The sequence below is a fragment of the Phaseolus vulgaris genome, chromosome 8 (genome assembly GCF_000499845.2).
Source record: "Phaseolus vulgaris cultivar G19833 chromosome 8, P. vulgaris v2.0, whole genome shotgun sequence".
Taxonomy (NCBI): Eukaryota; Viridiplantae; Streptophyta; class Magnoliopsida; order Fabales; family Fabaceae; genus Phaseolus; species Phaseolus vulgaris.
Window position 1 is genome coordinate 55,137,101 of NC_023752.2, and position 58,500 is coordinate 55,195,600.

General features: G+C 32.3%; 3 protein-coding genes across 5 annotated transcripts; 2 read left to right on the top strand and 1 right to left on the bottom strand.

Moving 5' to 3' along the window:
• Positions 1–26,440: 26,440 nt before the first annotated feature.
• Positions 26,441–30,415, top strand: LOC137826672 (ankyrin repeat-containing protein ITN1-like). 3 transcript variants are annotated; one of them, XM_068632740.1, is made up of 7 exons: positions 26,667–26,793; positions 26,902–27,368; positions 27,485–27,614; positions 27,693–28,034; positions 28,632–28,739; positions 29,115–29,575; positions 29,680–30,415. In XM_068632740.1, the coding sequence occupies exons 3-7, from the start codon at positions 27,488–27,490 to the stop codon at positions 30,241–30,243; spliced, it is 1,602 nt and encodes a 533-aa protein (XP_068488841.1). In that variant the 5' UTR covers positions 26,667–26,793; positions 26,902–27,368; positions 27,485–27,487; the 3' UTR covers positions 30,244–30,415. The 3 variants fall into 3 exon arrangements, with proteins under 3 accessions (XP_068488843.1, XP_068488841.1, XP_068488842.1); XM_068632741.1 differs by lacking the exon at positions 26,667–26,793 and having other exon boundaries at positions 26,847–27,368; XM_068632742.1 differs by lacking the exons at positions 26,902–27,368; positions 27,485–27,614 and having other exon boundaries at positions 26,441–26,793.
• Positions 30,416–38,314: 7,899 nt separating this feature from the next.
• Positions 38,315–41,212, top strand: LOC137826673 (ankyrin repeat-containing protein At5g02620-like). The gene is made up of 6 exons (XM_068632743.1): positions 38,315–38,442; positions 38,547–38,649; positions 38,758–38,936; positions 39,699–39,809; positions 39,990–40,417; positions 40,524–41,212. Exons 3-6 carry the CDS (start codon positions 38,795–38,797, stop codon positions 41,085–41,087), a joined length of 1,245 nt encoding a protein of 414 aa, XP_068488844.1. The 5' UTR covers positions 38,315–38,442; positions 38,547–38,649; positions 38,758–38,794; the 3' UTR covers positions 41,088–41,212.
• A 7,407-nt stretch (positions 41,213–48,619) lies between these two features.
• LOC137825369 (uncharacterized mitochondrial protein AtMg00820-like) lies at positions 48,620–48,940 on the bottom strand. The gene has a single exon (XM_068631040.1). It carries the CDS (start codon positions 48,938–48,940, stop codon positions 48,620–48,622), a length of 321 nt encoding a protein of 106 aa, XP_068487141.1.
• Between the last annotated feature and the right edge of the window lie 9,560 nt (positions 48,941–58,500).

Below are 58,500 nucleotides of genomic sequence, written 5' to 3' on the forward strand. Positions count from 1 at the left end.
AAAGGATATGAGAATGAATATTTCTTAAATTGAAATTAGAAAAAATAGTCTGAATATATACAAGTTGTACACTCATTCTAGATCTAGCCAAAAAGAAAAATAATCAATCAATAAATACTAGAATCATAACAGACAAAGACAAAATAAAGGTTATTCACCTCTATAAAGAAAAATAACACAGAATTAGAAAGGACATAATTAATATTAACATTTTTAACATTTTTTCTATAACGCTTGTACCCATATCCTTTAATACCCCTCAAGCTGGGGAGCAAATATTGATGAGACCCAGCTTGGAACAAATACTCTTAAAAGATTGAGGACTTAAAATTTAGGTATAAATGTCAGTCAGTTGCTCTGTGGTGAAAATGGGAAGTAAATGGATGAGACCCTTCTTTAAATTTTCCTTAACAACATGACAATCTATTTCTATATGTTTCGTACGCTCGTGAAACACTAGATTTGCTGCAATGTATCTTGCAGAGTCATTGTCACAATATAAAAGAGATGGTTGCTCAAAAGGAACTTTGAAATCTTGAAGAAGATAAGTTAGCCATTGAATTTCACATGTATTTAGCTTCACAAAAACTCTTTAATATCGTGTCTTACTTCTTTGATTTTCAGGATATGAGAGAATTCTCAATATACACACTAAAATCAATCACTGATTGTCTCAAATCTCACTACAGGTGCCCCAATCACTGTCACAAAAGGCTTTTAGATTAGCAGAAGTGTTGGAAGAGAAAAATAAACCAAGACTTAGAACTCCTTTAATAGACCTGAGAATTCTAATCGCTGCAGTATAGTGAGCAATTGTTGAAAAAGTTGTTGCACAAAAAATGTTATGTCAGGTCGGGTATTAGTGAGATACATAAGCCTTCCAATCAATCTTTTGTAGGCTTGAATATCTGTGAAATGAACACCTACAGTAAAAAAGAATTTTTCATGATTATCAATAGGAGTGGGTGCAGGTTTGCAAGCTAAAAGACCTACATCTGTTAACAATTTCAATGCATATTTTCTTTGATTCACCATTATTCCTTTCTTACCTCTTGTTACTTCTAGACCAAGAAAATATCTTAAATCCCGAAGATCCTTAATCTTGAATGTCTGATTCAAGGCTTGCTGAATTCGAGCAATCTCTTCTTTATCATTTTCTGTCAATATTATATCATCCACATACACCAATAATGTTGTAAAAGATCCTTCAGAAGAATTAATGAACAAGGAATGATCATTCATAGATTGAGTATATCCCATAGAAAGCAAAAAGGATGGCAATTTGGCAAATCACTCTCTCTTAGCTTGCTTAAGGCCATATACATCCTTTTTTAGTTTACAAACTTTTCCTGGTGGAATAGAAGTCAATCCAGGAGGAGCAACCATGTATACATCTTCTTTCAAATCTCCATGTAAAAAGGCATTGTTTATGTCTAATTGTTTCAATTTTCAATTATAGATAGAAGCTAGAGAAAGAAGCAACCTTATGGTGGTCATCTTTGCTACTGGAGAGAAAGTATCAAGGTAGTCAATGCCTTCTATTTGTGTGTATCCCTTTGTCACTAACCTTGTTTTATGCCTTTCAATTGTCCCATCAACCTTATATTTTATTTTGAATACCCATTTGCAACCTATGGCAGCTTTGTCCTTAGGCAAAAGAGCAGTCTCCCAAGTTTGATTTGACTAGCAAATATCTCACATTGTATAACTTTTCTCCAACAGTCGTGTTTCACAACTTCAGAATAAGTGTTTGGCTCAACATGTGAAGAAAGAGACATAACAAAAGATTTGTAAGAAAGTGATATATTGTTATAAGACAAAACAAAATTCAAAGGATATTTAACTTCTAAAGATGTATTGGAAACATTAAGATTACAATGATAATCCTTTAAATACTCAGGTGGTCTTTTTATTCTTGTCGCATTCAAACAGATTGATATGATTCAGAATTTTGTTTTATATCATGATCTTCATTGAGGTTTTGGTCTATATGGAAACAAACTTCTTCTGGAACCTCAACGTGTGACTCACAATTATTATTACTGTAATTTTCAGCATTATCACAAGGTGCAAGAATGACTTGTGATACCTGACTCAAAACAGTTTGACCTTCAGTAAGAAAATTTTGATCATAAATGTTAGGACCATTAGTTTCATTGCTAGTATCTTGAACCATTTGATATGGAAAAACATGTTCATAAAAGACAACATCCCTAGACACACAATTTTTTCTTGATTGAACATTCAACAAAATATATCATTTTGATGCCCTTGGATCAAATTTTCTTCTATTTGTTGACAAAGTGCTAGTATAACATAAAGAATCAAACACATTTATTTCATTAAAATTTGCGTAAGTTTTGTAAAGTATTTCATGAGGAGAAGAATAGTTTAAAACAAGTATAAAAGCATGTCTATAATATGCGCAACATGTATCATAGAATATGACCAATAAATTTTGGGTAAATGAGATTGTATCATAAGAGCTCTTGCTACATCTAATAAATGACCATGTTTCCTTTCAACTATACTATTTTGTTGTAGAGTATTGACACATGATGTTTGATGTACTATTCCTTTATTGATAAAAAAATTAGTCATGAAAATTCCAGTCTCATTATCACTCCTTATTATTTTTATTGCTATCTCAAATTGTGTTTGAACAAAAACAACAAATTTTTTTGAAGCCTTGACAACTTCAGATTTTTGTTTTAAAAGAAAAATTCATGTGTACCTCGAATAGTCATCAACTATGGTCAAGAAATATTTATGACCATGAATTGATGGTATTGAGTTCCTCAAACATCTACATGAATCAAATCAAAACATTTTTTTGATTTATATGTACTAATAGAAAATGAAAGTATGTTTTGCTTTGCAAAATAACAAACATCACAAACAAAAGATTTGTTATCTTTAACAAAAAGAAATTTATTCTTAACAACATCAATACATTTATTTGAAATATGACCTAATCGAAAATGCCAAAGGGTTTCTAGATCACTAGCACTAACATTAATAGTATTGATGGTGTGTGTAGATTTGATGGGTTTGATTTGAAGTTTCTGGTAAGAATGAATCTTGAGTATATAAAGTCTATCTTGCATCTTAACGGATCCAATCATCTCCAATGATTCCTTGTCCTGAATGTGACAACCATTAGAGTCAAAGGTAAGAACGCAAGATAGTTTATCAATCAATTTTGCTACTGAAAGAAGATTAAAATTGAAGTAAGGAATGTACAAAACATTGTCTATGACATGATTTTGATTGAGAAAAACACTTACAGAATAATTGGCAATGACTTGATTTCCATTTGGTAATTTGACATAAATAGGATTAGTTTGATAATATGAAGTGAAATAAGTTAAGGATGAACAAATGTGAGCGGTAGCACCACTATCAATAACCAAGAACTGAAGGAAGAAATAAAATTATTACCAGTTTGTGTTGTCATGTTGGAAGGAATAACATAGACTTGATTAGAAACATTGCCACTAGATTTGGTTCTGTTGTAAAAAAACTAACAATATTTGATACTGTTCGGGAGTAAAACCAATTTGTTGAGAATCCAATTCTGACTTTGATCCTTCATGATCTGTTTATTATTATTAAAATCCGTATTCTAAAAAAACTGCATCATCAATGGTTCTGATTTTTAAACTTGAAATGGGGTGGAAAGCCATGCTTTTTATAGCATGTATCAATGGTATGCCCTATCTTTCCACAATGACTGCAAATTTTGGAAGTATATCCTCTTCCATAGCTTCCTCTTTAGTATCCAACACCTCTGCCATAGGTTGTAGCATTGTTTTTATAACCTCCTTTGCTAATAGCAATCATTGTCTTGGATTGATCACCAAAAAATTGCCTCTTTTGTTGTGTAACAAGAGAGTAAACTCTATTCAAGGATGGCAAAGGGTCCATCAATAGAATTTGAGTTCTCATAGTTGAATAATTATCATTTAGCCCCCATATAAATTTGATAATCTAGTCTTGTGCTTTATATTTAGAAACATTCACAAGAGCATGCAGATGCATTTAGAGGCACATGAACAAGTAGATAACGGGCGGAAAAGATCAAGCTCATCCCAAAGAATTTTTAACTAAGTGAAATAGTTTGTAACAGTCAACTAACCTTGTTTAAAAGAAGAAATCGTCTCCTAGATATCAAAAGTACAAATCATATCTCCTTGTTAGAACCTTTTCTTTACATCATTCCATATGTCAAAGGCATTGTCCATACAGAGATGATGCTCTATGCGGTGGATTGAGAAACAACCTTGAGAATTCAAGAAACAACCAGCATAGTTCCACCAATGAAACCTATTTTGTTCTTTGAAATTAGGTTCATTTGAAATGAACGAGACCAATGATGATAATTTGGAATAATAGGGACAATAAGAAAGGAAAGATTATCTGATGAACTAACACAGTAAGGTGAACTAAGATCTTGTGAGGATCAACAACTTTACCAATGGATAAATGTCTATAAAGATAAACAACTAAGAATTAGAAAGAACACAAATTAATATTAACATTTTTTTATATTGTTTGTATCCATATATTTTAATATAATAGGCATGTCTTCAAATACTTCAATAAAAGTAATACTCATGCATCATATTAACTTACTTATTTTTTTTATTTTTTTATTATTTATAAATTCTCTCCCTAATCAAAAAATTCTCAAACAAAGCCTACATGTCTTACTCTCAATCTTCTAAATTCTTCAAATTTAAAGGATTAGTGAAAACATTTTGCAACTTGTGTGCGAACATAAATTTAGCTCCACGTCTTGTCATGACAGTTTTAGAAAGCTTCATTATTTGATTCACAATGATTATGACTCCACTGTCAAATCTAAAATTGACTCGTTATCCGTATCACACAAGATTCAAACTCTTAACAAACTTTTTTACCTTGTTATTTCCTTTATGGGTGTTCTTCAAAATCTCCTAAACTTGTTTGGAGGTGGATGCATTCAATACTATCTCAAACATAACTCATCTAAATCTTAATGGATATAGGTAGTCGTTATTGAGGCTTCTTCATTTTTAGTAAACTCTCTTTCTCATTCATTAGGTAACAAAGTAAAGTATCTCACAGAGTAAAATACCCTTAATGCATACAAACTCATCTTTTCATTTTCTCGCAACCATCATTTTGTAATTACTATTTCTGACAGCCTTGTACATGTTCATCACCGCTATATAATTTGTGCATTTGACAGATGTGGCCATCACAATATTTGAAAAATGTCCTCTTGAATTGAGCACGCAAGAGATGAAGAGCAGCTAACAGCATTGCATATGCTGGCGAGAAAGCCTTCAAAAGTTCTAAGTAAGCTTCATTTCCATTTTGGTTCTAAGTAAGCTTCAAAAGTTCTAAGTAAGTTCTAAGACACCAATTGATGTATTTTATGATTAACACTATCAGTTATCTAAAGATATCAAAGAAACAGCCAAAGGAATAGCAGATTATGGGATGATTGTGGCAACGCTTGTTGCTACCGTAGCATTTGCAGCAGCAGCTCTCACTGTTCCAGGTGACAAGAACAATAACTGGTTCATTGTCTTCATCTTCACAAACGCAGTCGCATTATTCACTTCTTCTGAGTCCATACTCTCTTTCTTGTCAAATTTCACTTCTTCAAGGTTCGCAGAAAGTGAATTTGTCATATCACTACATTCCAGCAGCTTGACTTTTGGACCTGTGTTACTAATCATCTCCGTTTGCTGCTATGGTTCTGGCTTTTACTGCAGCATACTTTCTGATATTTGCTCACTCAACCAAGTGAGTTTCTTATACAGTGGCTCCAATGGGAGTTTTCGCATTACTTTTGTTTCTTCTCTTTCAACCTAAGTTCTGCGACGCTTTTGGTCCAGATACTATAAATTTGAGTAACTTATTACTTACGCACCTACGTTACCATCATTAAGTGTTTTTTATCCAATTTTTCTGTGTTTTAATTACTCCATGGTTACTGTCTCCACCTCATTGTATCATTTGTTTGTGAAAGAATAAAGTCTGTGTTTGAATTTGAGGAGATTATTAAAAATGCATCACAACTCTCATATAGGATGGAGGGAGACCTACGTGAAGGGAAGAAGCACTATGAGGATAGTGGTGAAAATTTGTGTACTGTTAATTATCGGATTATTAATAGTGTGGTGCTCAACATGGTTATTTGTAAATTTTTGAAATAATTCTCAACCAAGGACGCGAAAGGGTTTGTTTCTTGCTCCAGGAAAAGGAAGCAGAATTTGGCAGTCAAGACACTGAGCAGAAAATCAGAAAGGATGGAAGAGGCCAAGGGCATGCTGGTCTGGTTCAGGGAAGTAGAGTAATGCTGCATAATTCAGAATGGCATTCCGAAAGCAAATTTCATTGTAAGCCGCTCATTGCCATTTCAGCTGCATTTCCTGTCACCCAACAAATCTGTGTAGGAAGGAGTTGTCTTGTCATGAAAGGTGAGTGAAGTGTTAAATCACAGTGTCTAAGAAACCTTGCTGCTGATTTGAAAGTTTGGGTTTGTAATTGTAGAGACTGTATTGGTTTTTTGAGCTGCTATGTTGGTTAGATTCTTTTGCAATAGCTGTTCTAGTGTTAGTTATGAGAAAGCAGGGGAGGGAGTGCTAAAGAATCTAGGCCTTATTTTGGTTGTTGTTGTTGAAATATAGGAGGTAAACTTCAACTTTTTTTAAAAGAGTTGAGACATCTCTAAATTATCCCTTTTAAGTCCCAACTCTGTTAATATGGCAATATTTTGCTTCAAATTTAACCTGCAGATGTATTTTTTTATATCATTTATTTGTAAGCAAAACCATTTTTGCATCAACTTCAATGCTAGTAACATGGAGGAAACAAATAGTGAGGATCAAGTAAACTGGTGGAACAGAATCATTCCAACATTTGATGCATGCATGATAAGTATCAATGTGTAGTTTTTATGATTGAGAAAATTGAACACTTTGGAACTTAATGGTTGCTTAATGTAAGAAAATTACCCTAATCTAAGAATTATTGAATTTGATTATATATTTTTTGAACCAAGAAACAAATGAAGAAATTTAATCTCAATTTTTGTGTAAATTGCAGATGAATACGAAGCATTGAAAGAATGTATTCAAGCTGGCATTGAAAGAGAAAAAAAAAGTAAAAACTTAATTGGATCACAAGAAGATTTAGCTCAAGCTAGAGGATTTAGCTCAAACTAAAACTGTCCAGAATTGATTAAAGGTGCAGTACAATTATAGCCCAAGCTAGAATTGCTAGCTCGAGCTAAAATTGTCCAGAGTTGATTAAAGGTGCAGTACTGATCTAGCTCAGGCTAGAATCGCTAGCTCAAGCTAAAGTTGATTATATAAATTCTGAAACATAACTCAAAACAGGGTGGAAAAACATATTAGGTTTTTTAGAGAGAGAGACTAGTGAGAGAAAGGGAAGAAACCTCTGTTCTTAGGAGAAGAACTTGCTCTGATCAGCCCTTCTTATGCAATCCAGATCAAGAATGAAGATTGAAGGAGCTATCATGAGTGGCTAAGTTCTTTCTAACTTGGGATTGAATGTAATTTATCTTGATCAAATGTATTCTTGGTGATATATATATATATATATATATATATATATATATATATATATATATATATAAAATTCTCTTTTCTACTTGTTCTTGGTATTTTCGTTTTATGCTTATTGCTTGATTCTGTCTGATCAATAGAGTCTTGATTTTGATCCTTAAATTTAACTGGAAAGTACCTTTAAGGATCTGAAATAGACGAAAATGCTTGATAACTTGTAATGCTAGGAATAGATTCCAGGTTATTGATTGCATGATAATTCTGTTCCTAAAGCTGGATGATTTGTTAAATGTGAGGAAATCAATGTTTAAGAAATTATCTTATGAATTTCATCTGTGAGAAATCAAGATGAATGACTTTAAATTAAGCATCAAGAATAAGTAGTTTTGAGTATTATATATTGTATTATTCAAAATACAGATGATTTGAGATAAACGCAATTCAATCCCAAGTATCTTTCTCTATATTTGATAAGTTGGTTTTGTTACGCCCTGAATCAAACCCTAATCTCTGAGTTATTTGTGAAATCTTTAATTTGGTTATGAACAAAGTCTCAAAATTATTTTCTATACTTGATGAGTTTTAAAAAAGAACATCTTAATTAGAATTGTTCCCTGTGGATTCGACATTCGTACTTTAAAGAGTACTATATTACAGTTGATTCGGTACACTTGCCGAGAAATATCAACAATGCATGCTTCAAAACAGGCATTTTTTCACACTATAGCATTGGAACAGACTCATTTTTCTATATTTCTCTATTATAATTAGTAAGAGTAAAATTGTGTTTTTTTAAAGGAAAAATAACATTACTGATCAACTAAGGCTGTCTTGAAGCAACAAAGTCTGGAGAGGAGGCAAATTATATTCTTTCTAATTATGAAAGACTGTTGTGATTCAAACATTAGGATACAATAACGAATCAGACAACAAAAACCTGAGCAGAAAATGAGGCAAGTGAATATCTTAAGGAACTCAAATATCAGATTGGTACAGATGTGTGAAGGAACCTTGGGCATTGAGTTCTCCCAAGTTCGCAACAACTTAACCGTTTCATCTCAAAATCCATGAAAAGTTCATTTTATCAAGAAAAAAGTATTTTATTTATATGTATAAAACACTTGATGTTCCAACCTATATGATACCTACTTCTATATAAGAAATGGTTATTTTGTATTTATGTATGAAGAATTATAAATATTTCATTACTACTACATCACCACAAAAAAACCTTATCATATCCCACAATCTATACTAAAGGGTCAGAGATTATATTAAGGCACTTTTACACGTAGGATTCCAACTCTTTCCTCAAATTCCTACAATACACTTTTGCACAAAAGTAACTCAGAATACTTCTAGGCATCTTCATACAAAAGTTAGTTTATAATATACACTGAATTTAAGCTTTACTTCAGTTCTCTATTTACTTCTGCAGTTTACCAAAACATTATGCAGAAGGCTTCAGCTTACATCGTTGTTGGGAGGGTGACGATCTTTTGTTTCCATGAATTTATGTATATGTTATTTGTGTCAGGGTCCACATTATGTGTCTCCTCCTCCATCTACTTATTTGCTTGTTTTTTATCACTCTCCCTTAGTCTTGGTTCTAACTTGCACTTTTCTGCAAAACACAAACTCCTTTCCCTGCATAAAGGTTTTTAGGCCTCTGTTCAATAAAGAAGAAAAGGATAAAGAAAATGAAAAAAGAAAAAAAAAATTGGAAAACACCACAAAAAAGATTATTTGATTGAAAAGAAATAAATAAAAAATAATAGTTTAATTAAAAAATAAAATGAAATGGTAGCTATTTATTATTAATATTATTATTGTTATTATGAAAGAAAAAAAATACTGTAAGAAAAACTATATATCCTTTTATAGTCATAATCAATTAAACATTTTAAAATCCACTTGGAAACTTGTAAAGGTTGTAATAAACTAAAACTTTCTGTGTTAAGTTTTTCTACAGTCAGCCTTTCCACTTTCTCTTCTCTTATATATAACTACTAATCATCTTTCACCGTGACCAACTTACGCAATAATTTTAAAAAAAATAATGCTATAACTAAAAAAATGATTATTCATGGCATAATACAAGGTATGATTCAAAATTCTTGTCGGTATAAGAATACCTCCAAAAATAAAATCTCGCACCAAGACATGAAAACGAGATACATACATTCATTTTGTTATTTTTTTGCATCTCAGCTCATTTAGTTTGTATTATTTCTCTACCACTCAAAATTCATTGAAAACAAGAAAAGTTTGATATATTTTTGTGCATAAAGAGTGATAGAAGAGAGGGTGAAGAGAAGAGAAATGGCAACACTGCTTGGAGAGTAATACTCACGGCCGTAAAAGACCCTAATGGACGGAACCCACTGTACTTGCTTTTTTTACATCGGCGTTATGATAACTTTTCTTGGGCTGAAAATAATTGGGAAGAGCAGTTACGAGCAGTGGACAATGAAGGTAACAACGTTCTACACTTACCTGCGCATCTGCCACCTCAACGCCAATCATTCTCCGGTTTAACAGCAAGCATTCAAATGCAAAGAGAGCTATTATGGTTTGAGGTGAATTCATTCATTTCCCTATTCTTATTCAATCATTTTTTATTAGTATCGTATTGTAAGACATCTGTTCCAGAAATCTTCACATACTTCTAGGTAAGCTTATTTTTAATCTATGCATTAGTTAAAATTGGCTTTTGTAGTAACTCAGTTAGATTATTTTTTCTTCTTAATTCTTTTTGGAAATTTTTATAATACAGAGATAACAAAACAAGATTCATCAATTTAGGGTTGATTTTGAAGAAGTGAATAGGAAAATGAGCGTACACGGGAGAGTCGAGCGAAGAGGAGGGTAAAGGAAGAGGAAGACATGTAAGAAATTATGTAAATTAATTTGTATAAAGTGACTCACATGACTTAGAGTTTGGGCTTTAGGCCCAAATATGATTTAATAGTAATAATAGAATAAATGGTCCATTGGTTAACGTGAGAAATATATATATATATATATATATATATATATGATAATATACCTAATGAAAAACCTACATCTGATGGAGATTGAGAACTAAAGGTTATAGGGTTATGTCTCTGCAAATAATAGTTGTCTCACTGTTAACCATAAAGAAAAGTGTGTGACAAGTACAGAATTGGAGATAGATTGGGACAAATGAGATAAAGTAACTGTTCAATTAGGATCACTCACGGATCAAGGTAGGTGTCTATTCCTTCTTGATTGTATGATTGTGTGAGAATCATGATATGATAAGATCTATATGTGAACATAATTGTATGTGTTCAATTTACGTTCATTCATGTTACATGTGGTATCAGAGCCTCGTTGCTTATTTTTGTGATTCTCCATTAATGTTTTTCCAAAAATTGAAGAACCCTAATTTTAAAATATTCCCAATTTTAAGAACCCTAATTTAAAAAAAATAAATTAGGATTTATAGATTAAGATTTTCATTCCTCTATAATAGATCCCTAATTGTCTTAAACCATCAAAACCAAAGAACCCTAATTTTAAAATAATCTCAATTGAAAAACCCTAATTTTAAAATTAGGATTTATGTATTAAGGTTTACATCAACTACCGTTTGGTGCCTGGGTTCGCTGAGTTTTTGTGTAAGGGATGAAACTGCACGTGTGAATTTCGTTCCTGCACCTATTGAATTCACAATAATAGTTGACCCGTATGGAATGGCCCATTATTCATCAAAATTTAATTCAAGTGTTTGTTATATTCTTCCCTGCACCTTACGTCCCTTTTGGATGCACCTATTATTGTGAATAGTATCAACTAATTTGGTTGCATTTGTGTTATGGGAAAATAAAATAGTATCATGTATGATTTTTTATTTATTATGTTTTAATGTAATTTTATTTGCATTAAATTAAAGTTTAATTGATTAATTGAAAGTGAGGAATGGAAAATCATTTTTTTCTGCTTTATGTATTAATTTTTTAAAATTAAAATTTTGGAATTATTTGTATGATAGATTTGTAATCACCAATGATCAAATCTTTATGTTTTATTTAATTCCAAATTATGGATGAAATTTTATTTCAATTAATGATATTATTTATGGAATTATTTGTATGATAGATTTGTAATCACCAAAGTGATCAAATCTTTAAGTTTTATTTAATTCCAGATTATTGATAAATTTTATTTCAATTACCTATAGAATGGATGCTAAAAATTATTTAAATATGGGTAAATGAAAATTTGTTATTATAAGACATTTTTGGATCGCCCAAAGGTTGATTAATTGTCCTTATAATTAATGGATATGATTGTTGGTAGTGAGTATGTGTTATTAGTTTTGCTTGTATATCCAAAGATAACAAGTGTTTCTAGTTGATGCATATATCTTGCCAAATAAAGTTAATACTATTAGCATCATTATGTTTTGTGTATTAATGAATCTCCCAAAGGAGAACATTAGTATACATAGGATGTTTCTGAATCTGTATTGTATGTTTAGTTTATGACTCGAAGTATTAATGTTAAGCATGTGTGATTGCAGTATCTGTTCCAGTCTTTAATGGTCTAAATTTTTCTGACTGGAGTGAAAAAGTCCAATTTCACTTAGGTGTATTGGATCTTGATTTGGCCATTCGAATCGAGAAACCTGCTGCTATTACTGATGAAAGTTGTAATGAGGAGAAAACTCATTATAGGGATTGGGAAAAGTCAAACAGACTTAGCTTGGTGTTTATGCGGATGAGCATAGCAAACAATATTAAGTCTGCTCTTCCCGAAACTGAGAATGCAAAAGAATTCATGAAGTTTGTGGAAGAGCGCTCTCAAACAGCTGATAAGTCTCTTGCTGGGACATTAATGAGTACGTTAATCACCATGAAATTTGATGGTTCTCGTACTATGCACGAACATGTCATTGAAATGACTAATATTGCGGCAAGACTTAAGTCTCTGGGAATGGCAGTGGATGATAATTTTCTCGTACAATTCATTTTGAACTCTTTACCGTCTGAGTATGGTCCTTTCCAGATGAACTATAACACTATGAAAGATAAGTGGAATATGCATGAATTGCATAGCATGCTAGTTCAGGAAGAGACTAGATTGAAGAATCGAGGAAACCACTCCATACATTATGTGAACAATCAGGGAGCTGGAAAGAAAGTCTTCAAGAAACATGGAAAGGGTAAAGGACCACTAAAGATAAATGAGTCCTCTACTAAGCTCCAGAAGAAGAATGACAAATGTCATTTCTGCAAGAAAGCTGGACATTTCCAAAAGGATTGTCTGAAATGTAAGGCTTGGTTTGAAAAGAAGGGTAAGCATAATATTTATTATGTATGTTTTGAATCAAACTTAACTGAAGTTCCACATAATTCTTGGTGGATTGATTCTGGATGCACAACTCATGTTTTGAATATGATGCAGGGATTCCTTTCAACCTGAACCATAAAGCCAAATGAAAAGTTTGTCTTCATGGGAAATAGAGAGAAGGTTCCAGTGGAAGCAGTCGGGACTTATCGTTTAATCCTCGACACTGGATTTTATTTAGACTTAATGGATACTTTTTACGTACCTAGTATATCTAGGAATTTAGTTTCATTGTCTAAACTTGATGTTGTCGGATACTCTTTTAAATTTGGGAATGGTTGTTTCAGTTTATATCAGCATGCCAATTTGATTGGATCTGGTACTCTTTATGATGGATTATATAGATTGAATCTTGATAATTTATATGCTGAAACTCTTATGACCTCGCATCATAATGTTGGCATTAAACGTAGTTTGGTGAATGAATGTTCTGCTTTCTTGTGGCACAAACGTTTGGGACATATTTCCAAAGAAAGGATGGAGAGATTGGTAAAGAATGAAATACTTCTAAGATTGGATTTTACTGATCTGAATGTATTTGTGGATTGTATTAAAGGTAAACAAACCAAACACACAAAGAAGGGAGCCACAAGAAGTACTCAACTTCTTGAAATTATACACATTGATATATGTGGACCTTTTGATGCAAGTTCTTTCAATAAAGAAAGGTATTTTATCACCTTTATTGATGATTTTTCACGTTATGGTTATGTCTATTTACTGCATGAAAATTCGCAAGCGGTGAATGCCTTGGAAGTTTATATAAATGAAGTGGAAAGGCAATTAGACAGAAAGGTGAAAATTGTCAGGTCAGATAGAGGTGGTGAATATTATGGAAAGTATGATGAAAGTGGACAACACCCTGGTCTGTTTGCTAAGTTCCTTGAGAGATGTGGTATTTGTGCTCAATACACAAATGCCAGGTACACCACAACAAAATGGTGTTTCAGAAAGGCGTAATCGAACCTTAATGGATATGGTTAGGAGCATGTTAAGTAAGTCAACTGTACCTGTTTCATTGTGGATGTATGCTTTAAAAACTGCCATGTATCTGTTGAACAGGATGCCTAGTAAGGCAGTTCAAAAGACACCTTTTGAATTGTGGACAGGAAGGAAACCCAGTTTGAGACACCTGCATGTTTGGGGATGTCAGACAAAAGTTAGAATATACAATCCGCAAGAGAAGAAATTGGATGCAAGAACAATCAGTGGATACTTCATTGGTTATCCAGCAAAGTCAAAAGGGTATATGTTTTACTGTCCTACCCACAGCACAAGAATTGTTGAATCTGGAAATGCACGGTTCATTGAAAATGGTGAAACCAGTGGGAGTGATACTTCACAAAATGTGGAGATTAAGGAAGTTAGAGTACAAGTTCCTTTAACTAGTACCTTTACTTCAAGTATTGTTGTTCCTAATGTAGTTGAGTCACTCAACAATGAAGAAGAAGAACAAATTAATGATCATGAAGTTAACAATGAACCTGTAGTAGAACAACCACAAGAAATAGTATTAAGAAGATCTCAAAGAGAAAGATAGTCTGTTATTTCGAATGATTATGTGGTTTATCTACAAGAGTCAGAAAATGACTTAGGTATTGATAATGATCCAGTTTCATTTTCAGACGCCATCAATGATGATAATTCTGATAAGTGGTTAGATGCCATGAAAGATGAGCTTAAATCAATGGCACAGAATGATGTATGGGACCTTATAGAATTGCCAGAAGGATGTAAGAGAGTCGAGTGTAAATGGGTTTTTAAGACTAAACGTGACTCTCGTGGCAATATCGAACGTTACAAGACCCGACTAGTTGCCAAAGGTTTTACTCAAAAGGATGGCATTGATTATAAGGAAACATTTTCACCTGTTTCTAAGAAAGATTCCTTTAGAATTATCATGGCATTAGTAGCTCATTATGATCTTGAGTTGCATCAGATGGATGTCAAAACTGCCTTTCTGAATGGGGATTTAGAAGAGGATGTTTATATGGACCAACCAGTGGGGTTCATTGAAGAAGGAAAGGAACACATGGTGTGTAAACTTAAGAAATCAATATACGGGCTTAAACAGGCTTCTAGGCAATGGTATCTTAAGTTCAATGATACTATTGTGTCCTTTGGGTTTAAGGAAAACATCGTTGATCGGTGTATATACCTGAAGGTCAGTGGGAGCAAGTTTATATTCTTGATTTTGTATGTTGATGATATCTTGCTTGCAACTAATGATCTTGGTCTATTAAGTGAGACTAAGAAGTTTCTCTCTAATAACTTTGAGATGAAAGATATGGGCGAGGCATACTATGTGATAGGAATTGAAATATTCTGTGACAGATCACAAGGACGGTTAGGTTTGTCTTAGAAAATATATATTAATAAAGTTTTAGAGAGATTCAGAATGGATAAATGTTCGACATCTCCTATTCTAATACAGAAAGGAGACAAATTTAGTCTCATTCAGAGTAATCCAGGATTGGATCATTGGAAAGCTGCAAAGAAAGTTTTAAGATACTTGCAAGGAACGAAGGATCACATGCTTACGTATAAAAGATCTGATCATCTTGAGGTGATTGGATATATAGATTCAGATTTTGCTGGCTGTGTGGATACACGAAAGTCTACTTTTGGTTATGTGTATCTTTTAGCCGGAGGAGCGATTTCATTGAAAAGTGCGAAGCAGACAGTCATTGTTGCATCCACCATGGAGGCTGAATTTGTGGCATGCTTTGAAGCCACAGTTCAGGCTAATTGGTTGCGGAATTTTGTTTCAGGACTTGGAATAGTTGACAGTATTGCCAAGCCGCTGAGAATTTATTGTGATAACTCCGCAGCTGTCTTCTTTTCTAAAAATGACAAGTATTCCAAAGGTGCTAAACATATGGAATTGAAATATTTTTCCGTTAAAGAAGAAGTTCAGAAACATAGAGTGTCAATAGAACATATTAGCACTGATCTTATGATTGTTGACCCTTTAACAAAAGGGTTACCGCCCAAAAAATTTACTGGTCATGTTGTAAATATGGGCATTATGTCTACTAGTGAATGATTAATGTTGTTATTAATGCTTATTTGACACTCTGAGCTCATTGAATAAATAAAGTTTCTGAAATTTATGTTTTCTACTTTATGTATATGCATGTAAATTATGTTGTGGAAAACAAATTATGTTGTTATTGATGAAAATGACATTATGTTTGAACCTATTATGGATTTCTCATTATAAAGTCATATTAAGGAGAAAGGATGATATAGTAGTACATGGAAGGAAATGTGTTGATTAAAATGACATGTAACCGCCATGACTCTTATTATTTCTGTATCCTTGATTTTGATTAATGATACAACCAATTTATGTAAGGCCTTTTAAATGTGCATTTATGTAATTATTAAATCATGAAAGTATTATAACTCATATGAGTCAAGTGGGAGAATGTAAGAAATTATGTAAATTAATTTCTATAAAGTGACTCACATGACTTAGAGTTTGGGCTTTGGGCCCAAATATGATTTAATAATAATAATAGAATAACGGGCCCATTGGTTAACGTGAGAAATATATATATATGACAATATACCTAATGAAAACTTACATCTGATGGAGATTGGGAACTAAAGGTTATAGGGTTCTGTCTCTACAAATAATAGTTGTCTCACGGTTAACCATCAAGAAAGTGTGTGACAAGTACGGATCACTCTCATGGATTAAGGTAAGTATTTATTCCTTCTTGATTGTATGATTGTGTGAGAATCATAATATAATAAGATCTATATGTGAACATAATTGTATGTGTTCAATTTACGTTCATTCATGTTTAAATTTACAAGACATTCCCGACGCGGTGTTGATCTGAAGCGGATTGCGAAATTAGAGATAAAGTTTTTAGGGAAGAAAGGATAGAGAGAGTGCATTCGATTTCGAATATAATGAGAATAAAACTGTGAAAGAAAAGTTGTGTTTTCGGTGGATTCGGTTTCCGATAGTGGAACCGCCATGAGAACCACTGCTCCAAGCTTCGCGCTGCTCCAACAAACTTTTCTTACACCTTTTGACTGTGTCTAGTAGTTTTTTCTTTTTCTTTTTTAAAAATAAATTATTTTGATTTAGTTTCGCCCAACCTTTTCACATATTCACAATCAAAATCCTAACCCTTCTATTCTAACATCACACAGTGAAACAAAGCCATTCAACTATTTATGAAAATTTAAAACATTTCAAGTGTGTTATAAGCTAAAATATTTTAAAAAAAATTATAAAATTATAAAAGTAAATTGGTTTTAGAAATTTCATAAAACACATGGTGTACTGATTGAGCGGAAAGGTCCAACAACAAGACCGAAAGCTTAACCCAAAGGTTGAGCCATGAGATCGAACCAAAAAGGTAAGTCGAAGGAATTAAATAAAAAAGAAAAGAAAAGGCCCATGAAACAAAGCTCAAATGTAGAGGTGTGTGTAGAAAATATCAAGTGCAAAGGACCCAATAAAAGAGTAGTATAAATAGAAGGTCGACTTAAGAGGTAAGTATAGTAAATTTATCTGATAATTAACCGATACTAAATTTGACTTTGACATCGGAGCATCATGTAAGTACACACACCCAATCGAGAGAGGAGACCGAGACCATATACCGTGAAATCCAATTGATCAAACTTACAGGGAGTTCACAAACCAAGTCCAAGTAAAGGAATAGCAGTCCAAAAGCTTAAGTTGAGAAGGAAGTCCGAAAGTGAAGACCTAGAAGTTAACGAGTTCCAAGTAAGAAAGAAGTTTGTTTCTAGACCCTTGTAAAAACACATGGTGTTGATAGAAAGAAATAAATTATCATATGAAAAATAATATAATCTAAAACCATTTTTAAATTTTCGTTTATAATGTTATATTAGTTTGAATTCGTATACGTAGACATTTTGTTTCCCATCAAAGAATATCACTTTCCATTAAGTTTTTTCTCACCAAACAATATTTCTTTCATAGTTTCTTCCGATCTTTTTCTTTCACCCTCAGTTTCTTTCATCTTTAACATACTCAGACACTCCTCTCAAATGTTGTGTCCGTGTTGGACACTCGTATCAGACACCGATACTCGTAAGACAATCGTATGACACGTATCGGTTAAGTGTCCAATTCAAAAAATATTTATTAAATTTATGATAATTCTAGCACGGTTCTAACACAATTTTAAAAAGGAGAAATACACTAATTTTCTAAAAATTCAAATTTATTATATAATTTTTTATTATGATTATAGAAATAAGGAACAAATCCTTTTGAACTAGCCATGAAAAAATATCTTTTTGCTTCAAAAAAAAATGTAAAACATACTTGTGCACATAAATTTTTATTGTCAATTTATATAATTCATAATTATATAATATATAGATTCGTATCCCCGTATCCTACATTTTAAAGATTATATGTATTTTTGTGTCTATATCCGTGTCGTATAAGTGTGCATTTGAGTGTTTATGCTACATAGTAACTATTGAATAATTTGGTAATTTCATTGGAACAAAATATAGATCTTATGAATTAATATTGGTCAACGAAATAGTAAAAATACGTTTATTGCATCTTAAATTTTATAAGTACTTATATGTTGAGAATTTTACACCAAATAAAAATAATATTTTGTTAAAATATGAATTTAAAAGAGAAATAGTATTTTGTTAAAATGTGAACCTATGTAAATAGATGAAATAATTTTGAAATTGCGTGACCTGTACACTAATGTATTTCACTGTGTTGTCGGATTAACATTTTTCAAACTTGTATATATTAAAGTTGTCTAATTTGATTGGTCGTACAAACTGTAACGGTTCAAAAGATTATTTAATAAATTTTTTTTCACAACCAGTTGAAAACTCTATTTAATAGTAAAATGTTAAAGTAAGATATTTAATTAAAATATAACATCAATTATAAAATAGTTGTATAAAATAAGATAGTTGTGAAGATAATTTTTTTATTACACTAGTACAACAACTACTATTTTACTAAATTGTTTTGGTGGATTATACATCACAAAAATGGATTAATTTCTTGATTTCAAATATTATAAGCCTTTTTATATATGCCTAGTTTTATTGTATGTTAGATTTCTTGGATATGTTTTTCATGTTTTTTCAGGTTACAGAACATTGTATGTTCTTAGCTTGGCCACAAGATTGTCCATATGTATTCAATATGTGATTGTTTTTCAAAAGGGTGTGGAGGTTAATGAATCCTATTTCAGCATAACTATTACATATAATTGTAATTGATTGTTTTTATGGGTAAGAAAAATTAAATAAATTAGAGTGTTAAGGACACTCTAACCCTTTTAAAAAAAATTAATAAAATTCTACTACCTAGTTTAAATGTGGACCTCCTCCACATATCAACTTTAAGAGTCAAAAAGTTCATCTAAAACAAAATCATTACATCAGAAAGGCTCATAATAACCTTAGTCGAGCTAGTACATTGACCATTAATATATTTTTGTAAAATATGTTAATGAAACACATTCTATATGCACATGAATAAATAGAAACTTATATGAGGTCTTTGTAAAAATGTTACATTATTGTTTACGATTCCATTCGGAGAAGCTTTAAACTTGTTATCTGATATTTGACATCAACTCCATCCGAACAACTATCTCATTAAAGTGTTGTCCTCTTTTTGGCTTCATTCAAAACGTTCTGTCCCACTATGCAGTCAAATAACACCTTATATAAAAAAATGCATCAAAATTAAGTGAGAATTGTCATGTAAATATTATAAAAAAAAAACATTGTGGATTGGGCATCCTACATCTATAATTTTTAACAAATTTTAAACAAGTTACTGGATCAATACATCATTCGATATAAGAGAAATTGATATTTTGATTTTACATGTTATCCATAACTAAATTGTGTCAAGTGTAAAGATTTCAACTGGATAAAAAAGAGGTGTCATTAAAAACTATGTAATTAATTGTGTATTTGCATGTGTTCTATATGAAATATTATATAATTAAAAGTTTGTTCCTACAAGAACAATAACGTTATCATAACGTTATCATGAGAATAATTTAATTTCTCATTATGTATGTGTGTTTTGTATAAAATAATTATAATTTAAGATGTATATTAAAAATACATATATTATTTATTAAAATAACCTCCTTCTGTCGAGTATATAAATCTAAGTAAGTTGTAAGAGATTTTTAATTAATTTTAACTCTAAACCTTAATCCTAACACCTGATCAACTAATTATTAAAATAAAAAAAACGGTTATTTTCAGTTGGTAACGTTAAATATGTCTCAAAATTATATTTTCTCTATTCTAAATTATTAGAATTGTATTTAGTCTTTAAAAAAATTGATGTATTCAAAACAAAAGATTAATATTGTATGTTAGTTATTCCAAATAATAATTTCAACACAGATAAAATATTGTATTTATTAAGATAATGATATTATTGTAAATAAATTTATTTTTATTTTAACAAGTGATATATTTATTGTGTTAATTTACATTTACTTTGGCAAAAAAAGTACTTCTTTCATATATATATATATATATATATATATATATATATATATATATTCTTTTCGAGCTTAAATTTTTTTTATTTCTTTTCTCCAATAACAAATATTAAATGGGTCTTGAGATATTTTTATTTATTTTTTCAATAAAAATTTTCATGTTAGGTATTATTATGCAACTTGGTATTTTTTTAGATAATTTTTTTATCGTTTAAAATTACTTAAACAAATATGATATATAAAAAAGCAAAAGATTTAACATCAATAAATAATAAATAAATATTTTTAACTCAAAATCTTAAGATAATAAATAAATTTAAATTTTTTTTACTTGAATATTATTTTTTTATCGACAAAAAACAAATAAATTAAATTGAGGTATTTCAAAGATATCTCAACCCTTATACAAAACCAACCAGAACCAATCTTAAAAAATCCTTACACATACTAAAACGCATGAAACAGAGGATCATAGCTGACAAACGTAAACAACCCCACAATTCAACATAAACCCCTACCATTTTCTAAGAGATCTCATGCATACCAAAAGTTCAAGACATCAGTCAGAATACGAAAAACTTACCTCCCAGGCTTTGGAATTCACCCACGACCATACATTCACTTGCACCATGGTAAAAATTTCAATATGATTTATCCTACCGCTTTTAAAAATCTTCTTATTCCTATGTTTCCACAACTTAGCTACCACCGCTACCCACACGCAACCCCAAATCTGATTAATGCTTTTATTCATCCCACTAATCTTAAAACTCAAAAAATGCACTTTTGACTCGCAATGCTCTGTCAATGCTCGTGATTAACACTACTTATATCTTATTAATCTTCCTTATCTTTATCTTTTACAAAATTTCCACCCTATCTTAAATTTCTACAACTAATTATGACTAGTCCATACAAAATGCATTAGAATGGAACTTAGGGCATAAAGATAAGTTTACTTTGCACAACTTCAAAAATCCACTTATCAGAGTCCTTTTTTTTATCAGCAATAATAAATAAATAAATATGGATCACTTCAGGGGTAAACCAACCCTTATACAACACACCAAATACAACCAACCAACAAAATACTAACTATACTACTCTAACACCAACCAAACTACTCTAAAGAAAGAATCCCTAAAACCAGAAAACCAACAAGCTTGAACCAAATCTAAATCGAATTTAGGCAAACCAAAGGTTCAAGACATTAATCTGAATAAGAAAAACAAGTAGATGAAATTTTAGAGAAAATCCAAGACCACCTTCAATTGAATCAAGGAGAAAGTCTCTGAAAGATGACCTTGTTCCTAACACACCAAAACTCAGTAGCCACCGCAATCCTGACATTCCCCTAGACCAAATTAACATAATAAGGTGCATTACACAGGTTAAACTGCAATGGGAATTAAGGTTAAAAGAATCAACTGATTTCAACCCTAGCCATGCATAACAGAGACTCCACATTAACCAAACGAATCGAAAACCAAAAAACAGATGAAAAGAAGTCTCCCATTTTTTCCCGCACAAGCTACACATAATATTTTCAACCACAATCCCTCGTCAGACCAATTAACTTTGGATGCGATCTTGTCTTCCAATACCCTTCAAGCAACAAAATGGGCTGAAGGCAGAGCTTTAATCCTCCAAAAAGCCTTAAATAATTGCAGATGTTCTCCTTAAGATACTTCTTTTAAAACAACATAGGCAGACTTAACTGAAAACTCTAAACTTGTGACATCTTTTCAAGCCCAGATATCAACTTTTTCCAAATCAAGCAAAGAGTCTTGCACCACCTCCAAGACTTGATTGACCTGATTCTTCTCCCAGACAAAAAGGCTCATTCTCCAAACCAAATCTCACTCCCACCCACTATTAACCCAGGTTTCGCAACAATCCAACGAAGCTTCTTTAGAAACACTAAGAGAGAAAAGTCTTCGGAATTTATTCTTTAGGTCTTCATTACCCACTCATATGTCCTCCCAAAACTTAATAGACTTCCCATTACCAACTTCCCAAACAAAGCGGTCTTCGAAACTCCTACCCCATCCCTCCAACTTCCAGATCACCTTCAAATCTCTCCATCAAAGGGAGTCTTTGTTGTTTAACCCAACCTTTTTCAAGCTTCTCCACCTTCCGTATTTAGACTCTAATATCTCCTTCCACAAACCACTTTTGTTAGAACCCAACCGCCAAATCCATTCACTTAACAAGGCCAAATTAAAAAGTTTGATGCTAATAATACCAACCCTGCTTCCCGAGGCTCATACACCTTGTCCCAAGAGACCCACACGATCTTTCTCCCTTCCGAACCCCAACCCCATAAGAAATTCCTCTAAAGATTCGCAATCTTTTTCAACACATCATTGATGTAATAGAAATCCAAATATACATATAGTTTGATGAGATAGAAATACATGTACAATTAATGTTACAACCTCAAACAAATTATAACAAGCTTTTTAGGCTAACGAATTACCTGGTCATTATCATAATGTAAAAGTTTGGCAACGAGCTTGGATGGATAATTTTCAATGTTTGGGTTTATGATTAAGAGTTTAGGATTTAAGGTTTAGTCCTACATACATATCATTGATGAAATAGAAATCCAAATATAGATATAGTTTGATGAGATAGAAATACATGTACAATTAATATTACAACCTCAAATAAATTATATCAAAGAATTACAACAAGTTTTTTAGGCTAACGATTTACTTGCATTACAAGAAAACAACCATTTTGCGTGAGCCAAAAACGGACGCTTATGCGTCGGAGTATCGTCCGTTCCGCATCCGACGAAAAAAGCATGGAAGCAAATACAAATTAGCGTGGGCCAGAAAATTGGACGCATCTTGCGTGGACCAAGCCCAGGCAAAACGAACGCAACATGCCACATGTGGCAGCTTTTGCGTGGGCCTATCCGACGCATAATTATCAAATTTTGTGGATTACTCGAACTCAAGTCCTTCCCGTGACCAGGAAAGCATTAACCACTAGACCAGACAAGTTCTTTGGTCATATTATCATTTTTATTATACTTATTATTATTAATATAATTTATACATATTAATATAATTATTATTAATAATAATAATAAAATAAATTATACTAATATTATTAATAATATTATTATTAATATTATTATTAACGTTATAATTAACATTATAATTAACGTTATAATTAACATTATAATTAACGTTATAATTAACATTATAATTAACGTTATAATTAACATTATAATTAACGTTATAATTAACATTATAATTAACGTTATAATTAACATTATAATTAACGTTATAATTAACATTATAATTAATATTATAATTAATATTATAATTAACATTATTATTAATATTATAATTAATATTATATTCATATTATTAAAATTAATATTGTTAATATTATTAGTATTGTTAATAATAATAAGTATAATTAGAATCATAATAATACTAAAGAATTTGTAGTGGTTAAATCTAATTTATAATCCCCTCTAACTTATAATCCAAAATTTAATAATCAACTATATTCCATGATTCTAACTTAATTCTATAACTATCACGAAATGACGAATTAGCTTCAGTGACCTTAGTTTCAGCGTTAACGGTAGTATGGGTCGGCCAACCGTGATGATTCCACTCGTCTCGGCCAACCTTCCATGGTCTCGACCAAGTCTCTTAGGTCTCGGTTGCCTCAGTCAAGTCTCTCAGGTCTCAGCCAGGTTCCCCTTGGTCTCGGTCAGGTACACCAGGTCTCGGACAGCCAGGTGGGTCTCGGTCAAGGAGACCAAGTGTCGGTCTTGCCCATACCGGCACATAACTTATAATCCAAAATGTAATCATAAACTCTATTCCATGATTTAAAGTTCATTCTATATCACACCCAATCGAAACTTACTTATTTATGTTACATTTATTAAAAACTAAGTCTACTAAATTTACTATGTCAAAGACCTATTATTTAGTATGTTGGGAAACTATATTAACACACTTATAAGGAATATTGCATATGTATCATCTTGTTACTTACTACATTATTATGTGCTTCAGTTGGAAAACATTAATTTCTTTTCGAAATCATACTCAATAACTATAACAATGACATTTATAGAGCATATAGTCAACTTTGGAACACTTTGGATATTGTATCAATCTAACAATTAAGAATAAGTTACTTACTCACGCACTTAATCTTAATATGTTTGTATCATATACATTTTCGCTAATTCATTAAGACGATCTTATGATTCATTTATGAGAAATAACATCTTCAAAACTATAATGGATATCAAAACAAAAATCCTAATTCATTCATCCATTGCACACATATAACATTTAAATTTATTTAAGTTACTAATCAAAAGTTTTATCTAACTTTTTTTTTCTTAAACTAAATAAAACATTTTTAGATCAAATTTATTCTCTATTTTTAAATACATCCATTACCATTTTGCATTAATTAATTACTTCATCTTGAATTTATATTCTTTAAGTTTATGTATATTTTATATAATATTTACAAAATTTAAATAAGCATTTTATTTTTATTTTTTTTACTAATTTTTAATTAATTATTATTTTTCTACATGTTTTCAAATCTTTATAAACTTTTTAAGATAACTTCTTTTAAATAATTTTAAAATTAAACACTTCATCAATTTAATAAATGTAATTTAACTAATTTATATCATAATTTCAAAAATAAAATAGTTATAACAATATATAAATAAAATAAATTTAAAATAAATAATTTTTGAAATAATAAAATATTTTATATAACATTTACATAATTTAAATATATATTTTCTTTTACTCAATTAATTTTAAATCAAACACTTATTTAATTTAATAAATTTAATTTAACTAATTTATATTCAAAATTGATAAATTAAATAATTTATTATAATATTAAAGAAATAATTTTAAAATAAATATAATAAAGAATTAAATATTAAAATATTTATTAGACATTAAATAAATTTAAATTTTAAAATCCTAAAAATGCGTGGGCCATTGCGGACGCATATGCGTGGGCTTTTGGCCGACGCATATGCGTGGGCCGCGGCCGACGCAAACTGATTTTTTCTTAAAAAAAATAAATTAAATCCATTTGTGCATCCCTTTTGCGTCCAAGGTCATTCTTGCGTGGGCTTTTAGTCATTTTGGTCGACAAGAGTAGCGTCTGCAAGTGGCCCACGCAAGAATTTGGAAGCTAATTCTTCATTATGCGTCCAATGTGATTCTTGTGTGGGCTTTTACCCATTTTGACCGACGAGAGTAGCGTCCGCTATTGACCCACGCAAGATTTTGGAAGCTAATTGTTACTTTTCTCGTAGTGTTGGCCATCATCATAATGTAAAAGTTTGGCGATGAGCTTGGATGCATAATTTTCAATGTTTGTAGTAAATTTTTAATTCAAGAAAGTTGTTTTTTTTTCCCTAGTTTTTCTCATATGCTTGTAATTGACCCTTGTTACCTTCCACGAGCTTCTAGATATGGAAATAGATGAATTTAAGAATTTGGAGAGAATGGTGTACCTTTACATTTGGAACCACCTCTCCCTCTCCTTTACTTTAGGAATTTAATAGTCCTTCGGTTTTAATTTTGGAATACCATTCTCTTGCTTTTCCCTTGTTACTTTTGGTTCCAATAAATGAGAAAAAAAAAATATTATAGGTCCTTTGATATCAGAAAAAGAATTTATACATTATTAACCAATCAATTATTATTATTTTACATTTTTTTAATTTTTTTTTACTTTACCATTAAATTTCCAACTTCCATTTTTATTATCACTAATTTTTTCCGTACATTTAACAATTCAAATTTTCAGTTTTCATATATTTAAAAAAAATTACTTTTATTACAGAAAAGAATCCTAAGGCCTAACAAAATACATAAAGAAAACCAATTTTGTGCAACAATAAAAGGGCATGCGGAGCAAGGTTTAAACAGCAAGAGGAAGTTTGAAGAACAGAAAAAAAATAGAATAGTGGTAGAAATGTTTTGTGAGTAGAAATAGTTCTCTCTGTCTCTCTTGCACTCCATCAATAATATTTCATTCTCCATCAACACTCATCTATCTTCCTTCAACGATCACCACTTTCACTTCATATTCTTTAACTCTTTAGGTTCTACTATTACTTGTGGTATTCTCTGATGTAAATTAAAGTTTGAGTCTTTCATTTTGGTTAGAAATGATGAATCCTGATGTGGAAGTTTCGGATGATTCTAACATTGAGATTATAATATCACGAGATTATCTGAGCTATGAACAAACTGATCCCCCTGTTGCTACTTCACATGCTGTCACACCAATATCAGGTTTTTTCATACAATAATATGGGTAGATAGATTTGAGTTCTAAAGAAGATGATATATATATAGTGATTAAAATTAGAGTGACTAAAATTAAGTTTGAAAGGATTGCAGATATCTACTGGTGTGCATTATGGGGTGACTGAAGAAGATGCTTGCAGTTCACTTGGCTGCTTTATCTGGCCACCACAGAATAGTCAAACATTTCTGCTCTCAGCAACATCTGCTTGACATTATACATTATTATACATTATTAACCAATCAATTATTATTATTTTACATTTCTAACTTCCATTTATATTATCACTAATTTTTTCGGTACATTTAACCATTCAAATATTCAGTTTTCATATATTTAAAAAAAAGTTACTTTTATTTACAGAAAAGAATCTAAGGCCAAACAAAATACATAAAAAAAAACAATTTTGTGCAACAGGAAGTTTGAAGAGCAGAACATAAAAGAATAGAATGTGGTAGAAATGTTTTGTGAGTAGAAAGAGGTCTCTCTTGCACTTCAACAATAATATTTGATTCTCCATCAACACACATCCACATCTATTTTCCTTCCAGGATCACCACTCGTAAACTTCTCATCACTTTCACTTCATCTTCTTTATTCTCTCTACTCTTTAGCTTCTACTATTACTTGTGCTATTCTCTTAGGTAAATTAAAGTTTGAGCCTTTCATTTTGGTTAGAAAATGATGAATCCTGATGTGGAAGCTAGGGATGAGTCTAACATTGAGATTATAATACCACGAGATGATCTGAGCCATGACCAAACTCATCCCCCTGTTGCTACTTCACATGCTGTCACACCATCATCAGGTTTTTTCATACAATAATATTTGAAGATATATATACATATATAGAGAGTGATTAAAATTAAGTTTGAAAGGATTGCAGATATCTACCGGTGTGCATTACGGGGTGACTGGAGTGAAATGGAAGCCATTGTTAGAAATGATCCAGATAGTGTACGCATTAAATTGACTGAAACAGGGGACACAGCTCTTCATGTAGCAGCAGGTGCAGGGAACACTAATTTTGTTAAAGAGTTGACTAATCTTATGAAGACAGAAGAGCAGCTAATACCAAACTCCGAAGGGATGCTTGCAGTTCACTTGGCTGCTTTATCTCGCCACCACACAATAGTCAAACATTTCTGCTCATATCGTCTGCTTCACGGAATGGCTTACAAGGATGTTGAAAAACTCTTTTTCATGACCATTGACAACGACATGTTTGGTAAGTGCATCTACAACTAATTAAACATCCTTGTTTACCCCTTCTTCTTATCTAATTATCTTTTACTTGTTAAACTTAACCAATTCAGCTATTCGGTTTAATTAACTAGAACACAATAACAAATTTAATGATCAGTTCAAATTATTTTGATCGAAACCCTGATCATATTCAATATATAATTTTGAATTTAGTTAGACTTTTGCTTTCCTTTATTAGAAAAATAGAGAGGAGACTAGAGAAAATTAAAAATGATACATTTTGTTCTAGATTTGAAGTCATAAACTTCTATTTACGAGACAACTTTACCACAAAAGGATACCATTAAGTAATTTAGTAATTCATAGAGATTTTTCAGTTATCAAATTAAATAAATGTCTTCAAATACTTGAATAAAAGTAATACTCATGCATATTAACTTATTTGTTTTTAATTATGATTTATAACTTCTCTCCCTAATTAGAAAATTCTCAAACAAATTTGCATGTCTTACTCTCAATCTTCTACATTCTTCAAATTTTAAGGATTAGTGAAAACATTTTGCAACTTCTGTGTGTACATAAATAACTATTTCTGACAGACAGCCTTGTAATTTGACAGATTTGGCCTCTGAAATTATTGGAGAATATCCCAGGTTGAGCACTGCAAGAAATGAAGAGGAGCTAACAGCATTGCATATGCTGGCGCGGAAGCCTTCAGAAGTTCTAAGTAAGCTTCATTTCCATTTTGGTTCTTAATTCATTTAGAAATTTATCCATACCATAAGCAAGAATTTTACATTTTTTTTATCAGTAAGGAATAAAATTAAATTAAGAATCATTCACCACATGTAGCTATAAGCACATGTATATGAAGGCAACCAAACCAGAAAATGGAAAACAGCAATTACTTCTTAATTGTCGATATTCAGTGTTATAGTGATAATGGATTAGATATTTATTAAATTGTTAGTCTCATAAATACAAACGTATAGCAACTGACGAGCAAATATTTGCGCTTTTAATTTTAACTCAAGAGTAAAATATAGAACTTTCTAAATAGAAATAAAAAAAATGGTTTTTAATTTAAATTTTTTTCTTTTAGGGGTGAACAAGGGTAGGGGTATTGCATTGCTGGAAAGGATATGGAGTGAAGTTGAAAGATTAGAAATAGAAGATCTTTTTGCGTTTATTACTCGACCCTCGGTATTGTTGTCTGATGCAATAAAATCAGAAAGCTATCACCACGAAGTAATAAACACTTTTTTGGAGATGGTCATGAACATAGATCCCCGTGATGCATGGATTCCCTATGGACCGAAGCTTAAAGAACGGAGCCCTAATGGACGGAACCTACTGCACTTGCTTTTTCTACATCGACGTTATCAAATCTTTAATGAAATCTTTATTAAGTTTCTAAGTAATAGGATAGAGAACTTACTACTAGTAGGGGACGATGAAGGTAACAACGTTCTACACTTGGCTGCGCTTTTTCCAATTCAATTCCAATCATTCTCAGGTTTAAGTCCATACATCCAAATGCAAAGAGAGGTCGCCTGGTTCAAGGTGAGTTCATTCATTTCCCTATTATTATTCAATCATTCTTTATTACTATTGTATTCTAAGACATCAGTTCCACCACTCTTCACATACTTTTTGTTCATAAATAGAAAGCTCAGGAAAGCGTTCCTCGTGAATTAAGGAGTGTGAAAAACGAGAAGGGGATGACACCCATTGATGTATTTTATGATGAACACAATCAGTTATCTAAAGATATCAAAGAAACAGCCAAAGGAATAGCGGATTCTGGGATGATTGTGGCAACGCTTGTTGCTACCGTAGCATTTGCAGCTGCTCTCACTGTTCCTGGTGACAAGAACAATACCTGGTTCATTGTCTTCATCTTCACAAACGCAGTCGCATTATTCACTTCTTCCGCGTCCATACTCTCTTTCTTGTCAAATTTCACTTCTTCAAGATTCGCACAAAGTGAATTTGTCATATCATTACATCCCAGCTTGACTTTTGGACGTGTGTTACTAATCATCTCCGTTGCTGCTATGGTTCTGGCTTTCATTGCAGCATCCTTTCTCGTATTTGCTCACACAACCAAGTGGGTTTCTTATATAGTGGCTCCACTGGGGGTTTTCGCATTACTTTTGTTTCTTCTCTTTCAATCTAAGTTCTGTGACGACCACTTTTGGTCCAGATACTATCGTCCCAAACTTGAGTAACTTGTTACTTACGCACCTACATTTTTTATCCAATTTTTCTGTGTTTTAATTACTCCATGTAGCTGTCACCACCTCATTGTATCATTTGTTTGTGAAACAGTAAAGTTTGTGTTTGAATTTGAAGAGATTATTAAAAATGCATCACAACACAACTCAAATCCGTTAATATCGCAATCTTTCGCTACAAATTTAACCTGCAGATGTATTTTTTTTAGACCATTTACTTGTAATCAAAATTATTGTTGCATCATCCTCAATGATCGTAACATGGAGGAAATAGACAGTGAGGATCAAGTAAACTGGTGGAACAGAATCATTCCAACATTTGATACATACTTCAAGACATTCATTTTTTCACACTATAGCATTGGAACGGACTCATTTCTATATTTCTCTTTTATAACTGGTAAGAGTAAAATTGTCTTTTTTTTAAGAAAAAATAACATTACTGTCTTGAAGCAAAATATATTCTTTCTAATTTAGGATCTAAATAATTGGTAGTTAAAACCTTAGTAGCTAATTAGATACTAATTTAGAAACTATTTAACAATAATATAAACTAATTTAGAAACCTTTCTTTTTAGTTTTTAAAATGATATCTAATTTAGTAACTATAACAATTATTATTTTTTGTCTTTAAAATTAGTTTCTATTTCTTGGTTTACTTGTAGTAACACATTTTCCTTTATTACTTGTCTAGCTAGCCTCATCAAACCTTTAGCCACTATATAAGTACCAAGGGATTCCTTTGTCTTAACCCTCTAGATGTTCTAACTTTCAATGCTAGGCTTCAATTTACTAATATAGGCAAGATTTCAAAACCTTAATTATCCAATTAATCTATCTCTCCTTAAACCCGAGTCTATTATCATATGATACAAGAACTCCCAACTTACTAACTTACTGAATCATAGACTTTCTCATAATCAATCTTAATGTATTTTTTTCCTCCTGACATCCTCAACCACCTCATTAACAATCAACACACTATCTAAGAGGCCTCTTCCCTTTATAAAGAAATCAGATTATGCAAAATCAATAACAGAAGACAATACTAACTTTAATTTTAGAGATTATCTTATATATTGTACCCACGAGAGAAATTGGCACGTATTATTCCGGTTTTATTAGGTCCCTAACTTTGGGAACTAAGACTATAAAGGATGTGTTACAGACCAAAGGAATTTTTCTTGTTGCCTCAAAACAGAACAGAATCTATAAAACCTCTTCCTTTAGATCTTCCGGTTATTCTTAATAAAGCTAAAATTAAGCCCACCTGGTCCTGGGCTCCTTGACCCTCACACTGCCATACAACATTTTTAACTTCTTGCTCATTGATTTTACTGGATAACTTAAGTTATCATACATCATTATTGCTTTGAATTCTACATTCCCATGTCTGACCCCATAGTCTACTGTTGATGTAAATCTCCTTTGAAATACCGCATTTGCCTATTTCCTAACTAGCTCTGGCTCCTCAATCCAATTTTCATTAATTGTAACCCCTTTAACCTCATTCCTCAACTTCCTCCATCTTATGACAGAGTGATAACACTTGGAATTTTTATCTCCTAACATTGTCTAATTCACCCTCACTTTTTGTCTTTAACATTGAGTCTAGTTTTCTATTGAGAACTTTTAGCTGGCTTAGTAATTCTATTCTATTCATTCTCAAATTGTCTTTTATGTCCCTATCATCATCTTTATTATACAGCTTTTCTAACTCTATTTTTATTTCCAATTTCGCAGTATTCATACGCCCAAAGACTTTTATTCCAAACTTTAATGTCTATTTTTCAGATTTTTCATTTTCCTTGTAAACCTTACCAAACCATTCCCACTTACATTATACGAATCCCATCACCTTTTAATCATATCCTTAAAATCAACACTAACCCAATCTATTCTACTTTTCGCTTTACCATTCGGTCTATACTATGTGAACATTCTTCCTACAATTGAAATATCTAACAGATTATTATTTTCAATAAACTCATTAAACCCTCTAATCTCTTGAGTCTCCTTTTGTTGTCACTTACTTCTGTTACCGCATTAAAATCTCCAATAATTGCACCACTTAGTGATTTTGTCTCTTTTACTGTTCTAATTTTCCTCCATATTTCTATTTTTTCTCCTAATTCACATGATGAGTAAACATTAACCACAACTACATGAATATTTAACTTTGTATATTGTCCAAAGATCACAATAAAACCTTTTTCTTGTGTATACCTTTCATAGTTGAAGACTTGTTGTGCCACATAAATAGAACCCGTCCCCTTCCATTTTCGGTTTCATTATGAATCCATCCTATTTGATTATCCCCCAAAAGGAAAATCATTTAGACTAAGACAATTCCTTAGTTTTCATGTCCTGGATACACATTATATTTGCATCCTCTCTACTTATGAACCCTTTCAGGTATCTCATTTTAGTATCCCCTAAACCTCTAATGTTAATACTTATAATTCTAAATTAATTAAAACTTGTATCTCCCTCCCCACACTCTTGTTCTTTAGCTCATGGTCCCTTTATTCCATATACCCTAATACCCTAGCACAGTTTCTCATTGGGGAGGAGTCATGGTTTAGACAATCACTAAGTTGAGATGTGCAGTAGCAGTCTCAGTTGGTGTAAGAAATGCTGGTGTTCAAGGAACCTGAGCGAGAAGATGCAGGGTAAGCAAGGAATCTGTTTAGCTGATGTAATCTGTGTCTTGTGGATTAGTATTTATGCACAACCTATAGCTGGTAAGTCTACTGCAGCAGGCATGGAGGGGGGTGATGCTAATTGGACTGATGTGTCCGTAAGGCTTTGTGGTGTCTTGGCTCTCTAGTCTATGAGATGATGGTGGCAAATCCAAGTCTTCTGATTGAAGATGTGAGTGACCCATATTATTGAGCACACACAGGACTCTAGTATTGGCAGAGGAAATCTCAAGAATTGCAAATGCAGAGCAATTTGTAAGTGGTGAGTTGGGGAATATGTTGGTTCTGGATATGTTGCAGAATTCTTGCCTAGTCAATGAATTTTTGAAGCCGCAGATGTTGTTGCAAATTCACAAAGGGTTTTGGATTATGTGCTTAGTTAGACTCAGTGATGAATCCATCTTTTTGAGTTCCAAGTGCAGCTCCTTATTTGCTCAATTGACCTTACCATTCCAGTGTCTTTTATGCCTATGTTTGGTGCAACACAGGTCATGATTGTGCCATTTCTGGGTGCTTATGGAAGCTAGAGCATGTTGTAGCATACTGTAGGTGGTGTACTACCGGGAGGCCGAAAGGTCGAATAGTCGATAAAACCGAACGATCGTGAAAACAGATGATAAACCGCGATTAACCATAATTAAGTCAGTTTAATCATAAACCAAGATTAAAACACAAATAGACCTTCGCCTGAGCTAAAAAAGAAGGCCCATAAGAGCTGAAGCCCAACACAAGGCTATAAATATCATAAGGGACCTTGTGCCAAAGGTAATCTTCTAATCCCTAGCATACCCACATATTATACCCGGACTGACTTGAGCATCGAAGCACCTTCGCAGGTACCCCAACCCGCCGTTTTGGAAGGACTTGTCAGACGGAGATGCCGAATACAGGAGTTGCAAAGAGAAGACGAAAGCTACATGAGTCATTCTGAGAGGTACCCGACCTTGTAAGAACAGGTGGTCTTTCAAGGTAACTATGCTGCATAATAGTTGCCGAGCCACTGCAAAACTGATGCGGCATATTTACAAAGGGCGTTGCAGTTTTGGTGAGGAGCAGCAGGTGTGGGAGTTGTTGTTATATAGCTTATGGAGCTCCAATAATGGAATCATGGTTTTGGCTTCTGTGCCGAGTCAGAGTCATTCACTACAAGAAAAATTATGAAATAGAAACTAATTTGTTAGTGACAAAAAATAATTAGTTGTTATAGTGACTAAATTAGAGACCATTTTAGAAACTATTTTTTTTGTTTCTAAATTAGTTTCTATTATTGTTAAATGATTTCTAAATTGACATCTAATTAGCAACCAAAGTTTTTACTACCAAATTTAAAAACTAAATAATTGGTAGTTAAAACATTGGTTCCTAATTAGATACCAATTTAGAAACTATTTAACAATAATAGAAACTAATTTAGAAACTAATTTTTTTTAGTTTCTAAAATGGTCTCTAATTTAATTACTATAACAACTAATTTTTTTTTCTTCTAAAATTGGTTTCTATTTCATGTTTTTCTTGTAGTGATTGTAGAATTTTGAGTTAATCCTTCAATGTTATGCAGATAATTGCTTCTCTATGTGGGCCAATTCAATGCTTTTGCTGCCATTTTTTTATGCAGCACAGGCCAATTTTGTGTGCTAATGTGAAGTAGTATTTATAGCATGGTGTAGTTGGTTCTGAAATGTAGCAATGGTAAGGGGGGATGTGGATTATGGATAGAATTACAAGGAAGGGAGCTAGGAGTGTAATACTGTGAAGCTGGTCCGTCATCAACTTCATCACTTGTTCTAAGACATGGTATGATTTATGGTTGCACAATTTCTTAGCAATAGCCTCTACGAAAACTTTTCAGCACTAACACCCTTTTATGAGTCCACATAACACATGTAAGTCATGTGCCTTTCGATAAAAACTTGCATTAGCAAAACAAAAATACCACCTTCTCCAGCCATCATGATATAACATATAATTATAGTCCTATCAAGATAAGAAACCTCTACATCCTGCATAACATTCCTCCTTTGCACCAACACTAAATATGCAAAAGTGTCATATGTTGTGGCTCATAAACTATTCCAAAGTTTTAACATAAAGGATGGGATTGAAGCACCAATCTGAATATTGTTAGTGTTCTGGTGGCAAATGAGACAATTGATGAGGTAAAAAGTAAGGGTAAGAAGTGCATCATTGTGAAGGTTGACTTCGAAAAGGCTTATGACATGGTGAGATGAGATTTTTTGGAATATATGATGTCTAGACTTGGTTTCTATAGTACTTGGATAAGGTGGATGATAAGTTGCCTTAAATCTGCATCTATCTCGGTTTTAGTCAATGGTAGTCCAACTAAGGAGTTTAAACCACAAAAAGGTCTGACAAGGTGATCCCCTGACACCTTTTTTGTTTCTTATAATTAGAGAAGGTCTGGCTAGGGTTGTTAGGCAAGCTATGGAAAATGATATCATTAAAGGTATTGAAGTTGGGTTTTCATCAAATGGCACGTTGTTCATTTATGGGGTGTGTTGTTGCAATAAAAAACATTCTAAGATGCTTACAACTTATGTCAGGGTTGAAGTGAATTTTAGGAAAAGTAGAATTGGTGGTATTGGGGTGCAGAATTTTGAGCTTAATAGTTACTCTAGGATGCTTAATTGTGCATCCATGATCTTACTCTTTAAGTATTTGGGTGTTTAGGTAGGGGGAAATCAATATAGATATGCTTTTTGAGAATTTGTGATTAATAAGATTAAGATTAAGTTAGATGTATGGAGAGGAAAATTCCTATCTTTTGCTGGCAGGGTATGTCTGATTAAGTCTTTTCTATCTGTTATACCCCTCAATTATTTGTCCTTCTAGGAAAATACAATTGAAATTCCTTTGGGATTGGGCTTCTGAAAGTAGGAAAATATATTAGGTAAAGTGGTCAGATATATGTTAGAAAAAGAATTTAGGGGGGTTGGGTGATAAAGATTTGAAAATGTTTAATCTAGCTTTGTTAGCTAAATGGATATGGTGTTTGAGGTTAGAATCTTTGAAAAGTAGAAAGATATTTTAGAATCTAAATACGAGAGTTGGAGGAATGTAGTGGATTATAAATCTAGTAAGGAATCTAGATGATGGAAAGACATTAAAGTGATAGGAACATCTACGTATGGGATTCTGTTTTGGGATAATTTATATTGGGAAGTTGGAAATGAGATTGCTTTTCCAAATGAATGGATCAACAATGGAATATGGGTGTGGAGGCTAGAATGCAGAAGACTTTGGTTTGAGTGGGAAAAACCAAAAAATTTGTAAATGGAAAAATGCAGAAGGGTTTTATCATGAATTCATTGATTTTCTATAATTGATTATCAACCCTTTTGAGGCTTGATCGAGGATAGTTTTTTTCCTTCACAAAAAGACATGCTGGATTTTGCACCTATATACATACATACGGATCGAAAACTAAACCAATAGATTCACATAGAATACCTTTCCTATGGATAGATAATAGAAAGAGTATCAATTCATATGCTCATGGTCTATTCAGTGCAATAATATATATATATATATATATATATATATATATATATATTAGATATGGTAGAAAATGTTATAAGCTTTATTGAATTAGCTAAAATCCTTAATCATAAGGATGATAATTGGAAATGGTGTAAATATGAGGATTATAATTTTACTGTCAAATCTGCTTATGAAATCATAAAAGAGAAGGGGTTGGAAGAATGGGAGGGATGTTACTCACAAATATGGGGTGTTAAAAGCTTTACCGTCTACAAAGTTATTTGTTTGGCTCCTCTTTAAACAAAAGTTGCAACTAAGGTGAGTTTAGAAAGTAATTAATGATGTCTCGTGACTCATGTGCACGTTTGTAACATCTTTTTTTTCCTATGCAAGGTTGCTAAAAAGTTTGACACTTGTGTGAAAATTGGACTGGTATGTGAAATGTTATACACAATAATCAATTATCAACTTCAATCTTTTTGGTTTATCTAAGAAAAACAATCTCGTTTGGAAAGGGTATGGTTTGCGTTATGCAAACAAAGAAATGTTGTAGTTTTCAATAATGCTAATCTGGATACAACATATATATATATATATTTTTTATACCGCTCAAAGAAACATTTGGACATGGATGACGCAATTCTATCCCAAATCTATTTTCACCATCTCATCAAATACATAATGTATATAACTACAATTAGAATAATACCCTTAATGCATACAAACTCGTCTTTTCATTTTCTCGCAACCATCATTTTGTAATTACTATTTCTGACAACCTTGTACATGTTCACCATCGCTATTTGCCTTGCCTTCTACATATGCAGTTCATCATCGCTATATAATTTGTGCATTTGACAGATGTGGCCATGCAAATATTTGAAAAACATCCCCGTGAATTCAGCACTGCAAGAGATGAACAGAACCTAACAGCATTGCATATGCTGGCGCGAAAGCCTTCAGAAGTTCTACGTAAGCTTCATTTCCATTTTGGTTCTTAATTAATTTAGAAATTTATGCATCTATATCTTTATACAAAAAGCAAGAATTACTCCTCAATTGTCGATATTCACTGTTATAAAAATGATGAGCAAATATTTACACTTTTAATATTAAGTCAGGAGTAAAATATAGAACTTTCTAAATAGGAAAAAAAATGGTGCTTAATACAAGATCAATTTTTAATTTAACTTTTTTTTTCTTTTTTTTTATCAACAAAGAATATAATCAATTAAGAGAGACATTTCAAAGATGTCTCAACCCTTATCCAAGATCCACATGTAAGTCAAGGTAGCCAGTCAAGGTAGCCAAACCAGAAAAATAAAGAAGACAACTGAAAGAAACCCTACATGAATGAATGGGGTGCCAATAAAGGATGCTTCATTTTGATGTGAGTGGAACATCAAAGCACTAACTAATGGTGTACCTTTTACATTTGGAACCCGACTCTCATTCTATTTTACTTTAGCAATTTAACAAGTCCTTCGGTTTTAATTTTTGGAATACTATTCTCTTGCTTTTCCCTCGTTACTTTTCGATCCAATAAATAAGAAAAAAATGATATTATAGGTCCTTTGATATCAATTTTTTTTTATACATTACTAACCAATCAATTATTATTATTTTACATTTTTTAATTTTTTATTTACTTTACCATTAAATTTCCAACTTCCATTTATATTATCACTAATTTTTTCCCTACATTTAACCATTCAAATTTTGAGTTTTCATATATTTAAAAAAAATTACTTTTATTTACAGAAAAGAATCTAAGGCCAAACAAAATACATAAAAAAAAACAATTTTGTGCACCAATAAAAGGGCATGTGGAGCAAAGTTTAAACAGCAAGAGGAAGTTTGAAGAAAAGAAAAGAATAGAATAGTGGTAGAAATGTTTTGTGAGTAGAAATAGTTTTCTCTCTCTCTTGCAGTGCAACACTAATATTTCATTCTCCATCAACACACATCTATCTTCCTTCAAAGATCACCACTCGTAAACTTCTCATCACTTCTTTATTCTCTCTACTCTTTACCTTCTACTATTACTTGTGCCATTCTCTGATGTAAATTAAAGTTTGACCCTTTCATTTTGGTTAGAAAATGATGAATCCTGGTGTGGAAATTTCGGATGAGTCCAACATTGAGATTACAATACCAGGAGACGAAATTCCAATATCAGGAGACGAAATTCCAATATCAGGTTTTTTCATACAATAATATTGGTAGATAGATTTGAGTTCTGAAGAAGATGATATATATATAGTGATTAAAATTAGAGTGACTAAAATTAAGTTTGAAAGGATTGCAGATATCTACTGGTGTGCATTATGGGGTGACTGAAGAAGATGCTTGCAGTTCACTTGGCTGCTTTATCTGGCCACCACAGAATAGTCAAACATTTCTGCTCTCAGCAACATCTGCTTGACAAAATGGCTTACAAGGATATTCAAAAACTCTTTTTCATGACCATTGGCAACGACATGTTTGGTAAGTGCATCTACAACTCATTAAACATCCTTCTTTACCCCTTCTTCTTATCTAATTATCTTTTACTACTTAATTCAACTGATATGATTCTATATCATTTGGTTTAACATTAAATGTTATAGTAATTCATAGAGACTTTTCATTTATCAAATTAAATAGTCATAATAGGTATGTCTTCAAATACTTGAATAAAAGTAATACTCATGCATATTGACTTACTTATTTTTTTTATTTATGATTTATAACTTCTCTCCCTAATCAGAAAATTCTCAAACAAATTTTGCATGTCTTACTCTCAATCTTCTACATTCTTCAAATTTAAAGGATTAGTGAAAACATTTTGCAACTTGTGTGTCAACATAAATTTCCACATTTTTTCATGACAATTTTAGAAAGCTTCATTATTTGATTCACAATGATTATTACTCCACTGTCAATCTAAAATTGACTCGTAATCCATAGCACACAAGATTCAAAGTCTTCACAAACTTTTTTACCTTCTTAATTCCTTTAAGGGTGTTCTTCAAAATCTCCCAAACTTGTTTGGAGGTGGATGCATTCAACACTATCTCAAACATAACTCATCTAATCTTAATGGTTATAAGTAGTGGTTATTAAGGCTTCTTCATTTTTGGTAAACTCTCTTTCTCATTCATTAGGTAACAAAGTAAAGTTTCTCACAAAGTAAAATACCCTTAATGCATTCAAACTCATCATTCTTGTACATGTTCATCATCACTATTTAATTTGTGCATTTGACAGATGTGGCCCTTTGTGTATTTAAAGCATGTCCCCTTGAATTGAGAACTGCAAGAGATGAAGAACAGCTAACAGCATTGCATATGCTGGCGCGGAAGCCTTCAACAGTTCTAAGTAAGCTTCATTTCCATTTTGGTTGTTAATTAATTTAGAAATTTATGCATAAAAAAAGCAAGAATGACTCCTTAATTGTCGATATTGAGTGTTATAATAGTAATGGATTAGGTATTTATTAAATTATTAGTCTCATAAATACAAACGTATAGCAACTGATGAGAAAATATTTGCCCTTAGGCATGGAATTAGAGGACGACAAAGTTAGTGGAGGATCGGGTATTGTATTGCTGAGAGAGATATGGGCTGAAGTTGGAAAATTGAGAAGGGAAGAGATTTCTACGTTGATTACTGAACCCTCGGTAGCGTTGTTTGATGCAATAAATTCAGAAAACGATAACCAAGTAATAAACACTTTTTTGGAGCGTATTGGTATATTCACGACCGTAAAGGACCCTAAAGGACGAAACCCACTGCACTTGCTTTTTCTACATCGACGTTATGAAATCTTTAAGTGGCATGAAAATGAATGGAAAGAGCAGTTACGAGCAGTAGACAGTGGAGGTAACAATGTTCTACACTTGGCTGCGCATCTGCCACCTCAACTCCAATCATTCTCCGGTTTAAAAGCAAGCAACCAAATGCTGATTGAGGTCAAATGGTTCAAGGTCAATTCATTCATTTTCCTATATTCTTATTCACTCATTCTTTATCAGTATTGTATTGTAAGACATCAGTTCCACAAATCTTCACATACTTTTTGTTCATAAACAGAATGTGGAGAGAAACATTCCTGTTGAATTCAGGAGTTCCAGAAACAAGGAGGGGAAGAGACCAGTTGATGTATTTTATGATGAACACAATCAGTTATCTAAAGATATCAAAGAAACAGCCAAAGGAATAGCGGATTCTGGAATGATTGTGGCAACGCTTGTTGCTACCGTAGCATTTGCAGCTGCTCTCACTGTTCCTGGTGACAAGAACAATACCTGGTTCATTGTCTTCATTTTCACAAACGCTGTCGCATTATTCACTTCTTCTGCGTCCATACTCTCTTTCTTGTCAAATTTCACTTCTTCAAGATTCGCACAAAGTGAATTTGTCGTATCACTACATCCCAGCTTGACTTTTGGACCTGTGTTACTAATCATCTCCGTTGCTGCTATGGTTCTGGCTTTCATTGCAGCATCCTTTCTGATATTTGCTCACAAAACCAAGTGGGTTTCTTATACAGTGGCTCCAATGGGGGTTTTCGCATTACTTTTGTTTCTTCTCTTTCAATCTAAGTTCTGCGACGACCTCTTTTGGTCCAGATACTATCGTCCCAAACTTGAGTAACTTATTACTTAGGCACCTACATTACCTTCATTAAGTGTTTTTTATCCGTGTTTTAATTACTCCATGGCTGCTGTATCCACCTCATTGTATCATTTGTTTGTGAAACAATAAAGTTTGTGGTTGAATTTGATGAGATTATTAAAAATGCATCACAACACAACTCAAATCTGTTAATATCGCAATCTTTCGCTTCAAATTTAACCTGCATCAACTTCAATGATCGTAACATGGATGAAACAAATAGTGAGCATCAAGTAAGCTGGTGGAACAGAATCATTCCAACATTTGATGCATGCTTCAAAATACGCATTTTTTCACACGATAGCATTGGAACAGACTCATTTCTATATTTCTCTTTTATAATTCATAAGAGTAAAATTTTCTTTATTTTAAGGAACCCTGGGCATTGAGTTCTCGCAACAACTTAACTGTTTCATCTCACAATTCATGAAAAGTTCTTTTTATGAAGCAAAAAGTCTTTTATTTATATATATAGAACACTTGATGTTCCAACCTATATGATACCTACTTCTATGTAAGAAATGCTTATTTTTTGTATTTATATATGAAGAAATATTAATATTTAATTAGTACATCACCACAAAAAACCTTGACCTATCCACTTTTACCACAAATAACATATACATAAATTCATGGAAACAAAAGATCGTCACCCTCCCAATAACCAGTAAAAAAAAACGGATTTACTTATGGACAAAATCCTTATTTTCTTTCTTTTTAAAACTAAATATAAATAATTGATCATAATGTTGTTTGCTTTGGTTATTTTTTTTTCTAAAAAAAAAAAGAATTAATTGGGATGTCTACCCTTAAAAAAAGCAGAACCTAATCCTAACAATTTATTACAAAAGTTCCATACATGATTCACCATCATACATTCATAGAATAAATATTGTACTGATTCTTCAGCTGTATCACACAAGTGCTTGGTATTTGTATTTCACTCTAAGTTTTAGGTTATCCTTTGTGGCCACTGCATTCATCCCCATTATATATACAAACTGCAGTGCATTTGGAAATTCTTTTACTTTCTAAATTGAACCAAAAAATTCATTATGTTCCGTACTATTGTTACCTTGTATAACATAATCTGCAGACTTTATAGTAAACAGGTTAGATATATCTCCTTTTCACTCCCAGAAATCTAGTCCCTCATGCTTTGGTGTGTGTTTTGATATTAAGAATGTTGTGATCATAGGTATTTCCGCTCAAAACATTCTCTCCTCCATTTCATTTGTCATTCTCAATTATTATTATTCCAAATACCCATCTCTGGTGACAGAATCTGTTAACCTCGAGTGACCTTGGTGTTTAGCTTTTGTAATAGATGTTGTATGTGAAGCTTTCAAGAACTATTCTTGTTGTTTATCATTGTTACTCCTACTTGTTCCAGTTTTCTTCTCTTGAATATAATGTGTGGGTCTAGAGTTGTTTTGATCAACACCATTAGGTTCTCAGCAATTTGTTGTATGAAGTGGTATCGGTCCCCTCTTTGTTGTTTTACCCGCTTCGATTCAACTTTGTGTGATAATCCACATAAATTCCTTCATAAATTGACAAATCACAAACAGATGGTGATAAACGTTGGGAAAATTGTGTCCACGCCATTGAAAAAGTGTGAAGCTTCAACTTTATATATTCTCCCATCCAACACTAACTTACCAAATCGAGCTCATCAAGTAAGGTGCTTTGGAATCTAATTCTCCTTCGTTTTTCTTCCCCTTACTATTGATTCCAATCAATGACAAAATCAACACAGGTCCTTTCATATTAGAAAAATAAAAATAGTAATTACACATTTACAGTTAAATTTTCAACTTTAATTAAGGCTTAGCAAAATACAGAAAAAAGTATTTGTGCAAAAATAGAAAGGAAAGCAAAAGTTGGAAAGGAACAGAAGTTTTGTGAGTAGAAAGAGATCTGTAAATAGAATAGAATATAAGAGTGGTGTTCACTCTTCATTCTCCATCATATCAGAATTGAAGCGTTCTACCACGTAGGGTTCCCTTATTACCTTGTTCATTCTATATAAATTTTTATGCCTCATCTTATAAGTCTCTGTCATCGCCTACAATACAACAGTCACCATACTCTACTTGCCACTTCATTTTCCCAGGTAAATTCAATTATTCACTTTCTTCTCTATATATTTTTTAGCTTCAACTATGCTTCCTGTTTAAACCCTCCATGCCTTTGCCTAAATTATACATTTCCAAATAATTTCGCCTAAATTTTCTTTTATGCTTATCAAAATTACAAAACTATGATGTCTCTAAGTAAATAAGATGTGATGAAAGTGATTTGGAGAAAACACAAAAATTTAAAACATATCATGCTTATTACCTAAAACATCTTCTGTATTAAACTTAAAATTATAAAAATAGATTGATTTTAATTTTTTCCACCATTTTTTAATCCTTTAGCATATTATTTTATTTATTTTAGTCCATACACATATGACTTTTAATTATTTTTTTGACCTTACTATATAATTAAATGAATATATCTATGAAGTTTACACATTAAAAAGTAAAATTCCACTACAGGAAATAGTGGTGTTATCCTTCCTAAAAATTTCACACAAAAATTAAAGGAAGACACTAAATGATAATTAATATTAGCGTGAATTTAGTGTCCCATTAGAAATTGACTCTAATTTAAAGGTGGTTAATGCATTAGGGAGGACTATGAGGGGACATAATTATTTGTAACTTAGTGTCCCTTAAGCCTACATAAAGTAAAATAAATTATTTATTATTTAAACTATAGTGTGAGTTTAGCCAACATAAAGTAGACACAAAATTAAAAATAATAAAGTTAGTGTCAATTTGTTAACACTATAATAAATATAAAATTAAATTATTAAATTTAGTGTCGCATATGGGAACACTATATGAACGGAATAATGAAAAAGTAAACATTTAAAGGCAACTTAACCCACACATATATTAAAGTAATAAATAAAATGACCATCTTTGTAGCGTTTTCTTTCTCTTCAAAATATGGTCACACATTGATAAACCCACAGCTAGCATCTATATTTTTGTAGACAAATATTTTATTATTTAATTTAATATTATTAAAGTCATATCACCTAGATTGAAATTATAATTAAATTTATAAAATCACTAGGTAAGAATTATACTACTTGTAAATTGTTTTAAAGTTACATTCCACTTTTTAATTAAAAAACATTTTCAATTTAAAATAGGTGATTTCAATTACAAAACATGCAATATTTTTCAACAGTCAATTAAAATCTCAATTTCAAATTTTTTTCAACCTCCAATCCAAATTTCAATTATAACACTTCAATTTATTTTGAACAGTCAATCCAAATATCAATTTGCAATTAAACTAGAATTTTAAGTATAACACCTGCAATGTTTTTAATAGGAAATCCAAATTTAAATTTACAAGTTACAAATCAAAATGAATAAGAATTGATTTTCAATGTACTTGCAAAATTGATTTTTATATTGTCCTGTTCCGAACAGACCGACCCATTAGATGGCCCGATGACAGCATTATCATATAACGCGCTGATGCAAAAGCTCTGCTCGGATCAGTACCAACCGAGCAAGCCCAATCAAGAAGAGATGGGTTTAGGCAATATTTCCAATATTATCCAAGGAAAAGAAAGAATCTGGAAAATTAAATGTCCTACATGTCATACATTAAAAAAGACACTTAACGCCTTACTAAAGATAATATAGAATTAATCTTATTAATGCACGTGATTTTGATATACAATATCTCGATCTTTTTTAATGTTCTGATTTACTTGCGTAATATCCCTTATTATATTATAAAAATGTTTTGATTATATGACAGAATACCCCGATTTATATATAGGATATTCTGATTTTATGAAAGAATACTACGATATGTCACATTAAAACTAGAGAAACCAACGTAAAAAAATCCAAACCCATGAGGAGTAATCTCAACTCGAATTTTGACCCTATATTCACTATATACACATAATTTAATGCTCTTACTAACTTGAGAGTTTGAGTATTTTCTGCAGGTGAAGCCCCCTCATTCCTTGGGAGCTGAATCACTAGAGTTTGAAGGGAGACCACTCGAAGCCCATCCGGATTTCAACCGACCTCTTCTCGGTGAGAACAATTTCCTAAGACCTGCAATGCTTTTTAATAGGTAGTCCAAGTTTAAATTTGCAATCAATATGAAAGTTTAATTATAACACCTGCAAGTGGTTTCAAGTTCCAAATAAAAAACAATTGAATTTCAATGTACTTGCACAATTGATTTCCTAACACTTGCAATGCTTTTTAATAGGAAATCCAAATTTAAATTTGCAATCAATATGGAAGTTCAATTATAACACCTGCAATTGGTTTCAAGTTCCAAATCAAAGGAAAATGTCATCTCAAACTGGAATGTAATAGGAAATGTAATGTAAGTGGACATAAAGATAATATGACCTAAAATGGTTGCTACAAAGATGACAGTGGATTGTAAAATAGAAAAATCTATGAAAATGAATTGAGTATTGGTATGGGATTAATGAATAGAATAATACCTATACCAAAAGTATACTAAAATTGAAACATAAAATTTTGAATTAGTCAATTAAATTGAAGACATGCATATTAGTTAATTTTAATTACAAAATGATGAACTCAAGGCAGGAGTTGATCACCAAAGTTCTGAGCATAGTGAGGGTGAACATGAGTCGTGTCTATTGAGGTGTCACCCTGTTGCCACTCCATCATCATAACTAATTTTTGCTCCATGGACTTTATTTTATCTTCCAACATTGCATACTTTTGATTTGCTTGATCAGCTATTTGATTTGCTTGATTTGCTCTTTCATTTGCTTGATCAACTCTTTCATTTGCTTGCAGTACTTGTTGATGAAGTTGTTCATTATGAGATAAGTAATCACTGGAAGGAGCCCATAATGAAGGTTGAGTCAGGAAGACACTCCAGGGCGAATGTTGGTAGCCAAATCTGCAGTGCCATAACATCGACCTCTACTCTTGCCTCCGACAACATCCTTCTAGCATTGAAGTTTTGTTGTTGGATTGATCTCTTGGAGGTTAGAAATTGATCCTTTAGAGTTGTCAAATTGGAGGGATTTCAACCGCTCATGGTAGGTTTCCTAGTGCATTGTGGAAATTCTAAGTGGGACAATACTAAATTAGAAATATAAATCGTGTACACAAAATTAGAACAATAGCTTACATAAGTCTGTCGGGCACGACTATCTACCCAAAGTCCATCATTCTTAGTGTGTGGCCATGGATAACTCATCGGGTTCAACCGGTCGACCAAATTTACGTTCCTAAAATAAATGGAAAAGTTATCAACATTAGATTTACTGAATTCAGGCTTATGTACCGAAATATAGATACTTACTAGGCCCAATGCAATGTCAAGGTGTGATTTATGGCCAGTAGAGTGCAATGTCCCACCTCGAGTCGATGACCTATTCAATTTATTTTGGACTGATTTCTCTTTGAACTTTTTAGAATCTCAATAGTTTAAGAGACTAATCCATGCTTTTTCTTATAATGTTCATTCGATTATAAGGATTGAGTAAGTAGTTTAACCTATGTTAACACCATTTTTTTGTGAATTTTTTTTATGAAAACATATTAAATTGGAATAAACTATTTTATTACTTTAAGACAAGGAAAAGGTACCCATTATATACCATTTATTACTCCAACAATTCAATATTGAATCCTAACTTAAGTGTTAGATACAAGTACCATCCACTTTGACCAAGGCCGAAGATCGAGACCTGGGAGAGACCGAAGACTGAGACCTAGGAGAGACGATCGAAGACCAAATTCATATAGGAGAAACGCATAAGAGAATATTCGCACCGTAGCAAAAAGACCTTCCCAACCCATACAAGATCAATTTCATAGTTGCAGACCTATAACTACTCTATTTTGAATCTCACCGTTATGCGTACAAGCTCACTCCCCACCACCCGGAACCTTTATTGTCACAACACTCATACTTGCAATTGTCCTATCACATATGAGTTTGTGAAGCTCGACTTTGGAAACATATTTCTCAACCATGTCCAAACTTTTATTTGTTCTATACTATTGACTTTCTCCGTAAGCATGAATAGTCCAGAGGCTCAAGGAAAAAGAAGATGTGGCAGATAGACTGTGCTATGGGTATAAATGAAGGACACATAGTAAGATAAAATAATTTGTGTGTATTATTGTAACGTAACATAACAACCTTTTAAGGATACATGATGTGTGGAAAGAAAAAAAACTATTGGGTTGAACTAAAACTTAACCAAATAAACTCAAGCCCAACCAACCCAAAACATCAACCCCCCCCTTCAAGCTGGTGGATGTATATTCAGAACACCAAGCTTGGTAACAAGTTTATGAAAAATTGCATAGTTGACGGACTTTGTAAGAATGTTTGCTGGTTGTTCTTGAGACCTTATGGGAAGAAGATGAAAGAGCCCACGCTGCAATTTCTCTCTTACAACATTGCAGTCAATGTCAAGATGCTTGATTCTCTCATGAAATTCGTTGTTGTGAGCTATATGTCTTGCTGATTAACTATCACAAAAGAGGCTTGTAGCATTGTTGACTTTGATGCAGAGGTCTTTGAGTAGATATACAAGCCATTGTATTTCACAACATGTAGTGGCTAGAGCACAGTATTCAACTTCGGGGGATGATCTAGAAATGGTGCTTTGCTTCTTGGTTTTCCATGATATCAAAGAGTCTCCAAGGAAGATGCAAAAACCAGTGTGTTGAGCGATGTGTGGTTATACAAGAAGCCTAATCAGAGTCACTAAAAGCTTTAAGTTGAATATCAGTATTTTTAGGAAAGAATATACCTTAAGCTGGAGAGAATTTGATGTATCTTAAAATTCTCTGAATGGCTTGATGGTGAAACTTTGATGGGGCCTGGACAAACTAGCTGAGGAATTGAACAGAAAAGCTAATATCTGGTCTGGTGTTCACAAGATATAATAATCTTCCAATGATTCTTTGATATAGAGTTATGTTGTGTACTGGCAAACTTTGATAAAAAAGCTTGTCATTCTTTTCTGTCATAGGAGTGTTTGCAGGTTTTGCACCAAGCATACTTGCATTAGTCAAAATATCGAGAGCATATTTCCTTTGGCATATATGTATACCCTTACGTGTTTTAGAGATTTCCAGACCCAAGAAAAACTTGAGATGACCCAAGTCTTTTATTTTGAAAACAAAATTTAAAGAATTTTTGACAATATCTATATCTTTTATATCATTTCCAGCAATCAATATATCATCCACATATATAAGTAAAGCAATAAAGGAAGTCTTAGATTTTCTGATGAAAAGAGAATTATCAGCTTTGGATTGAACAAAATTAATGCTGTAAAGAAAAGAACTTAACTTATCATACCATTGTTTGTTGGCCTGTTTCAGACCATACAAAGCTTTGGTTAACTTGCAAACCTGATTACTTCTCACTGTGGTGATACCAGGAGGCAAGCTCATATAAACTTCCTCTTATAGATCTCCATGCAGAAAGGCATTGTTCACATCCAGTTGTTCCAAGTGCCAATCCATAACAGCAACTACAACCAAGATGGTGCGTATAATTGTGAGTCTTGCTACGGGTGAGTAAGTGTCCATGTAGTCAATGCCTTCACGTTGTGTGTAGCCTTTTGCTACAAGTCTTGCTTTGTATCGTTCGATTTGACCATATGCTTTGTGTTTGGTCTTATACACCCATTTCCAGCCAATGGGAATCTTGTTGTGAGGAAGGTCTACAATATCCCATGTTTTATTTGCTTCAAGTGCTTCTATTTCAGCTCTCATAGCCTCCATCCATTCAGGGTAGAATTTTGCCTCCTCATAACATTTTGGCTCAGTTTTGGAGGAGATAGACAAAGTATACTTTAGTTATTTTTCAGATAATCTTTTATAGGACATAACCAAATCAAGAGGATAACGTACCTTGTCTTTCGATTTTTCTTCACATGGTGATATCATGAGCTGATGATGATAGTCTTCAAGAAATGTTGGAGTTCTCCTGGTTCTGGTGGACCTCAGTTGTTCTTGTTATGTGAAATTTTCAGCTTCATTTTGTATAGAGAGATCATCATGTATCATGGTTTTCGTTTGTTCAGTCCGATTTTCTGTCTCCCTTTGTATATGAGTATCATCATATACAATTCCTGTGAAGTCATCATTTTCTTGTATGACAGCTTGATCAATTTCATTATGAGGCTTGCAAAAAGAGGATTCATAGAAAATAACATTTCTAGATATAAAAACTTTTCTAGTTTGAATATCCATAACAACATAACCCTTTGTACCTTGTTTAAAACCAAGAAAAATACACTTACGTGCCTTAGGATCAAGCTTATGTCTATTTTGTTCAAGAGTGGATGCAAAGCAGAGACAACCAAAAACTTTAATATCAGAAAGACAAGGTGCAGTACTATATAAGAGCCCATAAGGAGATTTGTTATGAATAACAGGGGAAGGAAGTCGATTAATAAAAAAAACATAATGCAAAACAGCATAACACCAAAAAACTTTGGGCAATCTGGACTGAAATATAAGGCACCGAGTGATATTAAGAATATGTTGATGTTTCCTTTCAACAATGGAGTTTTGTTGAGGGGTTTCATTACAAGAGGTTTGATGAATTATGTCATGCTTTTCATAAAAATCTTTCCAATAGAACTCTTTACCATTGTTAGTTCTAATAATTTTCACATTCTTGCAAAACTGATTTTAATATAAACAATAAAACTTTGTAAAAGGTCTCTAGTTTCACTTTTATTTTTCATCAGATGAACCCAAGTATGTCTGCTAAAATCATTCACAATAGTTAAAAAATATTTATGACCGTGCAAAGAAGGAATACCTAGAGGTCCCCATATGTCTATATGAATAAGATAAAAAAACGTTTTGGCTATTGGTTTTGCTAAGAGGAAAAGGCAATTTATGTTGTTTTGCAAGATGACAGGGAGCACAAATATTCTTATTATTGTAATGTCTATCAGAATATTGTGTAGCTAAACAATCTAATATTCTATTTGAAGGATGACCCATCCTACAATGCCAAATATCCAGATTGTGTACAGTATCAAAAGAGTCAACATGTAAAGTGTAAACATAATTATTTTCTTCATCAGCATACAAATGATAGAGTCCATTTTGAATTTCATCTTGACCAATCATCCTCAAGGAATTCTTCTCCTGAATTTGACAAATATTGTGAGTAAAGACAAGTTGACATTTTAAAGAATATATAAGGCGTTGAACAGATATGATATTTAGAGTAAAATCTGGAATATACAGGACATTATACAAGTAATGTTTTTGGAAAGAAAAACAGTTCCAGCATGAGTAACACACACATACTAATTGTTAGGTAGCTTGACCCTTACTGATTTTATTTTGTGATAGCTTATGAAAAGAGAAATAGAACAAGCTACGTGATCAGTGGCACCCGTGTCAAGAATCCAAAAACACTTACCCTCTTTACTTGGATTTCATTTTGAAGTTTCACCCATTGTATTGTTTACTGCCCTTTCTTTGAATTTTGAATTTTGGATCATGTCAACGAGCTGTTGCAGTTGCTCAGGACCGAGGGATTCAAAGATTTTCTCATTGTGGGTCTTACCTTGTGAAGGCTCTTCATTCTCACCATCACAATCCTTGTTTCTCTCAATGGCATTCGCAGTGTAGTTAGTTTTCTGCTTCATCCATGGTGGAAAACCGTGTTTCAGCGGTGTGGTTCATCTTGTTACAGAAAGAGCATTGCTTCCCATAGTTCTTTCCTCTTCCTCTTCCTTGGTTCCACCATCCATGGTTAACCTTGTTGTTCGTTCTTTGGCTCTGATGGTTAACTCTATTGAGCAAGATCTTTGTATCCATGCCTATATTCTCATTCAGATCCGTTTCTTGTTGCATAACAAGTGAGAAGACGCAATTGATATTTGTAGGGGTTCCATGAGAAGGACTTGTATTTTGACAGTGTTATAATTTTCTCCCAATCCTTTCAAGAAACACATAACCCGCTCCGAGTCTCTGTAGCTTGCCATTGCCTTCATCACATCGCAACTTCATTTAACTTTGCAAGTGCAAACAGGTAATGGTCACAAAGAATCCAATTCTTCCTATAAAATCTTCGAGTCTGTGAAGTAATCTGTGATGTTCCTCTCACCCTGCTTAACAGAATTGATTTCTTGTAAGAGATCTAAGGCACGAAAATGATTTCTTTTTGAGAATCGTTCTTTAAGATCTTCCCACAACTCCTTTGCATTATCAATATACACGGTGCTTTGCACTATCTGAGTTGTCAGTGTGTGTGTGTGTGATCCATGAAACCACCATGACGTTGCATCTTTCCCAGGCTTCATAATTTTCATCATCACGGGTTGGTTCCGAGATATCACCATTGACGAACTTGTACTTGTTCTTTGAAAGCAAGGCTCGTTTCATAGACCGACTCCAGGAGTGATAATTGGATCCGTCAAGCTGTGGCGTAACAAGAACCACACCTGGGTTTTCTCCTGGATGAAGGTAGTAGGCACTGATAGGGTTTTGTTGATCATTTTGTTGGGTCGCGGATTGATCTTTCTGTTGGGTCGCAACCATGAAAAGGGGCAAGGAAAATCAAGAAACAAAATAGGAAAATTAAAGGAATGAAGGGGAAGAAGAGAACCAGTGGCAGCGGAGCAGAGCGGGTTAGACCCGCTCTGATACCATATTGACTTTCTCCATAAGCATGAACAGTCCAGAGGCTCAAGGAAGAAGAAGATGTGGCAGAGAGACTGTGTTGTGGGTATGAATGAAGGACATATAGTAAGAGAAAACAATTTGTGTGTATTATTGTAACGTAGCATAACAACCTTATAAGGATACATGATGTGTGGAAAGAAAAAAACTATTGTACTAAACTAAAACTTAACCAAATAAACTCAAGCCCAACCAACCCAAAACATCAAAATATACAAAAAAAATAAATAAATATCTTTTGTATCTACCCTCCCACTCTTAAAGAGAACACTATTTATGTGGTTCCATATGTTCTTAACTATTGTTATCCGCATGCACTTTCATGCTCAGTTTTCTTTGGTATTCATTTCCATTAGACTAACTTGTTGGAAGTTCAACTTAGCTTAATGTGAAGAGCAAAGCTTGTCTCTGACCATTTATTACAGACATTTCACACGAGTTCTACTATTTTACAACTAAAAAACATTGACCCTCTATGCAAAATGTTGTGTTGAAGGTAACGCCTTCCCTTTTCAAAACAAATTATATATCTCTAAATATTCCCCTCTATGCTCTCATTATTTTTTTTTATCAAATAAATAAATAAATAAAAATTAAAAGGGGGAGCTTATACAGGTGATTCTACAGGAATAATTTACAATGCTTACATACCTCTCCTAATGAAACTACAACTTACAAAGGTATATGTATTGTAGAGATGACTCCAGGACTAGTATAGAAACCTTCAAAACTAAAAAGCTCCCAAATGAACCAAACACCAATACCAAAAAATATCAAAAAATATATTTTTACATGACCTTTCGTAGCAGTTAGTCAACTTATGGCTTTAGAAGTGAATATAACAGTGATCAACATCAGCAACAAGAAGTTAGCTGCAACAAGAAGTTAGCTGCAACAAGACACATTATGCCCTCTATATCCTACCCTCCAAGTCCTATTCTCCTCAAACGCCCTCCTTATCTCTCCCGCATACCATACGTACATCCTTCCACCACCATGATTAACGTTTTTCATATATATATATATATATGAGTTATGAAGATTTCATTAATAGTTATAATCAAAACCTATTACTTATTCTAACACGTTAGATGAATAAAACTATACATGGTCGAAGGGCCTTTTCTAAACTATAACTTTCTCTAATCATTATTAGATCGTTTAAATCACAGATAAAACATATCGTTCATAGCACAAATATAACATTCATTCTAAATTGAGTTATGTAATCAATAAGTCTTATCATATCGCCTATCATGAACAATTCTATCAAATTGTCTGTCATGAACAAAAAGTTGTAGTTGCTTAGAGTGTTTACTACTTACTGCAGTTGTACAAAGCATCACTAGATCACTACTAACATAAATAACTAATGAAGATATATAATAGACGCTTAAACCGTTTATCAAGAACTTATGTTGTAGATATTGTCACCGTAGAAACATTGTTTATATCTTTCAAATATACAAGTAAGTCATTCAAACAAATTTTGTTATCATCAAACATAAAGACATGAACTCATAGGTCGTCTAGTGTTTATCAGATCATCTATAAAGTTTTAGACCGTCCAAGGTTTCAACAAATGCAATACATGTTATCTGGACTAGATTTAACTTTTTTGTTAGTTTATGTTTCATAAAAATATAAGAACATAAACTTCACATGTGTAAGGTTTAAATAAGTGGCTTGTATGTTTTCAATTAAGTGAGCTTTTGTAAGGTTTACTCCTTTAGTTGTGAGGGTTAGGTTGTTTGGAAGGGGTGTGGGGATTTATTGTGTTATGATTTATATAATGGTTGAACCACTCCTAAAGTGATTTTCATATATTTATTTATTTTTGCCGATAAAAAAAACTTAACAGAACGGTGTAGATAAATCGTTTAGATTGTTCATGATCTCAACAATCTCCCTATTTTTAATGGTTAAAAAAAATACTTGTTCAAACAGTAGAATACCAAAAATAATGATTTCAAGCATTAACCTTAAGAACTTAAACGCTGCTATTTCTCTTGTCCCACTTGATAGTGAAATATTAGTTTTATAGTATAGTATTCCTTATATCATGCTCTTTTGTACTAAAATTCATGAAATCTTAATTGTTATGATTTTTTTATAACTAGTTTTTAACGGACTTATCTACCATATATTTATCTTTTAATAATTATGTCTCTAAATATTCCAAGATCTCATAGTTCAACGTTGTTTGATATATGGATATGGATATATGGCAACCAGAGTAGTTACTTTGTTGAAGCAATTGGGATTTCATAATGTGAAGCAAATTCTATCCTTGAACGTTTTAGTTTATCAATAGTTTTAAAAATTAACGAAAATGTATTCACATATCCAATGAGGTCTATCCTTTACCCATACTTTGGTTATAAAGACATTTTTTTAACTTTTGCTTGCTACCCCTTTTTTAATTTATGACTGTGAAGAGGTGTCCAAATATTTGAAGTCTCCAAAATAAAGAAAATGAAAATTTATTTCATTATAATGATATATATTGATTGACCTTAAAATATGTCTATTTGGCACACAAATTCTACAACATAAGTTTTACTTTTATTGGGGAGTTATTTATATGTACAATATATCTTAATTCTTAGATATATTATGCTATTAGGAAGCACTTGGAGTGACCAGAAAGCTCTATAATTTTATATCAAAATCTTATTTTGTATCAGTCCATATTAAAAAGCAGGGTAAATATTAAATTGGGTAACGGCCAAATGTAAATGGAACTGAACAAATTTTTTTTTAAATAGATTGGAGAAACCTTCTATTTTATTAATTTTTTTCTGGTAAAAAAACAGGTTAAAAAGAAGTACTGTTATGATTGTTTAGGTTTAATTAAAATGATTCATTTATTTAAAAAAATTAAACTAAAACACGAGCACTCCTAAATAATAAAAGAATAATTTGATCGGTCAGAGGAGTAATACATCAAAGTGCTATAATTTTTATCCAAATTTATAGTAAATTTTTTTAAAAGAATTAAACAAATAATAGATTGTAGTTGAAAGTTTCACTTTACTAAAAAAAAGTCACAATACTAAACATGATCTTCTTGAAAAGTATATGGAAAAAACGTGTTCCAAGTGCTTAAAAAGCATTTAGCATGATTTATTTATATTTTTTATTATTATTTTTTGTTTAATTAGAAGTCAAGGTCACTAAGTAAAGGTCCCCCAACCCTGTAAATATATAACTTTGATTTGTTCTGTTTGTCCTTGGAATTAAAAATGAATGAGAAGTCATGGCCGCCACCTACACAAAGTACGAGATTGGTTGTGAAAATAATGTTAAGATGTTGTTACAAGTAAGCACATTTACTAAGTTATTAATACGACATATGGAACTGAACCAATCAACAATCATATTTATTTGCATTCAAACTGTCTGTCTCTTACACTTTTATTTTTTTTCTTATCAACAATGAATTAATGAATAAAAAACGGAATATTTAAGAATATACATATAACTAAAAAGCATAGAGAAACTTTCAATTACTCAACCAAAGACAAAAGATTTGTTCCTAAGACAATACAACATGAAAAGAGATAAATTCCTCCTCTTGATTATGCACCAGCAGCAGGATTTTCCAGGATTGCTCTTCTCCAATTCTGAGTCTTCGTGGGTGATGCTCCTCCCTATTACAAGTCCTAGGCTCCAGCGCCTTTGCATCCCTTAGCGAAACCGTCTCTAAGGTACCCCAACCTTTCAGCCTACAGTCTTGCAGCCTTTCATTTATTTTGTACTACTCATTACACGTTTTACACATTATTTGGTATGAAGAGTGATAAGAGAGAGAATGAGGAAGAGAAGATAAACAAAGGAATGCCAGCAACAACTGTCGGTGTTGACCTTATTAGAAGGGTGAAGATAAGTGGAATAAGTGAGAGATACTGAGAAAGTTTTTCAATTAGGACATGATTAGATTATGAAGTGAACTAAGAAAAAAAAAAGTCAGAAATGATGTGATTTAAATTTAAAAGAAAAAAGTTTGAAATTTTTATTGAACAATTTGATTGATATAATAAATAAAATAAAAAGTTATATATTTATAAAATTATTAAATTATTTTTAGTATTATTATTTATATTTTATATTGCAAAATATAGAGAAATAATGTATCTTTGATTTCATGAATGAAACTAATCAATCAATCCAGAAAGTATTTTGTATGATGTCCTCAGGGAAAGCAGAAGTGTTTATCGTTTGAATCGTTCTTCTGAATGTTTATATGATACACTCGCTAGATAAAATTATATTCGTCCAAGTAGAAATATCGTTTGATGTACATATTCAAATGAATTTTCTAGTTTTCTTTTGGATATTTAGACTATTTATATGTATGTTTATATGTAAAAAAATTTGAATTTTATGCTTGAATGGTTTATTCTTTTAATTAAATTAAATTGTGATGTATACATATCTTGGGAAAGATTTGTGAATTGTGAATTGTGATATGATATGATATTGTTTATTAAGTATCACAATTTATGAAAGAGATCATTAACTTCATTGATGGTCTAAATCATATAATCTAAGACATTAGGTGGTGAGAAGTGTAAGAACTAATGGAGGGAAATAAAAGAAGATAAAAGTTTGTGACAACTGATTGAACGTAATTGCACAAAATTGCAAAACTGATCTTAAGAATAGGAATAAAATAGGAATACTAACGGGCTGTAATAATAACGGTAAAATAATTTAAGGGTAATAAAATCAGAATTAATAATAATAAAATATGAATTAATAACCAACATCATCCCTTAATTATGATTTGGAACAACCTTCCCAATTTGAGTCATGATATTGTTTTTCTCAATCATGAATTCTTCGTTCATAGCCTTTTGCCATTTAGGGTGTTGAATGACATCGGCAAGTCTCACAGGTTCTAATTCTGCAAGAAAAGCATAGTGAACCAAATCTCCATTGTCATCAACTTCATCATCAAGATTTACTTCGCAATCTTGAAGATGTACAGGTTGTCGTTGTTGCCTTCTTGGTCGCTCCATCATAGTTACAATTGGAGTTGCAACTTTAGGTTGAATTACAACTTCAGGTTGAACTGTAGGTGCTTCAAAAGTGACTCAATCTTCCGCATCATCGTTCAAAATGTAAATATATCGTTTTTTTGAATCCATTTCAACTGTTGCATTTCATTGTCATTCCTCATCTTCGACAAATGTAACATCACGACTAACAATCACCTTCTTTGTCATTGGATTGTACAGTTTGTATCCCTCGTGCTTATATCCAATGCAAATGGTCTTCACTGCCTTATCATCCAACTTCGATCTTGCTGCCTTGGGAACATGAGCATAAGTAATTGACCCAAATACCTTCAAGTGTTGCACATTGTGTTTGAATCCACTCCATGCCTCAATCGGAGTTGTGTTAGGAACACTCCGAGTGGGTGATCTGTTTATCAAATATACCGCACATGTTACGGCCTCAGCCCAAAAATAATTTGGCATACCTTTCTCTTTAAGCATGTTCCTCACCATGTCCATGATTGTTCTATTCTTTCTCTCAGCAACTCCGTTGTGTTGAGGTGTGTAGGGGCAAGTTATGTTATGTTCACCCAAGTTCTTCACAGTGCCTCTTGAATTGATTAGACTTGTACTCACGTCCTCCATCACTACGCACCATCTTAATTTGTTTGTCACTCTCTCTTTCAACAAATGCTTTAAATATTTTAAAACAGTGGAATACCTCATCCTAGCTTTCCAATACATAAATCCACATAAATCCAGGTTTTCCTTGAAAAATCATCAATAAAGGTTAAAAAATACTTATTACCTCCAACTGATGATATGTTCATCGGGCTACAAACATCTGTATGAACAAGCTCCAAAGGAAATTTTGCACGCCAAGGCTCCTTAACAAATGATATCCTATGATTCTTTCAAAAAAATGCAAGTCTCACACAATTGATCAGGGTGATGAATATGGGTAAACAATTCACTAAATTTCTTTTGGAAAGATTTTCCAAACTCTGAAAATTTAAGTGCCCAAAGCGTAAATGCCATAACCACGATTCATTATTCACTATTGCATTCAAGCACTTGAAATCACCTATATGAGTATCTACTGGAAACAAAACATGCGGTTTTTTGATAAAAAGGTTTTAAGAATCAAATTACTTTTTTTATCAAAAAGTGAGAATTTATTTTCAACTATGTGCATCAAGTACATAGAAAATATCATAGATGTACCTGTGATCATCATTCTTCAATGTGATAAGAATTCGCCATTTCCCAGTCACCAGAACGAACCTGCCATCACCGGAATGGACACTTGAGGCGGCTTCCTCACCGGAAAAGTCTGCTTAACTTCTTCAGGTGATGACACATGCTCCATGCTTTCATTGCTTTGAGTCTGCTTTTCATTTTGCTTCAATGCATCAGAAGAATCTTCCTCACACTTGGCATGTGAACTCATCTCTTGATCTACATTTCTAATTCCACGGCCACGACCCCTACCTCTGCCCCTGGTATGTCCAGGCTCTGCCTGCTCAAATCATGAAAAAAAAATCATTATTCAGATAACATTTAACATCAAACAGCTGTTCTTTAGAATGCTGCGTCTCTTAGCTAGAACTTCCACATAAGGTGCTAGCG

Excerpts from the sequence above, each read along its gene's own strand:
- LOC137826672 (XM_068632742.1), top strand. The coding sequence starts at position 26,667 with ATGATGAATCCTGATGTGGAAGTTTCGGATGATTCTAACATTGAGATT. Across the intron at positions 26,794-27,692 it reads TGCTGTCACACCAATATCAG|ATATCTACCGGTGTGCATTA; the intron begins GTTTTTTCATAC and ends AAAGGATTGCAG. Across the intron at positions 28,035-28,631 it reads CATTGACAACGACATGTTTG|ATTTGGCCTCTGAAATTATT; the intron begins GTAAGTGCATCT and ends GTAATTTGACAG.
- LOC137826673 (XM_068632743.1), top strand. The coding sequence starts at position 38,795 with ATGCTTGCAGTTCACTTGGCTGCTTTATCTGGCCACCACAGAATAGTC. Across the intron at positions 38,937-39,698 it reads CATTGGCAACGACATGTTTG|ATGTGGCCCTTTGTGTATTT; the intron begins GTAAGTGCATCT and ends TGCATTTGACAG. Across the intron at positions 40,418-40,523 it reads TTGAGGTCAAATGGTTCAAG|AATGTGGAGAGAAACATTCC; the intron begins GTCAATTCATTC and ends GTTCATAAACAG.
- LOC137825369 (XM_068631040.1), bottom strand. The coding sequence starts at position 48,940 with ATGGAGGCTATGAGAGCTGAAATAGAAGCACTTGAAGCAAATAAAACA.